Consider the following 72,089-nt stretch of genomic DNA (forward strand, 5'->3'; position numbering starts at 1 on the left):
CTGCAATTAAATTGGAGCTTGGCCTTTCATTGATTGCAACACATGGAAAGAAGTGTTCCATATTCAATTTAACATGCAAAAGCTTTAGGAGTTCAAACAGGTTATGAGGCAATTACTATTATGCAAAACCACTCAGAAGAACTACTGCCAAAAATCTTGAAGAAACACCGGTGTCTGCTTGCATTGTCCAAAGAAAACCGCACAATTCATTAAGCAGCTAGCTACATCAGTCTAATTACTATAAATGAAAGTTCTGGAGATTCAAAGCTTGTAGAGACCTTGAAGAAACATGAAGGGATTAGATTAGATTACAACAATCTAATCACTGGATGTTAAAACCCTGCAGGAGCATGTGTTTGTCCACCACCCGCCATTAGGTTCCAATGGTTCTGCCTTTTCAAGTAGCCAAGGCTTAAATGAGGTCCTCCAGTTTCTCCCACCTGCTCTTCATCCCTTAAATATGAGTTCCTAAAGAATTAAACAGCAAACTTATATTGGTCATCACTCATAATACCATTTGTTTGAGTACTAAAATCTCTTTTCTTTCTGTAAACATGTGTGGTACTCAATTACCTCATCCCGTTAGAATCGACAGACTCTTCGGTCATCGAATCTGCTTCCTTTGTACTGTCAATCCCATGTACCTACCAATTCGCAACCCTAAATTCATTTGTACTAAATTCTGCTCAATCTCTATATGCATTTTCTTTGCTGTTACCTCAATGTTCTCTGCAGGTTTATGGGGCACAACCCGGCTACCAGTCAATTTTGCCTGCTAGAAGAAGAAGGTGACGAGTAAAGACTAGCTATTAAATTGATCTCGCTTTCGTATCGCCTGGGATTAGCAGAAAATTGAAGGGAACATGCTTATATACTTACTTTCAACTGTTCTATTTGGCGAATTGCTTCAATAATAGTTTGCTGGTACACTTGAGCTTCAAAAACAGACGTGATCTTCTCAAGTTCCGGATTGTAAAACCTAAAAATTATACAAGAATGGGTGTTATTTCTGTCCAGATGCCTGATACATGTAATTAGGGATTGTTGCATGCTAATCGGAGAGTGTGGGAAAGTAGGAAAAGGCAGTAAGTAAGATACTGACTTCATTTTTTCCTCAGTTACATGTTGTCTCTGAGTCAGTCTCTGGAGTGTTTCCTCAAGAGCCTAATTGGAGCTCCAAAAAGGTCAATGATTGCAGAGATATATATATATATATATATATATATATATATATATATTTCTAAAAAAAAAAATTAACACACACACACATCATGAAAGGATTCTGTTCAAAGCGGCACATGGTTCAAGTATTACCTCTATTCTGATCATTTTTGTTCAATCGCCATTGAATGATCATAATAAAGAAAAAAAAAGGTTCTCATCAGAAGATCATAGGCATCCAAAAAATAGACTCAAGACAGACAACCAATCTTTGTATACTTTGTGTTTGAGAAGGTGGGAGTGTGGGGTTGTATCTTTGTGCGTGTGTGTGTGTGTGTAATATATATATATATATATATATATATATATACAGAGAGAGAGAGAGAGAGAGAGAGAGAGAGAGAGAGAGAGAGAGAGAGAGAGAGAGAGAGAGAGAGAGAGAGACGAACTCTGCTAATTTTTCAATCATTTCTCCTTCATATTTGAGTTGTGTGAGGCTTTGGAATAGATACTGCAAATAATGGCATGATATGTTTAATATAAGTGCGTGTAAGCACATTTGCGCTCATTCATACACACACAGAAAGAATGAGTTTATTATTTATTACCTCTTCATTCCAAATAGCTCTGCATTTTTCAAAAGAATACCAAAAATCAAAAGAAAAAACAATGAAAAGTCGAAACAAACTCATTAATGAAGATGTTTAGTCCAAATCAAACAAGGCAAAAACAGGCAATTAAAGGCATACCCTCCTCGCAATTCTTCAGGCCGATCAATATAACGAAGAAAGATATCCTCAATCCTACAAAAACACAAAATCCAATCACATACATGTAACTCCTACAATGAAAATAGATTTTAACTTCTGGATCATCAACCTTCCATTGCTAGCAAAGGTAGTCAATCTACCACTTGGAGAAAACATGATCAGTCCAACATCAATGTCACACAACACTGATAGTTCAGTGGCCTTCTTCACAATCCCATCTTTGCGCTTTGAGTATGTCACTTGGCGAGAGGTTGGGTTCTCAATTTTCTTCATCACCAACTTTTTCCGACCCATGTTTGGTATGCGAGAAAAGAAGAGAAAGCATAGGAAAATTTAAGAATAGGGTTGATCTTGGTGTGAATTTATAGGTAGTAGAAAGAGGGGGAGATAGAATTTAGTGCCAAGCGTTGACTGTGCAAAAGGGAGCACAGCCCCACTGCTGTTGACAACCTGTCCAAAGTTCCTCCATGACTCTGTGGAAGCTTTTACATTTGATCTTCTTCCTTTTGGTGTTTGTTTTCGTCAGAAAATTAAAGTTATTGATCATATTGAGGTCTATTAATTACCGGACTTTTTAAAAAGTGTCTTTCATAACTATGTTTCTAAAAATTTAAAGTGAGTAACAGTACTATAATTGTAATGGGCGACCTAGGCTTTAAATGTACATTTTAATTAATAGGCTTTAAAACATTTTAATTAAGTTGGGTTCGCGTATTATGATTAGTTTCATAAGAAAAGTTGGAAACTTTTGGAGATCACTTGTATAGTTTTGGTTGCTAACATCATTATTTTGCACTTTAAAAATATGTCATATAATTGACGCAATGGATATCTAGCGTATTCTTACAAAAACAAAAAAACAAAAAAAATTTGTCGCGTAACCAATTGAATTTGACATATTACTTATTGCATGATACTTTCTAACAAATAAAATATTATTGTCATGTGTAATAAGCGCGATTTGACAACTATTCTTTCAGCATTGTTTATGATATAATCGAACGATTTTCAAGTTCAATTTTGGGGCTTGTTGAATAAATTAGTCAAATATGAACATGAATAGGTTCAATTTGTTTCGGCTCATGATGATTAGAAGCTTGACTGAGCTCATTTCGTAGGTTTGGATTAAACTTGATATGCCCCAAAAAGTACATTACCTATCATAAGTTCAGAAGAGACTAAGGTTTAGCATTGATGGGGGCAGTTACCACCCATGTCAATTGCTCAGCCAGAGCAATTGACGCTAGCGTCATAATGATCAAAGCAATCTACACCAATGCTGCAATAACTAGAGGGATTCACACCAACCATCATAAACACGCTCATAAATGACGAATCTCCTAAAGGCCAAACTTCGCCAATATAAAAGGGGAGCATTGCAAAGAGGTACGACATCTCTCATTAAAAAACTACTTTACTGTTACTTACAACCTCTCAAACCAATCCCTTACTTAGGCATTGGAGAGATTCCCCGGAGGACACCTCAGGTCCTCCAAGCCACTCTTATTTCATCCTTTTTTAGGTGATCGTGATTAGAAAGTTCATCAGAGGTCATTCAAAATTTTTATTCTGTAATAGTTGGCGCTGTATGTGGGAACGATTTTGAGAGGTTTCTTTCCTACTTCTGATCTTCGATCCTTGAAACATGACAATGTCCAACAATTCAAGTTCAGAGCCGGCTGTGGGTGATTGATCACCCTAGTCCATTCACTCCATACCTGGAGACCATTCTAATGTAATGAGGGGAGAATTCCTTACTTTCGAAAGGAGAATGGATGACATGTTCAACATGATTCTACAGAAAAAAGGGTTATGACAGACTTGTTCCCCACCATCAACCTAGATCGTGAGTCACAGGAAAAAATGGCAAACCTAAAGGAGAGCGATGAAAAAACCAATCCCGAGAAGAAGGTAGAAGATGCAAATAATGTGGGGATCAACGAACAACGATCGAACGAGCTAGAGGAGAGGATAAAAAAGATTGACCAAATAGAAAAGATGATGTTGAAGGCTCGCACCAATCCCTCTTGCGTGGAAGCCTCGTTGAAGTCTTCAAATCTACCCTTCACCAAAGAAGTGATGGACGTCTCATTGTTGAGTAAGTTCAAAATGTCTAGCTTCGAAAGGTATGAGGGTTCGTCCGACCCAGTCGACCACCTAGATTCTTTTAAGGTGTTAATGCAATTTCAAGGCGCACCAGATGCCATAATGTGTCGTGCATTTTCTGCCACCCTTAAAGGGAACGCCAGGGCATGGTATTGGACCCTGAAGCCTGAATCCATTGACTCTTTTCTGAAATGGAGCAACAATTTACTGGGCACTTCATCAACAGCCGTAGGATAGCAAATACCTCAGCTCATCTTATGAGTCTGGTCCAAGGAGAAAGGGAGATATTTAAAAAATTCATACATCACTTTGTCGCTGCTACCTTAGAGATTCGCAACTTGGATCAGGGAGTAGTATTGGCGGCCCTAACCATGGCCCTCCAACCTGGGGATTCTTGTCCTCAATGGGAAAGAAACTTCCAGTCAACATGGGAGAACTAATGGCACGGGAACAAAAGTATATCAATCTGGAGGAAGTGATGGACATAGGAGAGACCGAGCTGATTTGAAGAGAAAGAGCTCGAGGGATATGGCGGAGGCCTCTAAAATAAGGAAAAGGCCAAAAAGTAGCAAGCTACAAAGCAACCCTAAGGGGTTAGGACATAAAAGTAAGTTCGAGTCCTACACACCCCTAAACGCCACACGTACCAATGTCTTAATGAATATCAAAGAAAGAGGGTATGTCTCATGGCCCAAACCTATGCGCACACCATCGCATAAGCTGAACATGTCAATTCTATCAATTCCACAATGACCACATGCATGACACGGAGGAGTGCATTCACCTCAAGAATGAAATTGAGGCCCTCATAAAAAGGGGGTACCTATCGGGGTTTGTGAAAAAGGAACCACCAAATGGAAAGTCGTAAGCAGAAAAAACCTAAAGCGGAATGAAAAGGAGAACAAATTGTCGGGGAGATTACAGTAATCTTCAGTGGACTAGCAAGCAGAGGAGATAGTGGAGGTGCCCGAAAAAGGTATGGAAAAAAAATGGTGCTCCTGACGCAAGGGAGGGAGATGAATTACGATAAAAAAAGGTAAGAGGATGCTATCACCTTCACCAAAAAATATGAGGAGTATGTACAACAGCCTCATGATGATGCCCTGGTAGTATCATTGCTAGTGGCAAATTACAAAATAAGGAGAGTGTTGATAGACAACGGGAGTTCAGCCGACATACTCTTCTAGTCGGTGTTACACGAGATGAAAATTGGGAAAGAAAAGCTGAAACCAATCTCCACACCTTTGGTTGGGTTTGGAGGAGATGTGGTCCATACAATAGGTATGATAACACTCCTTTTGACGATAAGGACATCTCCACAGCAAATCACCCTGATGGTAGACTTCTTGGTGGTCGATCGCCCCTTAATTTACAATATCATATTAGGCCCCAACGCTTAATACAACCAAGGCCATAACTTCTACCTACCACTTGAAGATGAAATTCCCTACCTCACACGTGGTTGGGGTAGTCAAAGGGGACCATACAACGTCTCAAAACTGCTATGTAATGGCGTTGAAAGGGAAGGCTGAGACACAGGGGACTCTAGCTATTTAGGGTTTGGAGGAAAGAAGATGATAAGCACATGGAACGTTGATATTTATAAATTTCAATTCATTACATTGTATGCTTCAAAAGAAAAATTACAAAAGTGTTGAAAATGAAAATTACAAAAGCAATAAAACTCCATGCTTGGTCCCTCTAGTCACCTGCTTTGCTACCTTCTTGACCCTCCTCTTCAATCTCTTCAGTCTTGTCCATTTCCTCCCTCTACTATGGACTTTCATTGCCATAACCATATGAGTAGACGCCAGCTAGAGAAAGATCAAGATGCATCTTCCTAACCTGCTCTCGACACCTATGAAAGCCTTCTTGGTACTTCTGAGAAGTGTTGAGGATAAACCTCTTAGAGTTCTAGTAGTCCAATATTGCGGTGCTCATGGCACTAGGGACCTCTTCATTCCGAATCCTCGCGATCTCCTCTTAAAGAGACTTCTCCTGACAAATAGCATCGGCTCGAGCTTTGTGCAGCTCATTTTGCGCAACAACATACTTCTCCTTCAACTCCATAGAGATCCAGTACATCTCAGCGTCCTTTTCCTCCATATACAGGGACGTAGCTACCATTTGAGAATAATGTCAACGTAGAATATTGTGGTGAGCAGCAAAAATAAACTTATAAGTTAAATCAGCAAGGAAACCTAGTAAGCAGTGTGTCGAAGGCTAGCCGACAGATTCTCAAGAAGAGTCATCTTCAGTTATAGGGCATCCTCAAAATGTATCGCGCGCCGAAAGGCAGGATCAAAACCATGAAATCTGTGACGCCCCAACCACGAAATCTCCCCAATTAATATGTTGGTGGCCAAAATTAGAACCCAAGGATATTTTTTGTTCATCAATCGGCGTAGGTTTTCCCGAGAAAATTGAGGAGAGAGAGAGAGTTTGAGAAGAGAGAGAGACGAGAGAGATGGTGAGAGAGAGAGAGTTGGAGTGAGCATAGAGAGAGGCGAGGGGCGTCTCAGGATTCTAATTGAAATCCTGAAGCTTCTTTAAGCTTCAAGATAATTTACTTATATATATATATATATAATTTAATTAATAATTATTAATTAATTTTATTAAATTTCTTTTTTTGGAATCACAACATCCGAACTCAGGAAGCCGCATACCCGCAAACAATTGGCTCGGATGAGTTGTTGCTACAACAACACCAGCTCGGCAAGCCCTACACATGTCAAATTTGGCTCGAAAAAGTTGATATCCTAGCCAAATCAGCTCATCGAGCTGTACACTCGTCAGGTCAGTTCGAATAAGCCGATTGCTCACCAAATTTGGCTCGGCAAGTCTTAAGCCAAATATAAGGAGATAGTTCCCATAATCTTTAAAAAAAAAAAAAAAGGAGGAGGGACATGACAACTTTCGAACTTTAGAAACAAGCTTTAAAAATTCGAAACTGAAGGGGGGGGGGGGAACTAATATACCCCAAAAAGTATATCACCAATCATAAGTCAAAAGGAGACTAAGGTCCTGCATTGATGAGGGCAGTTACCATCCAAGTCAATTTCTCGGCTAGAACAATTGACACCAGCACCATAATGATCAGAGCGATCTACGCCAACGTTGCAATATCAGGAGAATTTCACGCCAAGCTTCATAAAAACACTTATAAATGGTGAATCTCTTAAGGGTCAAACTTCGCCAATATAAAAGGAGAGCACTGCAAAGAGGTATGACATCTCTCTTTAAAAAACTACTTTACTTGTTACTTGCAACCTCTCAAACCAATCCCTTACTTAGGCATCAGAGAGATTCACCAGAGTACACCCCGGGTCCTCCAAGTCATTCTTATTTCATCCATTTTTAGGTGATTGTGATCGAAAAGTTCATCAAAAGTCATTCGATATTTTTATTCCGCAGAAAAACTTTTTTGTGGCCTTGTTCAATAAGGGTGAGTTAGGATTAATAAAATGTATGGACTTAAAAGTAAGGTTTGTTTAGGTTGTTTAGTGATAGGATCCGCGTCCAAGGGCAATAAGTTAGGGTAAAAAATTTTAAGATAATATTAGTAAGAGCCTCTATGCATTTTTGGTCTAATGAAACCCTAAGAGTCTGTCACTTCTCATAATGAAAGTGACTAAAAGAACCAAATTGCTTGTGAACATCTTAATAGTTCAGTTAGGTAATAGATTGTGATCTTGTTCATTTATATAATGAACAAATTTGAAGAAGAATATGATTTGAGTTTGGGTAAAACTTGAACTCAATTAAAATTTTAATGAATAAGTTTGAGTATGGTAAATCTTGACTTGGTTGGGCTTGTTTACAATCTTAATTAAACAAATCTTGATTACGAAATAATGAATTAGGGTTAATATTATTTTATTATATAAATTTGCTTGATCAAATAAAGCTAAAGCAAATAATACTTTAGTAAAGTTGAGTCGAAATTATTACATTTGATGGTTGAATCCATAAGACATAAGGGTCAATCACTCTTTAAGAGAGAATTTAATGGAGATATAAAAGTATATCTTAATTATGTTGAATACATACTAAGAAGATCCTGACATATGAGGACAAATTTAATTTCAATATTGTGGTTTATCTTTTTTTGGAAAAAACTATAAGCCTCAATAAACCAAAGTGAGAATATTTATTCAAAATGGAGCCAAAATATTATTACACTGCTGATTAATTGAATTTAATAAAGGGTATACATCCTCATCTCATCTAATTTGATATTGTAGGCATGAAAATGCATTGAATTATTTGGGTTTAATAAGTTGTTGTCAGTAAAGGGGATGTAGCTCAGATGGTAGAGCGCTCGCTTAGCATGCGAGAGGTACGGGGATCGATACCCCGCATCTCCATTTTCAGACGCTTCTTTTTTACTTTACCACTGCAATTGCAGTTCATTTCCAACGGAGGCACCCGCCATTTTCAACCATTTCTAAACTGATTCTTCAATAACAAGAAAACCAAATGTCTTCATGATCGAAGCTCAGCATTGAGAGGGAAATACTAACTTCATGAATGGAGCTGTCACTCTCACTCACACTGTCAGTACCAAAATCAAAACCCACCTGTACAGCACAACCCTCCTCTTCCAATTGTTCCCTTTTCTCATTCCCCTGTACTCCTCGTACACCACCACCACGACCCAATTCGCAGAACAAGCTCCCCAACACCTTCTCACTTCTCTACAATGTGGAGCTTCGTTGCAGGCATTCACCAATACCAAATCCCTCAGAAGAGGCCAGCAGCTCCATGCCCACATGACATCCTGCGGTGTTTTGCACAACAATACGTATATAAGCACCAAACTTGCTGCCTTCTACGCCAGTTGTGGGCGCATGGCCGACGCCCAGGTAATTTTTGATGGAACTGTTCTTAAAAATTCTTTTTTGTGGAGTTTCATGATAAGGGGGTATGCCTGCAAATGCGACGGATCTTCTGTAAAAGCCCTTGTTTTGTATCGTGAAATGCGGAGCTTTGGACGAAAGGCGGATAATTTTGCTTACCCTTTTGTTCTCAAGGCATGCGGTGATTTGTTGCTTGTCGAAATTGGGAGGAGAGTTCACTGTGAAATAGTGGTTTGTGGGTTTGAATCGGATGTTTATGTGGGTAATTCTCTTATGGCGATGTATTCCAAGTTTGGAGATATGGGAACGGTAAGGGATGTGTTTGATAGAATGCCTGAGCGAGATTTAACTTCATGGAACACGTTGATTTCTGGTTATGTAAAGAATGGAGACCCTAGAGAGGCTTTATTGGTTTTTCATTTAATGGGAACACAGGGAATAACTGCTGATTGCACTACTTTGCTTGGTCTCCTCTCTGCTTCTACCAATTTAATGGCAGTGAAACAGGGGAAAGCAATTCATTGTTATGCAGTTCGAAATGGTCTTGCATATTGTAACATTTATTTGATCAACTCTCTTATTGAAATTTATTGTGTCTGTAATTCTATGATGTATGCAAGGCTAATTTTTGAGGAGGTGACATGGAAAGATACTGTATCATGGAATTCTATGATTTCAGGTTACTCACGGAGTGGAGATGCTTTTGAAAGCCTCAGACTTTTCTGTCAGATGGTTTTGAATGGCAAGGAGCCCGATCAAGTCACTCTTATTGCAGTGCTTGGAGCTTGTGATCAAATTGCAGCCTTGCAGTTTGGCATGTCTGTTCACTCACTTCTCTTTAAGAAAGGGTTTGATGCAAACGCTATGGTGGGAACTGCCCTCATAAACATGTATTCTAAATGTGGAAATCTGGAGTGTTCACGTCATGTTTTTGATGAGATACCTAACAAAAATTTGTTTTCATGGAGTGCAATGGTTGCAGGATATGGGTCTCATGGAATGGGAAGGGAGGCAATTTCTATTTTCCATAAAATGACGGAAAACAGCATCATTCCTGATGAGGGTGTTTTTACGTCAATTTTGTCAGCATGTAGCCATGCAGGATTAGTTGATGAGGGTAAAGATATTTTCTATAGAATGACAAAAGAGTACAGTGTGAGGCATTGTCTTGCTCATTATTCCTGTATGGTGGATCTTCTTAGCCGAGCAGGACAATTAGATGAAGCATATGAGTTCATCAAAACTATGGAAGTTAGACCAACAGGCGATATATGGGCTGCACTGCTCTCTGCCTGTTTGCTCCATCGAAATGTAAAGCTAGCAGAGATTTCAGCACAGAAAGCTTTTGAGATGAACCCAGAAAAGGTGGGTAGCTACATTTGCCTTTCCAACATGTATGCTGCAGAAAAACGATGGGATGATGTAGAAAGGGTAAGAGCCTTGGTAAGGAGAAATAGATTAAAAAAGCCACCTGGATGCAGCTTTATTGAGTTAGATAAAGTGATTCATTGGTTCTTAGTCGGTGACAGATCACACCAACAAGCAGAGGATATATATGCCAAGCTGGAGGACTTGAGAAAGCTGCTCAAGGAGGCTGGATACAAGCCTGATACAAGTTCAGTGTTCTATGATGCTGAAGATGAAGTAAAGGAGAAGATGCTCTGGGATCACAGCGAAAGATTGGCCATTGCTTTTGCTCTTATTAATACAAGCCCAGGGACCGTAATCAGGATTATCAAGAATCTTCGCACATGTGGGGATTGTCACATTGTCACAAAACTCATTTCTAAGCTCATGGGTCGAGAGATTATTATCCGGGACATACGTAGGTTCCACCACTTTAAAAATGGATTGTGCTCTTGTGGTGATTATTGGTGAGTAGATACCAAACAAAGAATCGTACCCACTTTCCTAAATCAGGAAATGCACATTATTTTATTGGAGAAGCTATTTATCTAACATTATTCTGGAATAGCATGGAGGAACATTTTATTAGCATTGCAGATTTAGCAACTTTATTTGAATCTTCGCGAGCTGCATTTTTCTCCTGCCTGATCTGGCTGTGGCCTTGCTCGAATTATATAGGACTGATCTAGTATCTTGATTATCATATTGTCCAACAAATCAGCAAGACAATAGCAATGCTCATGCCTGCTTCTTTATCAAATGAGCATGGTTTCTTTAGTTCCATTGCTTCCAGATTTTCCTCAACTGGAGTCTGGTTTGAGCTCTCCAATGGAGCATGGTGATTATTATACTTCTCTGGTTCTGGATAATCCTCAGTGGTGATAATGGAAAATGGAATAGGAATTAGATACTTCACAATTGAAGCACTTCTTTAAATTTAAATATTATGCATAAGATGCTTACCGATCAGCTTGCATTTTTTTTCAAAAATATCATGAATATCTGGAAAATTTTCACTCAAAGTGGATTATTTGATGAAGTGATGGTATGCAACTCCAGACATTCTATGTTTTGGTGGCCATCTTTATTGAGCAACATTTGGCCTGGAACTCAAGAGAATATAAGCTGTAGTGCTGTACAATTGTATCTTGAAAATGCATGTTTGCCTGCAACAACGGTGTTCTCTCTCCAACATGCAATACTAGTGTACAGAATGTTAATCAACCTTGATTTTCAGAGAAGTAGAAAAAGGTAAAGTCTTTAATATCATTATGGAAAAATGCTGTTTTTGGGGGATTTGAAAGATTCTTTTTATTGTTTGGCTGGAAGACAAGAAGCTTGATAAGCGTCAATCAGGGTTCAAGTATATGGACATTTGTCATCTTTATAATTTATACAATTTTTATTAAAAAAAAAAAAAAGTGAGCATGAGATTTTTCATGGGTTGTTCCATGTTCTACCATTATGGGGTAACAAACATCATTTCTTGGTCCCTATTTTAAACACAAAATAGCATATTGCCTTGACAGTAATCTCTTTCTTTTAGGTAAGCTGTAGAATCCAGCAGTATGCTCCGCAGCATCACTATCAGCTTCGTACCACCACTGATTCCAGAGACCTGTATTGGCTATGAAGTATGTGGTGTTTCACTGTATAAGATTCAAGATAGGCACAAACCTGCAATATTGGATGATTAAGACTTGCCAATTTTATTTTCCAGCCCAAAAAAGCTCTCTTGGCTTTGTCAAGCATCTGTCACCACGAGGAAATAGCTTGTTAGACTATGAAGTCAAGAAGAACTTCACTCTTTTGGCAAGATATGTCCTTTTGGTCCAAAGATCTTTGTTGATTGAGGTGTATCATTATATTTCTAGCATCATCTGGCACATCCCATTATGGGTGGTGTAAATTTGTTGCAACCTATTCAGGGTTCAGGGTGCTTTTGGCTTTCAATTTTTCCCATTCCAAGCTCTGTCAGAGAGTATATTATTAAGCTGTGTAGGGTGTTTTTATGGGGTGATAGGAAGAAACCCTTGGTGGCCTGGAAGGATGTGTGTTTACCAAAAGAAGAAGGGGGATTGGGAGTTTTTGATCTCAAAACATGGAATGAAGCTATCCTCATAAAAGCTTTGTGGAATATTCATGATAAAAAAGATTCTTTATGGGTGAAATGGATAAATCAGAATTATCTGAGAGGCTGTAACATTTGGGAGGCTTCTTCTAAACATGAGGACTCTCCTTTGTTTAAGATGATCATTGAACTTAAGAATAACGTACTGCTGCATTGCAGAGACCAACGAGAAGCTGATTATCAGGAAATGGGTGATTGGTGACAAAATCTCATGTTCAGAAGTCTATCATTTCTGGGGAAGGAAAGGAAGTAAGGTTCCGTGGTATAATGTTGTATGGTTGAATGGTTGCATTCCTATACACTCCTTTATTCTTTGGCTTAGTGCAAAAGGTAGACTAGCTACTACTAACAATATACATGTGGAAGGGATTAACATTCTTGTTGCTTTTGTAATAGGGGTGAGGAAACAATAGATCATCTCTTTTTTAAATGTACTTTTACAGCTACAGTTTGGGGTCACCTGAGGAGTTGGTTGGGCATCACAAGAGCTTTAACCACACTCAAGGCTTCTCTAAAATGGATGCATAAAGAAGCTAGAGGTATGGGAGTTCAATCAGTGGCAAAAAAAGTTTGTTTTGCTGCCACAGTGTATTATTTATGGCACTTCAGAAACAAGAAGATATTTGAAGGTAAGGTCACTCCTTTAGAAGCCATCGTTCGAGTCATTCAAATGCATACATACAAAAGTGTATTCGGCAGCTTTCCCAGGTTTGTAAAAACCTGGGAACCGGCAGGATGTGAGTGATCTTTTCCTGATTACAGGCATGGTTTTGAGTTGTAGTGTTAGGATTCTTCTGGAGTTGGCCTACTATAAGGGCTAGAGTAATAGTTTTCAGTTCCAGGTGTCTCCAGTGGTTTCCCTTGGTTCTGTTATGTAGTTGCAGGGTTGCATTTGATGACACATCCTTCTCATTGATTCAGTTTTGATGTTGATGATTGACTATTTGTCTGAGTTTTATGTTCATATGATAGTGATTCGTCGAGCCTGCTTTATCTCTGTGATTCCCTGCTTGCCTGAACTATTGATTATTTTGATAGTTTATTTGTTTGAGTTATGTTGATCTGAAATGACTTTTCCAGGCTACTATATCTCTGGGGTTGTGAAGTAGGGTTCTTAAGATCCTAATCTCAGGATTGATACAATGTATTTGCATGTCTGAACTGTACTACCCTCTGTTGATGATGCTGTATTGGGCTGCAGACTTAATCTGGTAGTGCTGGAAGATGTATCTGGTGTGATTCATTACTGGTGGCTCAAGTTCAATCTGGAAGATCTGCTTTGAGCTGTTGGACTTCTGGTGTGAGCAGTGAGGGTCAGATTGTAAGATGAAGTGTTGGGGTCTTATTCTGCGTGAGGTGCTGCTATTGGATACTTGGTTGAAGGGACTTGTTCTCTTCTGGATTGGATTCTGATCTACAGTTGGTTGTTAGCTCAGCTGGAGCTAACTTTGTTTGTATCTAGTTATTTGAGAAAAAAAAAAAAAAAATCCTGATTTCCCCTTTCTATCATCCCATTTTCATTTCTTTTCTTTTTCCTTCTTATCTCTCAATGGGTTTTCGGACTATTCTGAGGTGGTTGGAGTTTCTTGAATTCTTGAAATATCCTATTGGAGTTCTCTCTTATGGCTTATCCTGGCTTTGATTGGTTTTCTTCTGGTACATCTACTGGAGATGGAATGATGCAGATTTTATGTTTGGATGGTTTCTCCATATTGGTTTCTTGTTATGATTTTCTTTGGAAGGTGGCTTGAACCTCTGTCATGGTTGTGCTGGTGGTGGTTTGAGCTTCCAAGTGGCTACTTCTCCTCGGTATCATCATGGCTTTCTTTTGGAGGTGGTTCGAGCTGCTAGTCTTCATCTTGGGCCTAGTCTTCTTTCTCATTGTGGATGGTGGACTGGCCAAGTTGATGACCCTCTTCAAGCTTTAGGGCTGATCAATGAATTTGTGCTACTCTTCGTCGTATGGCTTTGCTTGTTGGAGGGTGATGCACCTTGAATCCTCCTGAATTGGATATCCATCATTTTTATGGCTTTCTGTCTGGTAATGGCTTGAGTTCTAAGATATTTTATTATTGCATTATTCGATTTTTGGTTTTTGGTTTATTTTTGGTTAGTTTTGATGGCTTTTTGCTCCTGGGAATGCCCATGTTTTGGTATAATAGTGTATATCTTGTCGATGGAAGTTTTGCTTCCTTCCTCTCGGGTATGCCAGAGTTTCTGTACATATCCATTTGATCAATATAATTTATCATTTACTAATCAAAAAAAAAAAAAAAAAGATTTGAATGGTCCATTGGATCAATTATTTGTTTCAGGTATTTTTTATTTTTTATTTTATAAAATTATTTAAGAGAGTGGTGTTGTGAACTATGGCCAATACTAGGTTTGTTCTGGGTTTTAAAACCTTGCCTAGCTGTCAACAAACCACAACAATGGTTTGTTCTTGTCTAATATTCCTTGATTTTCGTAACACTCAATGTCAAGTATTAACTCCTAGGGAAACCAAACTATTTGTTTTTTTTTTTTTTATTCCATCAATAAAGAAAATTTTAATAAAGGATATCAAGGGGATGCCATAGAGGGCGTGGTTCAGGTGGTACGCTCATCCTCTGGGAGTGCCTCTCACGAGGTCAGCCTTTGTGCCTCCCGGATTCGAGTCTTCCCCTGAGCTCTTGAATTTACATCCTTGTGGTACTGTGGGGCCAGTATCACGGGGCATGGGATTAGTCACGGACCGTAAAACGGACGTGGACACCCGGCAATATCGAAAAAAAAAACAAAAGGATCAGCCACAAAACCAAAATTTCTTATTTCTTGGTTTACCCAATCAAGGCCTACTTGACCTCACGCAGCAAGAACCGGAGCTTGCTTGAAACCTTTGTGAAAGAAGAATTACTGATATTTTGTTAGTTATGCATAACTTAGCAGCAGCGTAAGTTTCGTGAAGTGAAGTCGGCATGAATCTGATCTCAACTGTAGTTTCACCCAGCAAAGAGAGTTGTTTCTCTAATCTTTGTTTTCCAGAACGTTATCAATTGTAATAACTCCCCTTTGTCACCATCCCAACATATGGAAGAATAAACATTATCAAACTACTTAGTATATAATCATTTTAGATGCACATACATTGCTTGTAGATGAAACAAACGTGTGAGTTACAGGAAGCTCACGTAGATTGGAATGCAGTTGTCCGCCAAAGTGGCAATGATTGGCTTGCGTGGAGACTTAGCACTAGCTCTTTGCTCAGTTCTACGATTCTACTACCACTGCCATCATACAATTCGATTGCCAGTGCCAGCGGACAGTTACTGAGGGGATTATTTTCAATGCTGTCTCTTGTTCTTCAAAGATGAAAGAGTGCATATTGATTTGAGCCAAACAGGGCCATTACAGAATAAAAAACCAAATGTTCTACCATTATTTGGTGATCCTCTTAAAAAACCAAGATATTGTGATTCATCTACTGCAAATTGTTGGAGCTAGATGACCATATTGAGCAAGTGGAGCCATTATGGTTGGACTAATTTTAGCCCCATGGACTAACCAACCTTAATTGTTGGCTCTGTTTTCAAAATGACTAGAGTATAACTTAAGGGAATTTTGAAATTTCCGAGTGCAGCAGTGCATGAGGTGACAGAAAAATCTCCTAACACATTTTTGATAACTTCATTTTCACTTTCCTCGATCTTGTAAGATTTGACAGGAAAAAAAAAAACTTTTGAGAAGATTGTGATGTCAAAGGTCACCTATGGTCCTGTGGCGGAAATATGTTGAGAATTCCACCTGTAAGTTTGTCTCATACTATAAAAATTGAGTGAAGGATGGGTGCTTGTATACGTGGTTAAGACTTGAGCACAAGATTTAATGGCTTAAGCTTTTGGGTCAAGTTGTTATTCACTGACATATATCAAGCCTGGACATGGTGACTCATCTTGTCCTACAAAAACGTTGGATGCCACTGCAACCTGAGGTTTTCTAACAATCGGACTGCTGAAACCAAACTCAAGAGCATGCCTATATCCTACTACCCTAGTTTTACATGCCTCGTTCCTCATGGACATTGGACTTGATTAAGTGATGCAATTTCCCACTGTGAGTCTAGCTGGTGAAGCCCTAGTTTCTCTCCTAGAGTTGATTGGCATTAGGATGCTAGGTCAGTGTAATACTTAATCCTTGGGGAGGTATGATGGTGTTGGTAGGGATGAGATTAGGAGGGAGCTGCAAAGTGAGGGTATTGTGGGTAGGGAGATTACACTAATACAGTAGTATAGATGGTATGGAATTCAAGAGCAGGCGCAAACTAGCCTACATTTGCTCATTTTCATCTCTGTTGTTGTATTCCGAGCAAATATATATATATAGTGTGGCAAGATTGGGTTTCTCTGTGTCATGGAGGTCATTAGCATCAGGTGATGCCCAGAGAAGCAAGTTTAACTTGCATAGAATTACTAGAGATGGGAATTGAGTTTAAATGATGATGAGCTTGATGCTGGTCTCAAATCCAACCTACCTCGTTTGTGCTAATTCCTTGACTTGTTTATCTTTCCTGCATCCGATCCCTCTATTTATGATTGATGAGTGTTTAGCGAGTAATGCATGTGGATTTTTTCTACCCAAATCTACGGGTAAACTGTATTTGTACTACCAAACTGAGACCAATGAGTTTAGTTGATTGATGACAAATTGGTTGGTAATGCACGACTGGTCATTCTATCAACATCTATCAATAAACTACACTAATAACCCACCAGTCCAGTGTGTTTAAGTCGCACATCCCTCTCATTGTTGCAAAGAAATAACAAGGATGCCTAATTTACAGTGGCCCAGACAGTAATAGATGTATGGCATTCCAAACCTAGATAAAGTACTATTTAATTGTATTTGGTGGTAAACTGCACTGATAACTTGGTATACGTTTTTCGGTGTAGACTAGCGAAAACAAACCAAAAATCATTTAGAACATTAGTATACAGGATGTCTAGGATTTTAAGACCATGTTCTTCCTTTATTAATTGTGTTTAGCCCCTTTAATCATCTTGTTCTCTTCTTATATACTATTACAACAACTGCAGTTCCTCCACCATCAGTTTCAATTTGAAAGCCTATCAACATCTTCTCAGCACGGTTCTTGATTGGCAGTGGAGACACCAAATAATATTGCAAATGACAGAAAATTGTGGCCAACCCGATAGTCTGAAATAGCATTTGCAAAACTACTTCTTCATCAATGATATGATGGTTTTTTAATATATATATATTATCAGCTCACGAGTAAAATTTCAGAAGATTCTTTTTTATTAGCACTGGGCTCAGAACAAATAATAGTGATACAACATGTAACATCAGTTCAACATTTTATATATTTAAAGAAGATTCACCAATGTTTTTAGATTTAATTAGGATGATCAAAACAATTGCATGAAATCAGTTAGGTCTAAGTCTTTAATTTTATTAATTAAAAGAGTTTATAATACTTAATGCCCCCTACCCATTATAATTAATGGTTAATATTTGTAATGAAGTAAGATTTCAATTTCAAAAATAAAGAGGGACAAAGTTCTTTATGGGAGGATATTTGGAGAAAAAAAAAAAACTTACTAGTACTAAAATAAATAAATTCCCTAGTTTCATAGTCCAACCGATTTTTTGTGATCACATAATGGTATGTCACAACTAGGACCAACATAGTTGCATCTTTGATGCAATGGCCTTAGCTACGTTTCTCTTACCACCCACTCAAAAATCAGCTTTATCAATAACCAAAATTTCCACGACATAACCTTGGCCGACGACTACAATCTACATATCTCAATAAAGTCGCTCAAAGATACCAAAAAATAACTTGAACTCGAATGATATGCGCCCCCCACGTGAGTATATGATTTTGGATAATAAGACATTAGTTTAATTTTTATTTAATTGCTATTAATTAATTTAATTAATAATATTATTTTGCTTGATCTCTTTTCAAATTTCAATGGTTAAAATATTTTTTTAGAAACTATTATTAGTTACGTAATCACTTTGAATAGTAATATTGTGATTGTTTTAGTTCGATTATTGGGTAACTGACTTTTTATAGGGATTTTACATTTTAGCCTAAAATAAAATACAATAAATTAAGACAATAATACATTGTGTGGTTGTCACAAAAATAGCGTGGTCAATATAGGAGATTATGATTACCCAACCACTATAATAATAATAATAATAATAATAATAATAATAAAAATAATAAAAAAGAGGGAAAGGGAGGAAAATGATTAGTTGTAAATTAAATCAAAGACACTCTCATTAAGGATTGACGTATCTAAGGGTCTGTTTTGATCAAACATTTTACTTGGAAAAAACAAAAGAAAGAAAAATAAGGAGAAAACATATTTTCTCTTATATTTTCATTCTCTATTAAATACTATCAAAAATAAAAATTTATTTTAATATGACTAAAATTGAAAAAAATTAAATATTAATTATGCGCAAAATCAAATTTTGTTCATAGATTTAGTCTATTATTTTCGTTCTCACTTTCCTTGATAATCAAAAATAAAAATATGGATTCTTTTAATATTTTTCTTTTCTTCCCTTTATATTTTATGAGTTCCGGCTTAAGTCTGCAAAAAAAAAAAAAAGTACCTATAACACTTACGGAAAATAAAGCATCTTGCTTGTGTGATCTTTTTCACACACACATTATTTTGGAAATGGAATGATAGTTGTACACAAACATAATAATTTAGAAAAAGTTATTAAAGTGAATGTTTGCATTATTTTATCCAATGTGGAATATATAAATAAGACATTCTTCGGAATAGAATAAAAAAAATTGCATTAGTATTCTGTCTCTGATCTCTCTCTCTCTCTCTCTCTCTCTCTCTCTCTCTCTCTCTCTCTCTCTCTCTCTCTCTCTCTCTCTCTCTCTCTCTCTATTTTTTCTCTTTCTTTCTCTCTTCGATTTCTTCTTCTTTAGTTCCCTCTTTTTCTAAACTTTTTCTCTTTCTTTTTTTTTTCTTTTTTTTTCCGCAGATCCTCGAATGAAGTTCAGTGGCAGAGAGTTTCATGCTCTTTGCCAATCGATCCTACTTTCCCAACCATAGACCTAAACCCTAAGGTAAATCCCCTTTCTCCTTGCTTCTAATTTTCCTTTTTCTGCTTCTGTTTGATTTTTCCTTGGAAATTTTCTTAGATTTTCTAGGGAACCAAATAGGTTTAGGAGGGGCTAGGGTTAAGTATTGTTTGGGCTCAAACAAGTTAGGTTTATTTAGGCTTAAGGGTTTGGGCCTAAGTAAATTGGGTGGATTAGACCTCAGATAAGAGTAGGCTTAAGATCGGACTTAAGCGGGTTGGTTTTTTAGTATTTGAGCCTAAGCTGGTTATGGGCCAAAAGTTGGGTTAGGTTAGTTAGCTGGCTATCAGTGTCACGCCCCAAACCTGTTAAGGTTTAAGGTAAATCCCCTTTCTCCCTGCTTATAATTTTCCTTTTTCTACTTCTATTTGATTTTTCCTTGAAAATTTTCTCAGATTTTCTAGGGAACCAAATAGGTTTTAGGAGGGGCTAGGGTTAAGTGTTGTTTGGGCTGAAACAAGTTAGGTTTAATTAGGCTTAAGGGTTTGAGCCTAAGTAAATTGGGTGGATTAGACCTCAGATAAGAGTAGTCTTAAGATCGGACTTAAGCGGGTTGGTTTAGTTTTTGGGCCTAAGCTAGTTTTGGGCCAAAAGTTGGGTTAGGCTAGTTAGCTGGCTATCAGTGTCACGCCTCAAACCTTATAAAAAATCTCGATCTCACTCTCTACCCTTTTCTATTTAAATTTCAACATATACAAATTGTGTTTCAAAGTGCACGTTTGTTGAAAAACTGAGATTGAGAAAACCTTTTAATTAAGAAAGTAGGTTGGTTAATATTTTGCGAAAACCTTAAAGGGAGTACGTTGATTAACCGCTTGTGGATATCTTGATTAAAAGGAGCGCTTAAAAAATCATTCATACAAGACTACAAACTGAAAATTGGCAAACGCTGAAATAAGAAAGAGCTGCAAGCTTTCACAATTTGGTTAAGTATTGTGTGATTGGGTAATCATTTATTGTTTGGTTTGTGATTGGTATTTGGCTTGTGTTTGGATTGTGATTGATTTAACATTAAGTCATTCTTGTGTGTTTGCTTAAGTTTTCAAAAGGTTGAAAATTCATAAAAACACTTAAAAGAATTTTTATAAACCCAATTCACCCCCATCTTAGAATAACATCTTGACTTTCAATTGGTATCAGAGCCTAGTTATAGCAAATCTTAATTAGAAGCTATATAAAGGTCTAAATGGCACACTTAGGTGTATCCCCTTTTGCTGAAAGCTAATCCTCTACTAGACCACCTATCTTTTGTAACTTAAATTATACGTTTTGGAAATAAAGAATGAGGATATATATTCAAACCATGGATTGGAAAGCATTGAAGGTTGTCACACATGGTGTCTACATTTCCACTAAATTTGTAGATGGTAAAGAAGTCCCTAAAGAAGAAAAAGACTTGACCAACAGTGATTATAAAATGATGCAAATAAACTCTAGTGTCATGAATGCACCATATTGTGCTTTAGACGTTAATGAGTTTAATAGGGTCATGACATGCAAGTCAGCCAAAGAAATTTGGGATAAGTTAGAAGTAACCTATGAAGGAACTATAATGTTAGAGATAGAAGAATCGACATACTCACAAGCAAGTATGAGGCTTTCAAGACGAACCCAGATGAAACCATCACTAATATATATACTAGGTTCACTCACATAATGTAGAAACCTGAACGTAGGAAATAAAGAAATGAATAAGAAAAAGAAGAAAGGAAAATTTAAAAAGGGCAACAGCAGGTTTCGTCAACAAATCCCTTGTTTTTGTCGATGAATGTCCTTTTGCAGTTCGTCGAAGAAATTCAGGCATCGTCGACGAAGAGTTACCGAGAGGAATTTCAAGCGTACGGTTTGTCGATGAACCCCTTCTTTCATCGACGAATGTCCTTCTACGGTTCGTTGACGAAAATCCCATTTCGTCGACGAATTGTGTCTACAGGTCGTTGACGAAGTTCCCATTTCGTCAACGAATTGTGCCGGCTCATAGAGGTTATAAATAAAATTTTGTTTGCTTCTTCATTAAGAAAACATAATTTCTCTCTCTCTCTCTCTCTAACCCACGCCCACATTTCTTATCTCTTTGATTTCTCGTTGTTCGTCACCTGAATTGACGATCAGAAGCTACCACAAGGATTTAAGGGCGATTCTCTACAAATCTAGCGAAGTGAATTTTTTATCTGTGTTTTCTAGGCACCACTCCAAAACCAGGGTAAGTAGACTATTTTAAGATTTTATTGTTGATTTGGAGTATATGAGGCCTAGGAAATGCTAAATGAGAAATATGTTGTGAGTTGAGTTGATTAATTTGGAGAAAATGTAATTTCAGGATTTTGATCTTCGAACGCCGCAGGGCATAGATTTAGGGTTTCCAGTAAGTAAAGTAAAGGGATTATATTATGTCAGATGATTTTGAAATATGGATCGATTTAATTGTAATATGTGATTTTCTCAATGAATCGAGTATATAAAAGGGTGGTTTTGACTATCACATATTTTGGGAAAAATTTACGTGGTTGGTTTGAAATCTTCTATTTTCTATAAAATAAATAGTTTAAGTTAAATAAACCCAGGAGATGCTCAGACCTTATTTTCAGTAATTTATGTTTTTCCCCGTCAGTTTATTTATTTATGATCTATAAGATAAAAATTATGTGGCATAAGAACTATTTCTAAATGGTATATATGAGTGGAAATTTTTTATTGATAATACGAGATATGATATGATAGCCGGGGGCTGAGATTTGATATGACGGCCGGGAGCCAAAAATTAATAAATGACGGGTTTTATATGAAATGAGAATAAAGTAGTTTTTATTCTGTGAATTGTCATATATGATTATAGAACCCTGTGGATATGAAATGTGATATTATGAGCACAATACCGTAGCTGATTGTGTTACATAATATAGAGCCATTGTAAATTTATATAAACTACGTAGTGATCCTAAAAAAAAGAATTAAAATTAAAATTAATTAATTAATTATTATTAATTAAATAATATAATATTATAATGATATATATATATATATATAGGATCCTTCAGGAAGAACAAAATGCTGAGGAAGCAGACGTTCCGTCTCCTCCGCCCCCTCTCTCCCACTCTCCTCAATCTCTTCTCCAATATTCGGTCGATCGGAAATTCGAAGATAGCGTTGGGTTCCTATCACCGCCATCGACAATTTTACTGGAGCGGATTTATCGTAGGAGCGGCATAAGCATATCTCCTGGGGTAAGGCCAATTTTCATTCTTACCTCGATTTTTCTTAAACTATAAGCCCAATTGACAAACAAAAATTATCAGGAAATTCGTGGGGAGATTCTTTACAATCTAACTGGAGCGGGTTTTCAAATTGGAGTTCCGGGGTTCCAATCCTAAATCGGGGGTAAGTTTTTGGAGCTCCGGGGTTCCAATCCCAAATCGGGGGTAAGTTTAATAATTTAGGCTTTATTAGGCTATTTAGGATATTCAGAACCCAGGGAAATTTTAGAAAAAGTTACTCTACGGATTGTGATGAGTAATGTAATGAAATTTGAATTTTAGGGTTTCAGGGATTTGGAACATCGTGGGGCGTAGGCTGGGGTGTTAGTGGGCTTTTTCAGGAATTAGGTAAGGGGATTAAGTTAAGTCAGTAATTTTATAAAATTTGAATCAATTTAATTGTTATGTTTATATAAATATATTTATTTATTCATTTATTCATTTGGGAATTTAAAGGTTATTTTGAAAACCAACCGATCGAAATGGATTTTACAAACCCAAGATATATGGTATGGTATTTTTGAATAAAATGAACAGTCGAAAACTTATTTGTTTATATGGATATATTAAAATGTAGAAAATCATGTGATAGATTGTAATGATCTGCTACTTATATCATTTATTTATTTTTTTTAAATAATATAACATAAAGTCAATTTGTTTGTAATACTACTAGCTAGAACATCTCAGGCCCAAAAGGCACTGTGTACATCATACATTCCTAAGCAGCGGTACACAAGAAACTGTATATATCTATATACAATACCAGAAAACTATAAATCCCAATATATATATATATATATATATATATATATATATATATATATATATCATAAAATGCCCAATGACGTCATCAAAACTTGGAATCTACCCCAAACCACTGGCACCAAATAACACCTACCCTTTCCAATAAAGGCAACGTAAGCAGTCCTCTACCCGTAAGCCTGATCCGCTCGCCTAACTGGATCTCCTGAAAAATAGTAAGTCACTGGGATGAGACAACACTCAATAAGAGAAAATATGTTATTACTAGTGTGTGGCAGTTGAGTTACACATTTAATATACAGATATAATATTGATACTGTAAAATAAATATGTTGGTATGTTGTACAAAACTCTCATAATATAATTTAAAATACAACTGTGCATTTGAACTTTCTACTCATACATACTTCTAATATTATATTACAATTGCTACTGTATGGTATATTTGTATGTAATAAGAACTTCTGTGATAATACCCTGGGATCTGTATGTCATGATTTAACCCCTCATGACAGGTTTGTGCGGCCCATAGGCTGGACTTACTCTGGTTGGCCTACTAGGCAAGTCAATCTATATTTCTATCATCTACCAATCTAACCCATGGCAATCTTTCTGGGCAATCGTCAAATCTATCTCATCTAACCGGCCACCTCAACCCAGCTCGCTGGGGAGACTGCAATCTCTCATGGGGCAGTTAGACGGAATCTACATACTATCTGAGTTATGTGGTTGCACTCTATCTAAACTAGCAACAGTACTATGCTCTGTTGACAGTATCTGTCTGAAATTTCCTCAGAGATCTGATACTGTGTAATACTATTATATATATATATACACTTATCTTGCTATTTTAACATGATTTCAAAATAACCATAACACTATAAATCTGAACTAAAATATTTGGAATATCTGACTAAAAAATCAATAATATCTATATAAAATATCTGTATTATGTGTCTGAAATATCTGTAATATCTGTCTGAAATATCTATCATATTTGTTTGAGTGTTATGGTTTTAGAAATCATGTCATTCTGAAAACTACTATAAATCATACTTTCTGCTAATATCTGTGTAATTGGATATCTGTAAAACTGTTTAATCATCATACTAGTCTGTAGTAAACTCATACCACACATTTGAGTAATCAAAATCTCATGCTCAATTTATATAATTCTACTGTAATACTAATAACAACAATATTCTGGAAAATTGATCAAAATATATATATATATATATATATATATATATATATATATATATATACATATACACACATAAACATAATCTTCTGACATACATTCTGAAATCTCTAACATAGCATATTTCTCTTACCTGACTATTGGAAAGCTCCTAGTATAACTAGTCCTACACCCACAAGGTTCCCCGCTCAACACCCTGAAAACAATATCCCCCAGAACAAAAGTTTAGTATTTCTCTGTGTACTACATTTCTTATAACTATGGTAAATCCAAATATTAAATAAAAGGTCTTACCTTAAATTTGGGATAAAATTCAAGGCAGCCTCACCAACGATCCACTCCGACAGACTTGTAGAGAACTTCCCAGGAGTGTCGTGGTGGCCTCGAATCGTCGAACTGGTAAGAATCCGGCCTGAAACTTAGAGAGAAGGTGGGAGAAATGAACAGAGAGAGAGAGAGAGAGAGAGAGAGAGAGAGAGAGAGAGAGAGAGAGAAAGAGAAAGAGAAAGAGAGGATTTCGTGCGTGATTTTCCAGCTAAAAAATGAAGTTTAGGTTATTTATACACTGGCCTTTGTGGATGAGCCACGTGTCACTTCGTCAACGAGGTCAAGAAGGAAATTCATCGATGAATACTTATCCTCGTCAACGAAATTCAGAACTGAAATATAGTCTCTCGGTACCCTCATGCGTGCTTGTCGACAAATCCCCTATGTTCGTCGACGAGACCCTATTTAATTTCCAATTTTTAATTCCTTTTCTCTTCTTCTTCTATTATTAAATTATGAAAATTATCCGGGTCTCTACACAGATGATTTAATTGGTATGGATTATTGTATATCTGGATTTGGGATGTTGAAATACTGAATTGTTTGAAAAATACTAGAAATACTTGCCAAAATACTGGAACTGTTTATGAAATGTAGGAGTTTGAAATAACAGCCAGTGACCGGGTATTATTTGATTGGGCAAGGGCCATGATTATTATTTGTCGGCCGAAGGCCGAATTTTAATTGATGACTATATGTCGGATTGTATTTTGTGGCCGGGGGCTAGTTTTTGGAATAATAGGAAATATATGTGAATTAACGTTTCAAATGATAATTTCTATTATCTAAATTGCATGATATGCTTTAGGAACCCTGGGGACCAGCATATTGTGAGCACGATATCATTGCTAGAGATTTGTTATGTGGTCGTGTGCGCCCACACCTGTGCTGAGAGGTTTAGGGTGGCCTTGTCCGATTTGCCTACGTGAGGTGAATGCACCCCCCTAAGTGAGGGCGATCGAACCAGTAGTTGGAGCTGCATAAACCCACGGAGTATGTTAGCGGAGAGTACAGATGACTATTGTTTGGATGGATCCCCCAAGACAATAGTCTAGCCTTTGGGCCGCACAACTCGTGTCATAAGGAAGTAAATGACGTATTTGTCACAGGGAGTGTCTTATATGCATATCTATTAATTTATGTGAATACAAATAATTAATAAGATAATTTTGAAGGCTTGCTGAGAAAGGTGAGTGCTCGAATAGCAGTAATGGTATCAGAGCAGAGGGAAGCTACTTGTATGGGTGGGTAATCTTCCCTATCCTCGGCTAATTGTGTGTGTGAGTGTAAAATAAGAATGTTTTCATAAATTTGTTTATCTGCTTAGTGAACTGGTTATTTTCTATACACTAAATGCATGATGGTCACATACTGACATTAACTTAATTTTTTCCTTACTGAACTGTGTCTCACCCTTACTTTACAAACTATCTTTTCAGGTAATCTTAGAGATCGGGTCTAGCAGGCTAGAGGGGCCAAGCTAGAGGTGTAAATTTATGTAGGTAGTGTGTAGATAGAGATTTTATTTTTGTTTAATTTTATGGGATGTAATTATGTGAAAATGGATATATTTTTGTATAAAGATAGTTAGAACTCTAGTAATGTAATTTAAGGATTTTGTATTTTGTTTCCGCTGCATATATGTGTTTAATATATGATGAACAAGGTATTAGGTACACAGATGTTACTAAAGTAGCACTCCGGCCCACGTGGTGGTCGGGGTCGTTACAAACTCATTGTTCAAATCCTAGTCTTTTTTAGTCGTCATATGTACTCCTTGTCCTATTCCATAAATCATTTTTTTTTATTGTAAGCTCATAGTTCATATCTTGGTTCCTTCTTTTGTGAATTGTGATAGTTTTTTTGTTTTTCCGTTGTGTTCAGAAGTCTTTGCAGTTTGATCTCTATTGAAATTTTGTAATACCCTAGGATGAGCACAATGTGTTTGATTAAATGCATGAGAGAATATTTCCTCCAAGTTATTATATTCATGTTGATCATTCTCCCTCTTTAAAATGGGTTTCTTTGTGTTCATTGTTCATATTTGTTTAAATGTTCATTGAATTTGAGCTTTATCCCTTTGTCATTTGTTTGATTTAAACAGTGTTTCATATTTGTTTGAATGCTCATTAAATTTGAGACTTGTCCCTTTTAAATTTTTTTTTTTTCATGTTCACTTACTTTGGCTATAATCTTTTAATTTTGCTATTATATTCATAACTATTTTTTATGATTATATTAATGTTATTCACTGTTAATTTGTACAATGATCTTGTGCGTTTAGTCTTTTAATAGAATTAATGAATTTGATCTTTGTATTTACCAAAAGCAGTAAAGGAGCTGGCCTTTCAACCATTTAGGGTTCTATTTCCTGTGAAGAACACTTCACTTGGGGATTCCTGTTTTTGGAATATATAGCATTAATGCCTAATTCTATAACAAGTTTGTATGATAGACTTTACTACTTGTCAAATTCTAGGCTCACAACTTTTTTATCCAATTTGTTGTAAATTATTTAGTTGTAATTTGTGCTAAATGCATTCCAATATTGTCAATCAAGAACTATAATTTATAAAATTAATTTATAATAATGTAAGTAATGTGGGCTTTGAATACAACTTTCTTTTTCTTAAATACAGTGGCTCGGCCGCTTTCCCCTGCCACAATTTATATTACATATATAGTTCGATTGATTTGCTACATATCCAAACAATGATGAAGTTTTCTATCCAAATTAATTAATTATTTCTTGCATCATGTTCTAACATTGGAATCTAAATAAAACTTTTAACATACTCAAATTTTATTTTTTATTTTTTAAAAAGGTCATATAAGCTTGACCCCTTGATTCTCACTCTATCTTAAAAGACTAATAATCCGATCCCACCATATTCATCTGAGTGGTCTTGCGAAAAAACATCATGGATGATTATGTGGCATCCCATATTAGTGAAATTCCTAACCTTTAGAAAGGTCAAATCAATAACAAGACCTCGAGTTACCGTACTGATAAAATTCCATATTCCATGTTGAGTCATCGCAATGAATAGATAAATTCTGAAAGACTCGTAAAGCACAATTCTTTTACATAAAATTTGAACTTTATCAATTAGATGATGCCACATTAGGACTCACATATAGTTTGATATCGATCCTAATAATGCGAGTAGGTTTATCCTTCGGAGGAAGCAATATTTCCTTGTGAGGATTTCTCAAAAAAAATAAAATAAAAAATTGTGTACGCATGCAGGATGCTATTCAGCTCAAAACCATCACAGACTCATGCCACTTGGCATGCATTGATTGAGAAAATGCATAAATCTCTTATCGAATCAGTGCATGACACGTGGCTCTTGACTTTTACTTACTTTTGGAAGAAGTTTTGAATTTGAATTCGAATAGATTTGAATAAAATAAAATGTAAAATTATATTTAATTTTTTCCAAATCCATCCAGCTCCAACCCGATGCCCCCACTTTTCCAGCACAATGATAATAATTACAAGCTTACTGAAATTAATTAAGAGTAGAAATAACAGTGAGGAGAGGATTGGCTTAAATAGGGAAATAGGCAGACCACTTTGCCCGAGCATATCCCAAAGTTCCACATTACCCACAAACTTAATTAATTTACACATCTCATGATCAGAAGACAAGTCAAGCCCACAGGCATCACAGAACGGCACACCCCCTTTAATCGACCTAACTACGATCTTGATATGAGCGAGCCTATGACCCCAGCAATCAGAGCCGTCGGATCTCCCAGAACGGCAGATATGATGAACTGCAGGGCCATCGCACCTATCTCACAGCACTTCTGAACTTTCCCCTTGCTGCTCCGGCGGCGGCGGTGGTGGGTCTGCAGCGTACCCTTCAGGCTGGGAATTCTGGTCTCCAGCCTTCTCCCATTGTTCCAATTACTACGCCCAAAGTAAATCTCTTGCCAACTCTCCACCAGCATCTCCCTCACGCACGCCACATGCAGATTGTACTTCTTGCACCCCGACCGGTAACTCCAGCTCCTCCCCTTCCTCCCGCACCGGTGACACCCCGCGCTCACCTTCCGGTACAGGTACAGGTTTATCTCCCCGTCGTCCAGCACCATCGGCAGCCTCGCGCAGCACGGGTGCAGATCGAACCCACATGCCCTATACACCCCATCCACCAATATAAGTGTCATGCATCAATCATATTATACAACACGGGTCACAGGCGCTAGATAACATGGACCCATGTGACATCATTCCGGGCCCAAGACCCATGCCATCACGAGCCCGTGTGATATCATGAGCCCATGACCCATGCCGTCACGAGCCTGTGTCAATGTCATTAAGCATTTTTCGTTATGTACACATTTGTGCTGTGTGTGAATGAGGGTTGGGTTACCCGCAGTGGTAGACAAAGCCGGTGACGTCCTTTTCGCAAGCGTTGCAGAACCGGGGTTTGTCGCCGGGGGGACGCGTGAGGAAGAGGAAGTTGCATTTGGGGTAGAAGGGATGGATGAAGGAGGTGGAGGGGAGGGCGCAGTGCATGTGGAGGTCGTAGTCGCAGGTGGCGGCGCCGCACTTGTAGCGCGACCCGATCCCGACCTCCTTGCACCCGTCGCACTTGAATGGAAGCTCAAGGTACTCAAACCTCAGCTTGTGGGGATGGCTGAAATGGCAAAGCTCGTTACATTTCATGGTTTATAATTAATTGGGAGGCAGCTAGTCCTAAAGTGCATGCCCAAGCATCCCTTATATAAAGGGAGGGTAGTCCGAGAAGCTAGCTGGCTGGCTAGCTTTAATTTATATACATGACCATGACCATGACCATGCTTTCTTCTTTTTTGGCTTTGAAATTAGGGTTAGGGCTTTGGTAATATAGGGAGAGGGGTAGGGGAGTTTATGCTCAATGGCTTGAAAATGAAGCAAAGTAGGGATTTATGCTTGGGGCATGGTGGGTAAACCAGAAATGGAATCACCACGTCAAGAGGGGGAATAGGGCATATATTAGTTAATAAGTATTCTATTATATGCATGTTGGGGTCGTGACCTAGGCACCCCTGCCCACCTTATATCATACAATGAGAATAGAGAATATGAATTTTTTTTATTTTTTATTTTGGTTCTTCTTTTGGATCGATGTTTCCTAATCATCAGAGCAAGTTTGATATATTATGATACTGTAAGTGCCCATCCATACATAATTGTAGTATCGCATATATGCCCCGCATGCCCATCAGTTCCATCCATCAAATCATGTCTGATCAGCACCAATTTAACCCACCAGATGCTAATTAATAATTCATATTACTGTGTAAATACATACTCATACATCCACAATGCCCTAAGATTATCCAAAACCCTACAGAGAAGAATTAAAATGCGGATAAATATGAGAATATATCTGAATCAGATGAACAAATTGATCATTCATGCGGATTTATATGAACATATATTTAATTAATTATGCCTGGTCCATACCGCCCATTCGCGATTTCCCATTGGGTTGTGGCACATGCATGCCACGCTACTTGATCACAATTGTTGAAGATGGAATAAGAATTAAAGATGCGTACTTTAGTTTCTAAATTTAATTAATCTAGATAGGTAAAGGCAAATTGTTCATATAAGATTCTATATATATATATATATATATATATATATATATATATATAAATCACACGTAAAGAATTAAATGATGCCGTAGCAGATGCGATAATTAATTAATTAACTAATTAAGAGATTGCTTAATATCCATATATATATAAATGGAGGATGTTGCTTTTGGCTTCAAAGTAGCATCGAGCTGAAGGTTGCCTGTTGTTTGGGAAAAGCTTCAGATTGGGACACGTACTGTTCTTCTGCGTGCCACGCACGTGACATGATTTTATTAATTTGGCAATTAATTAACTAATCGGATGCATGAGTGCTCCTCTCATTTTAAAGCATACAATATTTATCGATAAAAAATAAAAACTGCATATAATTAAGATTAGTTTTGTTAACAAAATTAATGCTCAAGTTAATTATTCGAAAGGTTATTAAGATCATGACACACTTATTTTCTCTTTGAAAAGGTCTTAGATTTGGATTTTTTTTAGATTTAAATAAGGTGTAATATAAGATTACACTAAAATTTATTTGAACCCACTCGAATCCAAATCTAATATTCGAAATCAATGTTCTCAAACACAACGTCAGAGTCAGGGTGAATCCCACGTCATCTCTGATTTTAACATTAGGAAAGCGGTATATATGATACCTCCTGTTAGGGGTATGCAAACGGTCAATTTGGCCAAATTCGGTTCGGTTAACATTAATCTCTAACCGAACCAACTGAATTAGTTGATGTAATCGAACCGTACCTGACTGAACCAATTTTCCAGGTAATTCAATTAATCGAATTTGACCGAATAAATTTAAAATTAATTATAAAAACAAAATATGATTGCAAATTTTATTTTTGGTTTACAAATTCCAACTCAATTAACTATTAATTTTATTGATAAAAGGGATATTTTAAGATCAACCACTTAAGATTTAACATATACCATAAATTAATGTTACTAATTTTTATTTAATTATTAATTAATTAGTAATTCGGGTAATTCAGTTAATCTGATTAAAGATTCCCCATACCCGAACCGAAAACCAAGAACTCGAACTTCTCTAAATCTGAAACTGAACCAAAGCGAACCTATATATTAACCGAACCGAACCAAATGATCTTGGTCGGTTAATTCGGTTAAACCCTTAATTCAGTTAAACCCAAATTATACTCACCCCTACCTCTTGTTGCACGTGCAATGCAAGCCCTCTGACGAACGAAAAGAAAAAGTCTCTAGGATCCAAATCAAGTATATCTACTCTTCAAGTTGAAGGAGCTTTAAAGGGATGAAATGTGATATTAAAATCATTAATGACATACTACTTGATTAAATTTTGGAGAGAATTGGTTCTTTGCAATTGTCAACAATGTAAGTAGGGTGATTGAAAGGTGATGATTCATTGAATTGAATGTAGAGAATATATGCAATGGTACTGTATGAGGAATTGGAGAAAAACTAAAGATACGAAGAATCATATCTTTGGTATATTAATTATGTCAAGCTCGTTTTTGTTCTATCTCCTTTTTTTTTTCCTGGCTTATCCTTTTTTTCTTTATGCATGTTTCTTCTAGCTAGAACATGAAATATAAAAAGGATAAGGAAGAAGAAAACATGTGGAATAATGACGTGGTCAACAGCACTGATTGTACTTGTAAGGATGAACAAGAAAAAGAAAAAGAAAAAGAAAAAGTGAGATGTACATCAATGAATATGATTCTGTAATTTGCCTGCTTCGTCACCACTCATTCCCTTAATTCCCTCATCTGCTTCCCAATTAATCTTTTTTCCTAGGAGACTTCTTCCAGCACTAATCAAAGTCTTAACCTTGAAGACTCAAAACCCTAATGTGTAAAAAAAGAAAAGCCTTGATTGAGCTTACCAACTTATCGTAGCCATTAAGACCATCTTGGTTGTGTGTGCATTTTTAAATGATGTTTGCATCTAGTATAAGTATTAAATTGTTTTTCCTCCATTCATCTGGCATTTTCTTAGTTTTTACAATTGTATTAAATAAATTAGTTAACCATATAATTCCGTTATCACCCAAGCATTTCCAAATTTCAATTTAGATGTTATCCGATCTCATAGTTTTCCCATTTTTCATCTTTTTTAGTGCAAACTTAATTTCGTTAACTCTAATTTTGCGAATAAATCTTATATTTTTAGTCTTTTTCTTATTTGAGAATTCTAAGTTTAAGTCTTCTATTTGGTTTTCGTTAAACAACTTACTACAATAATTTCGTCATCTTTCTTTAATATCTTCATCCTTAACCAAGACAATATCATCATCACTTTTTATACATTTTACATTTCTTAAGTCTTTACTCTTCATTTCTCTAGCGCAAGTTTAAATATATCTCTTTCCTCTTCTTTTGTACCTAATCTATCATACAAACAATTAAATGATCTATATTTAGTTTCACTAATGGCCATTTTACATCTTTTCTCGTTTCTTTATATTTTTCAAAGTTATCTCTGTTTCTACATTTTTGTCACATTTTATACCAAATTCTTTTTGTCTTTATAATTTTTTGTTCATCTTTATCCCACCATCAACTCTCTTTGCTATTCGAGAATTTTCTCCTTGATTCATATAAAATCTCTTTTGCTCTATTTTTAATAGAGCTAGCTAATTTATTCCAAAGAGTATTTGTATCTATCACATCCTCTATGGTCCAATCCTCATCTTTGATCATTTTATCTTTAAATTTTATTATATTTTCTCCTTATAGGTTCCACCATCTAGTTCTCCTACACTAGTTTATTTTATCATTTTTCTTCCATTTTTAAATATATATATCTAACACTAAAACTCTATATTGTGTGGTTAGGCTTTCACCTGGAATAACTTTACAATCCTTGCATGATTAATGATCTACCCTCCTAGTTAAAAAAAAAATCTATTTGACTTCTATTTTGTCCACTTTAAAAGGTTATTAAGTATTCTTCTCTCTTCTTAAAGCAAATATTCATTATACTAAAATCATATTGCATAGCAAATTCCAAGATCATCTCCCCAAACTCATTTTTGTCTCCATATCCATATCATCTATATATCCTTTCATAATTTTAATGTATCCTCTCATAATTTTTTAATGTTATGACGTAATTAAACCTAAAAATGCAATAAATTATAATGTTATGTTATTGCTTTATTATATTGCTATTTAATATAAGCATAAATATTTGTAAGATGTTAATCATTAATATAATTAGTTCTAATTTTTTAAATTTAATTATATTAATAAATAATACTTTTTTTAAAAAAATATTATTTGGAATGGTCCAACATCACTTAATAATAATGTGCACTTTTCATAGTATATATATGAGTCAAATTAGAACCATTTAAAATTATCGAGTAGTTCTAAAACCAAACCCAACATATTTAAGCCTTATTTAAGGAATTTGAGAGTCCAATACAAACTAATGTCCATATAATTTATTATAAAATAGCATCATATTGTTTTGTATATTGCTTTATTATTAAATTTTATTTAAATATTTAGACTAAATTATATTAATGATTCATATTTTATTTTATTTTAAGATTATATATAAACATATAATAAATCAATAATCATTACATCCTTACATAATAGTTGTAATAACCCAAAGAATTAAAAGAGTTCTCGTCGACGAACACAGGGGATTCGTCGACGAGGATACAAGAGCAGCTCGTCGACGAGAGGACAAGTTTCGTCGACGAGAAGATACCGAGAAGGGGGTTTATGGAGGTTTGAAATTCATCAACGAGGAGAGAAGGTTCATCAACGAACTTATTAAAGAACTCGTCGACGAGATGACGTGTCTCGTTGACGAATCCAGGGCTATAAAAAGTGAAAACTCAGATTTTTCAGTGTATTGTGGCGCAAAACTTCCTCTCTCTCTCTCTCTCTCTCTCTCTCTCTCTCTCTCTCTCTCTCTCTCTCTCTCTTTCTCGCTAAACGCTTCTCTCTCCTTCTCTCTTCGATTCTAGCCCCTTTTCTCGTCGGATCGACAATCTAAAACCACCACAATACTCCTGGGGAAGTTCTCTACAAGTCTACCGGAGTGGATCGTCGGTGGAAGTGGTTTGAAATTCATCATAAATTCAGGGTAAGGTATTTTATTTAGAAATATGTTTTCCCTGCAGTTATAGGAAATGTTATATGTAGGAAAATACTGATGTTTTGCTCTGGGGGATGTCATTTTCAGGGTATTGAGTGGAAAACCCTGCAGGTATAGGGTTAGAGTTCAGTGAGGGCTTTTCAGAAATTAGGTAAGGGAATTTTGTTATGTTAGGAGATTTGATTATGTTAACAGAAATTTTACAATTGCATGTATACCAATTATTATTTAGTTTTTACAGAATATGAAATTATAAAGTATGTGTGACCTGAGTAGATATTATTTAATGTAAAATTTTATACAGTTTTTCCAGAATATAATGTTATACAGAACATATAGATATAGCCAGATATTCATAAATTTTATACAGACAGATACAGGTACATATACAGTTTTATTCAGATAGTTTCACAGACGGATATATATATACACAGATGTTTATTCATATCGGTATACATAGTATTTACAGAATGTTATGTTTTTCTAAATGTCATAACACTCAGAGTATACAGACAGATTACACAGATAGAAAGTACAAACAAATTATACAGTTATAGCATCAAGGTGCTACAAATATTACAATATGACAGTACTAATTAATAGTGTTATGGTTATTTTGGAAACATAATGAAAACAGTAAAAGAGTATATATGTATATAGTATCAGATCCCTATGGAAAGATTACAGACAGATACAGTTTACATAGTATGGTACCGTTGCTATATACAGAATAGAGTGCAACCATATATCTTAGATAGTATGTGGGTACCATCAAACTATGCTCAGAGATGATGCAACTCTCCAGTTCACTGGGTTGAGGGGGGCAGTTTGACGAGGTAACAACCAGTCCCAAGCTTATGAGTGGATGCAGTTTGGCCGAGTTGAGGTAGTGTAGAGTATAGTGACTTACCTAGAGGGCTAATCAGAGTAAGTGCCGCCTATGGGCCGCACAACCCTGTCATGATGGGTCAAATCATGACATACAAAGTCTCAAGGAAAGAGCACAGTTATGTATATGTATATGCATACAGTGTTACAGCTTTTGTTATATATAGCATGATATTAACAGTATAAATGATAGAAAATTCACATGATACAAATATTTTAAGCTACTATACATGTGATATATGTGTTTTACAGATTTGTCAAATCATGCAGTTTTAAATACCATTATTATAGTTATACGACTCTATCGTCACACCCTAGTAATAGCATATTTTCATTTACTGAGCATCGTCTCACCCCATTACTTTACCATTTTTCAGATGAACCAGTTAGGCGAGCAGATCAGGCTCGCGGATAAAGAGATTACTTGGTTACCCTGGTTGTAAGGTGAGCTTGTGACAAAATTTTGTATTTTTTTTTTTTTGGGTAGGTAATACTAGAGGGAGTTGTTTTATATGACTATGGTCTGAATATACTGAGTTCTGGTATTGTATGGTATAAATGGTTGTATGACTTATGTATCCGCTGCGTAGGAATGGTTATATATATATGTTAAAAAAATGGAGAAATTTTGGGTCATTACAATAGTATTAACAATTATATTGTTATTATACAATAGTATTACATTTTTTTTATTTTAAATTATAATAAATAATATAATATTAAAATATATTTTTTATATTTAATTACGTGTATATACTTTTATTCTAATTTTTATTTTAAAACGATATTACAAAATAATTTAATGAACAATTAAAGCAAAATAAATGATATTACACAGGAAAATGATACAGACCAGTGAGTGAGTGAGTGACCACCTTTCTCTCTCCTTCCCTCTCCGTTCAAGCAATCAGTACCCTGTAACTCATCTGTTTTCATTACCACACTCACGCTTCAATGGCAATCTCTACTAAGCTTAAACCCTCCTTCTCCCCAAACCCATCTCTCAAACTACCCTCTCTCCTCTCTTCCTCCTTTCCCTTCTCTTCGCTACCCCAACCCCACCTCCCTGCTTCACCTTCCGACAAAACCCTAATCTCCACCGCCGTTTCCGTCCTCACAAACCACCGCTCCAAGTCGCGGTGGAGCCGCCTCCGCTCCCTCTGCCCCGCCGGGTTCCGCCCCTCTGAAGTTTCCCAAATCACCCTCCTCCTCCGCAACAATGCCCATCTCGCCCTCCGCTTCTTCTTATGGACTCGCTCCAACTCCCTCTGCAACCACACCCTCCTCTCCTACTCCACCATCGTTCACGTCCTCGCTCGCGCTCGCCTCAAATCCCACGCCCAATTGCTCCTCCAATCCGCTTTGCGCGTCTCCGATTCCGACGTCTCCGATGTGGGTTCGTCGTCGAAGCCGCCGAAAATATTCGAAACTCTTGTGAAGACCTATCGATCGTGCGATTCGGCGCCGTTTGTGTTTGATTTGTTGACAAGAGCTTGTTTGCAATCCAATAGAATTGATCAGGCTATTGCCATTGTTCGAATTTTGAGGTCTCGCGCGATTTACCCAAAGGTGAGCACTTGCAACTCTTTAATTCGATCGGTTTCGCGGCGTCGGGGGTCAAATTTTGGTTACGATATGTATAGAGAAGTTTTTGGTCTCGATGATGGTGAAATTGAGATTAAATCTAAAAGTTTTAAGGTTTATCCGAATGCGCAGACGTTTAATGAGCTGATGCTTTGTTTTTATCAAGATGGTGCGATTGAGAAGGTAGAGGAGGTTTGGGCAGAAATGGCGAAATTGAATTGTGCCCCAAATGCTTATAGCTATAGCATTTTAATGGCGACCTATTGTGAGGAAGGGGAGATGGGAGAAGCTGAGAGGTTGTGGGAAGAGATGCAAATCAAGGGAATAAAGCATGATGTTGTGGCTTATAACACTATGATTGGTGGGTTTTGCAAAACTGGGGAAATTGGAAGAGCCGAAGAATTTTTCAGAGAGATGACATTGAGTGGAATAGAGGGTACTTGTGTTACTTTTGAGAATCTTATCAATGGATATTGTAAAATAAAGGATGTTGATTCTGCTATGCTGTTGTACAGGGATATGCAGAGGAAAGGGTTTAAGGCCGAGGCACTGACAGTTGATGCAGTGATTGGAGGACTTTGTGACAAGAGAAGGGTTTCTGAAGCTTTGGAGTTTTCGAGAGGTGCAATGGGGAATCCTGATTACTTCCCATCTCAAAAGAGTTATGAGTTTCTGATGAAGGGGTTCTGTGAGGAGGGGAAAATGGGAGAAGCTTTGAAGGTTCAAGAGGAGATGGTAGGAAAAGGGTTTCCACCAAATTCGGAGATATATAGTGCTTTTATTGATGGGTACATGAAAGAAAGAAATATGGAAATGGCTGAAATGTTGAGGAAGGAAATGTTTGAAACCCAAATGCAAAAAGAAAATAATTAGATTACTTTCTTTCAACTGGAAGCGAAACCATATGCCACATTTCAAATGGCCTCAACCAAGCATCGAGACAGTAGTATTATAAATTCTCGGATGCCTTAATTGAATCTGGTTTCTCTCAATCCAAGACTGATTATAGCCTTTTCACCCGAGACACAAATGGCATCTTTGTTGCTTTACTCATATATATTGATGACATACTTGTAGCAAGTAATGATCTCAATGCTGTGAATGATTTAAAGGCTTTTCTGCACAGCAAGTTTCAAATAAAGGATGTTGGCACATTGAGGTACTTTCTTGGCATAGAGATTGCAAAGTCATCTAAAGGGATTCATTTCTGTCAGAGGAAGTATACACTGGACATTTTGGCCGATTGTGGTACCTTGGGCAGCACCCCTACTAAGGTTCCTATGGATCAAAACTTCAAACTCACTAAGTCCACTGGTACTCCATTATCGACCCCAGTGTTTACAGAAGCTTGATTGGTCGCCTATTGTACCTCACTATCTCTCGGCCAGACATAGGTTTTAGTGTTCAAACTTTAAGCCAATTCATGGCTAACCCTACTAATACACACCTCCTGGCAGCTCATAAAGTTCTTCGGTACCTTAAGGATGCCCCTGTTCAAGGTCTCCTTCTCTCTAGTTATTCTTCATTTCAACTTGAGGCCTATTGTGATTCGGACTGGGCATCCTGTCCAGACACCAGGAGATCCGTAAGTGGCTATTGCATCTTTCTTGGCTCTTCCCTGATCTCTTGGAAGTCCAAGAAACAATGGGTTGTTTCACATTCGTCGGCAGAGGCAGAGTATCGATCAATGGCTGCCACCTGTTCTGAATTAACATGGTTACGATTCATCTTATCCACCCTTCAAGTTCCTCATCCTCAAGCTGCTTTACTCCACTGTGATAGCCAAGCTGCCCTACACATCGCTGCGAACCCTGTCTTCCACGAAAGAACCAAACATATCGAGCTCGATTGTCACTTAATTCATGACAAAATCAAAGATGGTAGCATCTGCACTCGTTATGTTCCTAGCCTTGATCAAATTGCCGACACCATGACAAAAAGCTTTGTCTTTGAATGTTCTCAGTTCTCACTTATCCAAGATGGGAGTGTTAAATCTTTACACTCCATCTTGCCCCCCGGGGGGTACTGGAGAATAAATCAGAGCAGCACACAGCACAGTAAATGATGCTGAAGAATTAAATTCTGCCAATTCTGTTTTCAGAATTTCTTTTTTATTTTGTTAGTTATTTGTAAAGGGTAATAATGTCTTTCCATATAAAATAGGTAGTTACAATATTCTTTAGTATTTGTATATAAGTACATGCATGTATTTTTGCTCAATATACAATTCAATACAGAGGATATTTCTCTTCTTCTGCAAATTCTCCTCGCTTTTCTATTTCTGACAACCTATGACCTATCCTGGGTGCAGGACTTTCAGTAAAGAAATTATGCTGAAACTTAAAATGTTCTGTTGCAGGGAAGAACACACTCTGGTATGTAGTCTAAAGCATACAAAGGTTTTTTGTGATTTTGATGAAATATAGGTATATGTGAATATGTCCAATTTTTTCTCTGATACGGACTAATGGTTGCTGATGTTAGGTAAGAGTTTTAAAACAATCATTACATGTTTAACCTATTCTGCAACTTGAAGCAAGGCAAATTGATTTTTCAGGACAACGCTACATTTAACTGGAAAATGACTCTGATTCGAACTGCTACTCACAACCACAGTAGCACAGAGAATTTTGATCGATTTGAATGCAGAATTATCCTTTTTAACTTGGTTTCTCTGAGATGAGAAATTACGTTGCAAACCTGTAATTTGATGCTCCAGAAGTTCAGCTCCATGTTTTGATTGCCATCACTTATGATATTTTTAAGTTTGCCACTACTAGGAAAAATGTTCAGAACAGAAATTTACTTATTTATAAAGCAATAAATAGATGAATGCTAGGAGTAGTTGCACCATGCAATCTCCTCATACACTCACCCTTTATGATTAGGCCACTTGTCCATTTTCTTGAAATGATGATTTTGAATTCTAGGGCTACCTTTTTTAAAAAATTTATTTCATAAACTATGATTAGGGGTTAAACACATAGCACATTTTTGTTTAAGAAAAAGAAGTGCCATGTGAGTCATGTGGCCCAATCACAAGGCAAGTGTATGAGTAGACTGGACAACTGCACCTAGCATTCCTTTAAATACTCCAACCACCCTCAACAATGGATAGTTAATTCTAAATTTATTATATGAGATGCTATGTTCTTAATTTTTGTTACGTATCTTTGTTTATTTCTATCAATTACACACTGCCACCTATACCACAAGTTCAGCTCCATGTTTTCATTGCTGTCACTCATGACATTGTTAAGTTTTACCTCGACCAAGGAAAAAATGTTTAGAACAGAAATCTACTTATTATTTAAGTGTTAAATACATGAATGTCTCCTTGTGTACTTGCCCTATGATTAGGCCATTTTATCATTTTCTTGAAACATACGAGATGAGGTAATCACTTCACATGATTTTGGATGCTAGTGCTACCTTTTTTTAATCTTTCCGTAAATTATGATTAACGGTTAAACATTTAGCACATTTTTGTTCATGAAAAAAAAATGCTATGTGGACCAATCCAAAGGCAAGTGTACCAGTAGACTGGACAACTGCACCCAGCATTCTTCTAAATATTATTTACCATCCTCAATAGCATATTGTCATTTCTAAATTCCTCTTATAGGATGTTATATTCTCAATTATTATTATCCACTGCTAATAGATGCGCTGATGGTAGTAAAAGTTATGTTATAACTAGAGGTGTGCCATATTTTCACTGGTGGAGATCTCTTCTGTAGGTTTATTTGTCTGAAGATCTTCTGAATCCCATAAGAGGGGCAAAAAGGAAAAACTTGTTTCAGTTCAGACATTATAGCAGGGGCAGTGACCCTCCTGCCTCATAATTTGAAAGTATAAGTCAGATCAAGTATCAATATACTGATAGACACTCTTTCTGTTTCACACACATTAGATTTTAAAGAACAAGTGAACTCGTACCCATGAAACAAAAAATGTTGCTTGTTTTTTTTTCATCCTTGTTTATGTAGGTACTTAATTGATGGTATGTCTATTGTTGCTCACAGACAGCTTTAACCTCTTTCATTCTCTACAAGGGCGATGTATGTGAGACTATCGAGATACGTGCATAGCAAGAGGATGGTTGGAGGAAATCTGTAGCTGGGAACAAATGGACAACTTCATGGCAGTCAGTGATGGTAGAAAAACGCAATTGACAGAAAGAAGAAGCCTTGAAAATTCGGAAGCTGATAATCCAACAACCTTCCATCGTTAAGAGGTTTGTGCATTTTAGGCAAAATGTTCTCTGCCCCGCAACTAGAGTTCGTATTTTTTTTTGTTTTTTTGTTACTGGACACTGGGAGGGTCGGGTTTCTGCACGTAAAAAATCACAAATCATTTTGAACAAATTTCAAAATGATTTCTTGTTCAAACTTGAGCTATTCATGTGATGGACCCTCTTCTACTGTGCATGATAATAAATATTCATATATGGTCAAGGTAAGAGCAGGTTCTTTCCACTAAACAAATCTGAAAGTACTTTTATCTTTTGAACTCAAAGCTTAATTTAATATGCTATGAATAGGAGGAAAGAGGTGCTTGACTATTATCTAATCTGTATTTTTTTAATGCATAGATATCTACTCTTTTATCAATGATTTCTATTGATATGTGTTTTGACTTGTATGCAGTTCATTGGAAATGACAAGCAGGCTGTTATTCAAAATTAATTAAGTTGCACTTGATGACCAATGAGGAAGAAGAGAAAATTCAAGTTTCCATCGGATGGATTCAATATCAACATTACTTGCTTTAACCAACCTGGCCTAAGACGTGCACTCTGCTAAGTATCTTGACCTCGATTTTCAAGGTTTGAATTCTTGTATTCAAGTCCTAATGTAATGTTTGGCACGTCATAATGAAATTGGTCTTCACCTCTGTTTTCATACCCCGTGTTCCTGCCTTTGGTCTTAAATTCTGTTCTTCTGGTAATGAAATTCGCTTTGGCGTAGCAAAATAATTCTATTACATATGCAGCTTTGAAGATTGATCAACCCAAATTTGAACAGATTTAATCCACAACATTAAAATTTAAGATAACTATGCTCATTGTAATATCACCCACAAAATTGTATAAATTGGAAAACAGATGGATCCCGAATTTGAATCACAGGGAAGGAAGCAGCCAGAGATTGAAAAGAGAGGAAGCCATTGACAGAAACCATGATAGAAAGGCCATAGCAGCGGATATCTGATATCTATTGCAGAGCTTTGGAGGGCAGTAGGAACCCTCGGCATGGAGGAGGAGATCCACGACGCTCGCCGTAGAGGAAGCTGCAGCCAGCGTGAGAATTGATAATACCTGTTTTTGGAAATAAGATTGAATTTATCATTATCCTGCAAAGGAAGCATGTGGAGTTGTAAAGGAATTTGAAATAGGGTATACCCAGTCTCCTATAACAATAATTGTGAGAACCCCAGGCTGACGAATCGGGCATTTCACCAAAACAGAGTATCCATCCACCAGTGCCAAAGTGAAACTCCAGGGAATAACCAATCCCATTATAGTTACCAAATAGCTGTGAAAATCAACACCAGCCATTAAAACAGAAAGAAGCTTGAACCAATTAAGAACATTAAAGACGAAAGAAAAAATGTAATGACTTGATTTCCAGACACAGTTGCACACCTATCATCATCCCCTCTTAAGAACTTTCTCCAACCCAATTCCCAGTTTCAAGCGTAAAATTCATTAAATTTTGGATAGTGTAAATTAAATTCACATTAATTGTCACCAAATTCAACAATGGAAATTCAAAACTCAAAACTATTGCAGAATAAAATTGCGAATAGTATAAAACGAGATCTGCAGAATTTGCAGAAGAAACAAAAAAAAAATTATAGAATTTGAAGGTTAATTACAGCAATCAATCGACAACCGAAAAAAAAAAGAGGGGTTGAAATCGAGAGGGATATTAAGAGGGTGATCATACCAGAACGCAGTGTAGCTGTAGAACTCAACACCCAGAGACATGAAGAGAAGAGAAGCAGAGGAGAAGATGGTTTGCCCCAAGCGCAGAGAGAAGCTGGCGCTAGTCCCCACGGAGCCAGGTACTTCATCCATGGACATGGCGCATAAGCATAGGATTTGATCTTCTTTCTACTTCATTCCGACGCCCTAGATCGCCTCTGTTCTTGCTCTGCCTCATCGCAGCCCTTCAATTCCCACCCACCGCCACCCGAATTCCTCATCAAACCAACCCCCAACCCAATTCTCCCAAACCAATGACACAAAAAACAAAATAGAACGCACTTCGAGTACGATCCCAGAACACTCGAGAGAAAAAGACAAGAACTGGGCGTAGAAAACGTCGGTGCTCTCTCTGTCTCTGTGCCCGTCTGTCTTTACGGGGGAAGAATCGGGGTTCTCCGGCGAGCAATGAGGAAGGAGAATTGGAGTGGTGGAGAATCCAGTGTGGTTGATCGAAGGATGATGGTATGTGAGAGGGGGGGTATGGGGTTGACACTTGTATTCAAGAATTTGCAAGTTTCTACGTTGTCGTGCGTGGGCATCATACACATTATACACGACCCTGCTCTGTTCTTGAGGCTTCCTGCAGTCCGTTAAACGTGTCGGCTCTTCTTATTTTCTACCACTAAATGTCCCATCATCTCACCATATCTCCACCGTTCGTTCCATAAAATTTTAAGTTCATGTTTATTTTGCCAAATAGAATAGCAATAAATGAAAGGCAGAAGTATTGATCTTTTTTATGTTTGATAAACAGGCATTAATTTTTTAAAAAAAAATTAAAATTAAAATTTTCACAAATCTTATTAAAATTTTTATTTATCTCAAAAAGTTTTTTTTTTTTTGTAAAATAATAAAAGGAGCTTAGGTTTTTTTTTTTTTTTTTTACCAAATTTCAGTAATAGTCAATATCTGTTGTCCTAAAATAAAAATTATAACAAAAATTTAGTAATAAATTTGATTTTATAACACTCGATGGCATTCTATTATTGTGAGATAAAAGCACATAGAATTTGTAAAATAAACAATAGTCATGCACCGAATATATTCAAAAAAATTTATTCTTTATGTACATTATTAATTTGAGTGAATTTGAGAAACGGTCGACTTCAAATAAGTAACTAAATTAAATAAAGAGATAAGATTTACTTTATTCTCTCTTATAATGTTTTGATTTTATTGATGACATTTTTTGTTTAGTCCAAACTATCAATTAAACGTGTTGTAATGTACTTTTTTGGCAAATGATGACAAGATACAAGGACTTTTAGTATTATAAGTTTGATTATAGTAATTAAAAAATTAAAATTAAATTAAATTATAAAAAGGGCATAGGTTTGTTTTGGAAAAGAACTTACTCCCTTCACATTTCACACCCACTTCATTCCCTTCCCCCTCCATTATCATTGACTTCTTGGGTTTCATTACTATAGCTATAAGTATCATCACTCCATAGGCTTGATATGACAACTTAATATCTAGTGAATGAGATTTAACACTGCCTTTTAATTAAGGGTCGCATTTAGACGGATCATAAATAGGCAGGGATTAGATGGATTCGGGTTTGAGGTAAGCGTTACCCCGTTTATTAACAGGTCACTAACATATAGACTAAAATCCGTTCGTTTAATAAACGAGTACCCATTAAGAATCCGTTAAAAAAATAATTTATTTATTTACAATTTTTTAAAACATTTCATATAAAGTAACATATTTAAAAAAAAACACTTTTATTTATTACTATCTTAACAAAATAAAATAAAATGTAGAAAATAGTACATTCTTTAATTAATATTTTTAATGTAATATTCGTACATATATATATCAAATTAAATGGGTCACCTAGCGGGTACCCAATCCAAACCTATCTAACCCGTTTATTAAATGGTTCGAGTTTGAGTTGACCCATTTATAAACGAATCACCTTTTACTAAACCCGAACCCGATTTAAACGGGCGAGTCACGAGTCACCTGTTAGGTTCCGACCCGTTTTGCCACTCCTACCTTTAATTCTTTAATTCTTACCAAAATTTAAAATTTTCTAAATTCAAATAAAATATAAAGTAGAAAAACATCTTCAAACAAATATTTTCAAAATTTCAGGCTCTAGATTTTTTCTTTGCGTATTTCTTTGTTTTCAACTACCGCAGAGCTATCCTCTAAGCAGTAGAAGCCTTTGGTGGGCTAGTCCACTCATGGTTTTCGTGATGCAAAATGATTCCAAAGAAAATGAGATAAGAACTTTGGGGATAGAGTGATATTAGATGCATGAATTTTCTATGAATAGTTATAGCATGTTTGGATACTAAGATCCCTAAGGTGAAGGATCCAAGAAGTTTTGAAAAGTTTAGACCAATTAGCATGTGTTATGTCTCATACAAAATTTTTTAAAAAATTATTGTAGGTCAATTGACACGTTGCCTGAATAGAATTATCTCTCCGGAGCAAGCGGCTTTTCTCCATGGTAGAAGTATTTTTGAAAATATTACTCTGATACGAGAAATGATTCACTCAATTAACAGAAAAAGTAAAGAAGGAAGCGTAGTTTTAAAAGTAGATATGGCAAAGGCTTATGATCCGGTTGACTAGAGATTTTTTATTTGGGTCTTAGAGGGTTTTGGCTTCTCTAGTCATGTTTGTAACTTAATAGCAGAATGTGTTAAGACTTCATGGTTTTCGATCATGATGAATGGTATGTATATGAGTTTTCTCAAGTCTCAAAGGGGCCTTCGACAAGGTGATCCTCTATCTCCATATTTATTTATTTTGATGGAAGAAATTCTTTTTAAATTATTAAAAAAAAAATTGAGGAAGGCAAGATTGGAAATTTTTATCTTCTGAGGGGAGCTCTTTTAATCTCTTATTTATTATATACGGATAACTTGCTTGTTTTTGGTAACGGAGAAAGGAGATCCTTGAAGATGCTTTTGAAGATGTTGCATTTGTATGAAAGTTGGCCTGGCCAATTAATCAACAAGGAGAAATCAGCTCTCTTTTTTTTTCCAACTAGATCAACAATTCCAAAAGAAGGGGGCTATTACGATTGACAGGTTTTGCGGAAGTACATTTTCCAAAATGTACCTTGGGGCTCCTTTGATTTTTGGACGCCTTACTGCTAGAATGCTTGATCTATTGGTCTCAAAAATTTGAAATAAGGTGGCAAGTTGGAAGATGAGGTTGCTATCTCAAGGAGGTCGTCTCATCCTTATTCGACATGTTTTATCATGCATGGCGACACATATGCTAGTGGTTCTCTCAATTCCTTTGGTGCTGATTAGAAATATTAATTCCATTCTCTCTTCTTTTCTCTAGGGGCGAGTAATGTTAAGGCAAAAATGAAATAGTGTGCTTGGTCAAAGGTTTGTAAACCCCTAGATGAAGGGGGTGTTGGCGTAAGGGACCTTAATGACATTCAAATATCTTTTCACATGAAATTTGCTTGGAGAATGATGACGTTAGATAATCTTTGGACCCGTTTCTTTGAGGCTAAATACGTTAAATCAGGTCACATGACTTCAATCAATTATACTCCTAAGGGCTTTCGGTTTTGGAAGACAATCGTAAAGGTCTTTCCAGAGGTCTATGAGAATGTTTATGTGAAGGTTAGAGAAGGAAAAACTTCTTTTTGGTTTGATAGGTGACTGAGCAGTGGTCCCTTTGCAAAGTGTTCTTAGACGGTCCGGCATCCTAAACTTAAGATTCAAGAATGTTGGGAGTCTGAGCATTGGGATACTAATATGCTGAATGATTTGGTAGGGGTCTCCAAAATGGATGAGATTTTGTTGTCGTCTATAAAGCACAAATTGGGGTCTGATGTGTTTATTTGGAAGTCTTCCATAAATGGAAAATTTTCAACTGCCTCTGCTTGGGATGTGATAAGAATTAAAGGGGAGTAGTACCTGTAGATGGAGTGTGTAACAACCTCCTTATAAAGATAAATTCTCTACTATTTTAAATTAAAACAATTTCCTACACAGCGGAAAGCAAATAACATGAAACACAACCTCATATGTATACAATACTAGAGTATCTAAATATTCCACAAATATTACATATTTCACTGTGCTCTCAAGAACTACTCTTACTAATACCAGGGCTAACAAAATTGTACCCCAAAAACACTCACCCTCAAAAAAGGCAGACTAACAGCTCTTCTATCTGCGAGCCTGTTCCGCTCGCCCAACTAGCTCACCTGAAAAAAATAGTTCAACACTGGGATGAGCCAAAGCTCAATAAGACGAAACATGCTATCACTAGTGTGTGGCTACTGAGATATGGATCTGTAAAAATTAATCCGTGTTAAGAGTAGTACAAGTAACTAAATCAGAAAATGTTGATACTACATAACATATTATAACCCTTTAACTACATAATTTAATATGTCAAACTGTATGAAGTTACTTTTCATAATAATTCTACTATTTCGGAAAGTCTGATAATACTATAATATCTGAGAATATTTCCCTGGATGGTTGTATGTCATGATTTAACCCCTCATGACAAGGTTGTGCGGCCCAAAGGCTGGATCTATCCTAGCTGGCCGACCAAGATAAACCACTCTACTCCTCGGTCAGATCGACCCTCCTCAACCCATATCTGACGGGGAGCATGTCCACAACTAGGCACGATCGACCTCATACCACTTACTATCTGAGTTAAGTGGTTGCACTCTGAACTGAATATCTGTATATCTGTAACTACGGTACCATGCTCTGCTGGCTGATTCATCAGGGTCTGATACTATATAATATGTTTCTATATACAACTAACTGTTTTACCATGATTCTGTAATAATTGTATAAACCATGATGTTGTAATAATCTGTAACTATATCAACTGCATTTTTCTGAGATAAACTGTAAATCTACCTCTTATGGTGTTGTAAAACTATAAAATCATGGTATTCTGAAAGATACTGTAAATGCATTTCACTATTTGTATATTCTGTAAAACGTATTCCTAAAAATACTATAAAAACATGTTTCTATACTGAATTCATACTCTCATGCCACACAATAATTTAAAATATTTTAATGTTAATAATAAATTGCATAAATTTCTGCTCTGAATAATAATCTGGTAGAAACATAAACTTCATACTGAAATCATAGTAGGTTTTCCTAGCATTGCATGTTTCCCTTACCAAACTATCGAAAAGCCCCTATCGTATACTAGTCCTACACCCACAGGGCTTCCTATTCCATACCCTGAAAACCACATTTGGCATAATAGAATATCAATATTTCTTGGCCTACATCATTTCCTACAACAATTAAAAGGCCAAAATTTGACTAAAAGGCCTTACCCTGATTCTGGGAAGAAATTTGACTCAATCCCACCGACAATCTGCCCTAGTAGACTTGAAAAGAACTCCGCCAGGAGCGTCGTGGTGGCCTCAGATCGTCGATCCAATGACTGACGGGGTCGAAATTGAGGAGAGATGGAGGAAAGGCCGTAGGAGAGAGAGAGAGAGAGAGAGAGAGAGAGAGAGAGAGAGAGAGAGAGAGAGAAGGGAGAACGGTGTTGAAATTCTGCGTAAAACTGAGTTTAAGCACTATTTATATTGCGGCATTCGTCGACAAGCCATGTCACCTTGTCAACGAGTCCTGTGGAAAGTTCATCGACGAACCTGCATCCTCGTCAATGAATTTTAAACTTCTCAAAAATCTTCTCTCGCTATCTTCTCGTCGACAATGTCCTAAAGAACCCTCGTCGATGATGTCTTGAAGAACCCTCGTCCACAAAACCCCTATGTTCGTCGACGAGTGCTTGGAAAATTTTTGGGGTTATTATATCCAAAAAATAATGTCGTCGATGAAGTCGACTGCCTCCTTATGTTACTATTTCCATTTCCCTCCCTATTTATTATTTAAATAACATTATTCTTTGGGTCATGACAGAGTGGGTCTGGCATAAACTACTACCTAAGAAAGTATCGATGTGTATGTGGAAAACTAGGTTCCAATGTCTTCCTGTAGATGAGAGAGTGTGAAAACTGGGAGTTGATATGGTCTCATGTTGCAACTGCTGCATGGATAAAAAAGAAGAATCTCTCAATCATGTTCTAAGTATGGGATCCATTGCAAGTATGGTTTGGAAAAGAGCAGTGTCTGTCTTGGGAATTCTAAATTTTGATGATGAACCTTGGAGGGTGAAAATTAGTAGATGGTTCATATGTGCCAAAAAATCAACCCAAAAAGGTATGATCATCGGTTTGTTACCTAGTATAATTTCTTAGAGACTATGGCTCATACATTGTAAAGCCCGCATGGAAGATAAGTATGAGTTGGGAAATGCAGTTTGGCTATCAGTGACGTTTTGGCTCGCAAAAATTGCAAAAGACGTGAAAGGTTCTCTGTCTTCTATTGATAAGAATTTATTGGAAGAGTTCCAAGTGAAAAAGCTAACACCGAAGGTTAGAACTCCTCGAAAAGTAGTCTGGTAAAAGCCTCATGTAGGTTGGTTAAATCTAAATATAGATGGCTCTTGTAAAGGAAATTCAGGTTCTTGTGGTGGTGGTGGTATCATCTGCGATTCATTGGGCAATATTAAGGCCACTTTCTTTGAAAAATTTGAGTCATGTACTAATAATGGAGCAGAGTTGCTGGCTTTTACTAGTGGTGTTTGGCTCTATAAAGAGTTGGGATATCAAAATATTTGTATTGAAAGCGACTTGGAATTGGTGGGGTTTTGGATCACATCTGGAATTTGCTCTCCTGATGCTTATGGGACTTTTGGGAATTGTTAGAAGAGAAGCTACAGGACCTTTAGTTCTCTATAAAGCATCAATTTAGAAAAGGTAATCAGGTGGCTGATTACTTGGCTCGTCAAGGCGAGGGAGGCAACATGAGGAGATATTTTGTAGGTGATGTGATGCTGAGTAAAATGATTGGTCTAATTCGTATAGATAAGATGAGTATTCCAAGATTTCGTCTTTAATTATCATCATTTGGTTCTCCTATATTTTCCTCAGGTTTTTGTTATGCAGGTATTTGACATCAGTTCGTAGGTTATTTGTTTTTGTTTGTGTTTGTTTGTTTGGATTACATATTGATGTAGAACAAGAATAGTCAACCTATGTCCTACGGTTCAACCCTCACACAAGCACATACACTCCAAACACTTTAACTTAAGAATTAAATCAACCAAACATAAACACCATAAATCATGTTTTAGTTCACATGTTCAAGTATTTTGAAAAAGGTGTATAACTTATGCAGCAATTAAGTCTCAATTGGTTCTTTCACAAAGGAATTAAGTTATATGCTGAAAAGTTGTTATTTCAATGATTCAAGAATATAAGTTCTATGTTAGCAAACTAATATTCATTCAAGTGATTTAAACTTGCAAGTACCAATGTTGCAATCTATGGATTCAAAAGAATTATTCAAAGATGTGATTTAATTTACGAGCAAGAGTTCACAAAATATAATAAGGATTCAAACTCAAGTGCTGAAATTACCAAGAGAATTGTTTGGATGACTGGACGTTATTCCACACGTAGTTAGATCACACCGTAAATCCTTTATACAAGCTTTGAAACACCAAAACAAATGCAGTTATGAAGTGACGGGGAAGTGACTGTGTGGGTGTATGTTGGTGGTGGCCATGTGGTGTTGATGGAGGAGGGGATGATGGAGTTACTAGATAGATTAGTGGTCTCTCACCACTTGATCTCCAGAGAGAACGCCGTAAACTCACACTACTCACTCACAAGGAGAGGAACAAGCTTTACAAGCTCAAGCAAAGAAATATTTCTTCTATATTCAACTTCAACTTTATGTCTTTGTTCTTACAATGAAAAGGATATATATATAGGCATAGCATGTTAGACAAAAAACATTAAACATTCTCAACAACTCTCACACTAAAAGACAACCTAATAACTAGCATGGGAGACAAAACATTAAACACTCTCAACAACTCTAACCTAGCACAATTAATACTTACTAAAAGACAAGGAACTCCAACTCATTGACTCACAACTCAAGTTTAGTTGTCTTACACTATTACAATTCAAATTTGAAACTTAAACATGTGCCAAAAATGAAGGCCAAATCTATGTGGGGCCCATTGGACATGTGGGCCCCACATAGGTCTTCTTGCTTCAATACTTCACTCGAGGTGTTCTCATACCAAAAGCCTTTAAGTAGTCTTCGAATAACTACATGTGTTCCTGTAAAATAGATTTAATGATAGTGGACATCTGGAGGTTGTCCACGTGTCACTATGTCAGCAAAGGAGTGGAGATCGGGAGGTCATCCACGTGTCATCATATCAGCAAAGAAAATAGGTATGACATTTTGATCCCTATCACATATTGGCATGTTTAGTTTGGTTTAGTTGGATAATGGTATGAGTTTTGATAGGCTTATTTTGGTTTTACTGTCTCGGCTAGTTTTGATAATTTATTTGTAAATCTCTTGTGGTATGTTTATTACTTTGGGACTTTTTGTTAAAAAAAAAAAGTTTTGGATATTAAGGAAATTAAGGGGGAATAAATAAAAATTCATAATTTTTCAAGGATATTAATTCTCAATTGTTTATTGTCAGCGGGCATATTTTGTGAATGCATAATATGTAAATATTAAAAATGACTCTTAAAATAAGACCAATATTTTGATTCTAAAATATTGAAATTTCAAAGATGCTCTCAAAAGTAAAAGTCACTTTAAAAATTTTAAAATTTAATTCATATTTTATTTAAATTCACAAAAATTAAAATTTTGGTAAGAATTAAAGAATTTAAAGACGGTCACTAAATTTTATCTGTTAATTATTTTAAGTTGCCACATGACAAACTGTTGGGAGTGCAAAGGATGATGGTCATCTACCTCTGGTCCTCTACTAAGGAGAGGATCCAAAGTCCTACAAATGATTCAAGTCGAGTTAAGTTTTACTATATTGAAACTTTTTTATCAAATTTGAGTTTGAATAGAATTCAACCCTAACTTGAATATATTTACTCAATGTGACAACCTGCTTAATTTCCACATTTTTTTAAAATAAATATAATAATAAATTAATATCACATATTCCAGCTCAGTAGATCATAATCCATCTGGACCCGTGGGTACTAGGGATACATCAGAATACAAAACGGAAGCCTAAGCAGCAGGAAACATATAATCATATACATCCCATTGTACTATACATCACAATACCAGAGTTACTACAATCACTGTATACATATATACACAACACTCAACCCAAAAAGATGTCTTAGGATCATTTCCACAAAATACATCTGACCCTATCAAAATACTTACCCTTCTGGAAGGGCAGATCTACCGTACTAGATCAGCGGGGCTTTACCCGCTCTCCTATCAAGGGCTCCTAAAAAGTTTATAAAATTTTAAGGTGAGACACCTCTCAATAAAGGAAATAAACTAATACCAGTGTATGGAAACATGAGTATTTCGTGTTATACATACACTATACAGAACATATTAAGTAACTGTTTGTCAAATCTAGGAAAACATATATATATCATCAAAACATGGCAGAATATACTGCATTTTCATGAACTTATCTTATCTCATATAATAATAATAATAATACAAAAACATTCCTAGTAAGTTAGCTGGTTGTTGTCATGTATTACCCTCACATGACTGGGTTGTGTGGCCTGAAGGCGAAACCTGATAATGGTTGGTCGACCACTGCCAAGTCAAAAGTACAGTCTGTAAGTCTGATGGGTCTGCCAGACCTAACTTGTACACCAGGGGCACTCACACACTTCTTAAAAACCACATCGACCATCCAATCTCACACCACTCCGTACAGTGACGTTAACACAAATATCATGATCACGAAGACCATGGACACATAGCAACGGTACCGTGCAAGTGCTAGCCTAAACTAAGCCAACCAGGTTCTGATACTGTATAACATATACTAAAACTGTGATACATGGATATCTCATATCATTAATTATCAGATTAATCATGTTATTTTGCATATATACGTATATCATGAAAATCATTGGCCCGTATGCCGGTATTACACATTTTATCATAACTCGACCCATACGTCGGCAAATCATAGCACAACCCGTACGCTGGTAAATCACATCCATAGCTCGGCTCGTATGCCGGTAAATCGTATCATAGCACAACCCGTACGCTGGTAAATCATATCCACATAGCTCGGCCCATACGCCGACAAACATATATAAAAATCTCGGCTCGTACGCTGGTTTTCCATTATAAAAATCCGTATCATAATCATATTTCCAGAAAACAGTATTTCATAACATTTTATACTCATGCCACACTAACAGAATTTTCACATATTCATCATACGATCATTTTCAACAGTATTTTCCCAAATATAAATCATATATAAATATATTTATTTTCCTGAAATCAAATGCTATATATATACATACATTTTCTCAAAAAGAACTAACTTAGTTTATCCTCTTACTTGACTCTTGTAAAGCCCCTAGGAAAATTTGTCCCGCACTCGCAGGGTTCCCAACTCAACACCTTGGAAACAACATTCCCCAGAATTAAAGTTCAGTATTTATATGCGTCTAACACTTTCTACAACTGTCAAAAATCTAAATATTGAGTAGAACTCCTTACCCTGGATTTGGGATGGTTTCCAACTCAACCCCACCGACAATCCGCTCCAGCAGACTTGTAGAGAACTTTCCTAGGAGCGTCATGGTGGCTTCAGATCGTCGAACCGGCGGAAATCCGACCCGAAATTGAAGAGAGAGAAGGAGAAACCATATGGGGATAGAGAGAGGGATTCGGGGCAGTAAAATGAACAAAAAATCACGTTTAACCCTATTTATATTGCGAGATTCCTCGATGAGTCACGTCACCTCGTCAACGAGTCCTGTAGAAAATTCGTTCAATCCTCGTCGATGAATTTCAGGCTTCTGAAAAACCTCTCTCGATATTTTCTCATCGACGAATCCTAACCTCGTCAACGAGCTCCTCTTATACCCTCGTCGACGAGTCCCCTGTCTTCGTCGACGAGGAGCTGAAAAATTCTCAGGATTATCATTTCCAAAATGCAATGTCATCGACGAGCCTCCTTCTGTTTCCGATTTTCATTTCCCTTTCTTTTATTATTTAAATACCATTATTCTTCGAGTCGTTACGTTCTCTCCTTCTTATAAAATTTCGTCCTCGAAATTTACTATTCACATAACTCGTCATCCCTTAATAAGGAAAAATGTCTACTTATTTTATTACTTACCCTCACTTATGATGAAGGAATACCATGGTTACATTCCGAGTCCTGGGAGATTACATATACAAAAGAAAAATTCTTCCAAAACTAAATTGCTACACTAATTAAACCATTACATGTACCTGCAAAAGAAATACTACATAACTACTTACATTTTACCAAATCAAACTTCTTGGAATATATGCGGATACTTTTGCCTCATCTGCTCCTCAGATTCTCACGAAACTTCTTCAATTGCATGATTCCTCCACAAAACTTTTACTTGAGGAATCTTCTTGTTACATAGCTCTTGCACTTTCCTATCCAGAATCTAAATGGGTACCTCCTCATACACCAGTGAATCACTAAGCTCTAAATCATCATAACTGATGATATGAAAAGGATCTGAGACGTATTTTCTCAACATAGCAACATGAAATATGTCGTGGATCCTGGACAATATAGGTGGCAAAGCTAGCCTGTAGGCTATCGGTCCTACTTTATCTAGAATCTCAAATGGACTGATAAACCTAGGGCTAAGTTTACGCTTCTTCCCAAATCGCATAACCCCTTTCATCGGAATTATCTTCAAAAACACATGATTATCCACATCAAATTCTAGATTCCTGCGGCGGTTATCAGCATAACTTTTCTGTCGGCTCTGAGCTGCACTAATCCTGTCCCTGATAAGTTGAACCTTGTCACACACTTACTACACAAACTCAAGCCCCACTACTCGCCACTCACCCACTTCATCCCACAACAAAGGAAATTGACATCTCCTACCATACAGTGCTTCAAATGGTGTCATGCCAATACTGGACTGATAACTATTATTATACGCAAACTCTACTAATGGCATGAACTGAGTCCAACTACCCCAAAAATCCAATACGCACACACGGAGCATATCCTCTAATGTCTGTATCGTCCTCTCAGTCTGCTCGTTTGACTGAGGATGGAATGTCATGCTGAAAGATAGCTGAGACCCTAAAGCTTCTTGTAAACTTCTCCAAAAACGTGATGTAAAACGTGGGTCTCGATCTGACACAATCGATATTGGCACTCCATGAGAATGAACTATCTCCTGAATGTAAATCTCTGCTAAACGGCTGAGGGGATAGCTGATCTTGATAGGTATAAAGTGGGCGGTCTTAGTCAAACGGTCAACAATCACCAAGATGGCATTCTGGCCATGTAATGCCGTCGGCGGTCCTGACACAAAGTCCATAAATATATGATCCCACTTTCACTTTGAGATAAATAACGGCTGCAACTGGCTAGCCGGTCTCTGGTGCTCAGCCTTTACCTACTGGCACGTCAAACACTAGGCTACATACTCCGCAATCTCTTTCTTCATACCACTCCACCAATAAAACTCTCGCAGATCCCTGTACATTTTCGTACTACAGGGATGAATTGTATACAAAGATTTGTGAGCCTCCTCTAAAATAGTCTTCCTGATCTCAATATCGGCAGGAACGCATAATCTGGAACAGAATCACAAAGCTCCGTCATCTACAATACTGAATTCCTCCCCCTGACCACTCTGCACTCTATCCATCACCTCTACTAATTTTGAGTATTCCTTTTGAGCGGCTTTAATTCTTTCTTACAGAGTAGGTTGTACTACTATGCTGGCAATACACACTAGAAGATCACTCTCTACCAACTCAATGCCGAGTCTCTCGAGATCCATCATGATCAGATACTAGATCTTTATGGCCGCCAACACTGGTTCCCTGGATTTCCTGCTCAACGCATCAGCTACCACGTTTGCTTTCCCTGGGTGATAATTGATGGTACAGTCAAAATCCTTAATCAGCTCCAACCACCTTCTCTGCCTCATATTCAGTTCCTTCTGCATGAAGAAATACTTTAAGCTCTTGTGGTCGGAGAATATCTCACACTGCTCGTCGTACAGGTAATGCCTCCAAATTTTCGATGCGTGTACCACTACAGCTAATTCAAGATCATGTGTAGGGTAGTTCTTTTCATATTCTTTCAATTTCCTAGATGCATACGCCACTACCCTACCATGCTGCATCAATACACAGCCAATTCCCTTCAAGGAGGCATCACTATAAATGACATACCCCTCACCCCCTGATGGGATAACCAATACTAGTGCAGTGACTAATCTTTGCTTCAGTTCTTGAAAGCTCTGCTCACAGCTGTTGTCCCACTCAAATCTGACATTCTTCCTCATCAGTCGTGTCAAAGGTCCTAACAAAGCTGAGAATCCCTCAACGAAACGGCGGTAATATCCAGTTAGCCTAAAAAAACTCATGATTTACTAGACATTTCTCGGTCTAGCCCAATTCACTACTGCCTCAATCTTGCTAGGATCCACAGAAATATCATCTCCAGATACAACATGCCCCAAAAACACGATCTTCTCAAACTAGAATTCACATTTACTGAACTTGGCATACAACTTCTTTTCCCGAAGTGTCAGCAAAACCTGCCTCAAGTGCGTCTCATGCTCCTCATAACTCCTCGAATAGACCAGTACATCATCAATAAAAACAACAACAAACTGGTCTAGGTATTGGTGGAAGACACTGTTCATCAAGTCCATAAATACCCCAGGAGCATCCGTCAAACCAAACGGCATCACAAGAAACTTGTAATGCCCGTACCTGGTCCTGAAGGCTGTCTTCGAGACGTCTTCTGCTTTCACTTTTACCTTATGGTAGCCGGATCTGAGGTCAATCTTCGAATACACCCGTGTACCTTGGAGCTGGTCAAACAAATCGTCGATACGGGGTAGAGGATACTTGTTCTTGATTGTCACTTGATTGATTTTCCTGTAGTATACACACATCTTCATAAACTTGTCTTTCTTCTTCACAAATAAAACTAGAGCTCCCCACAGAGATACACCGGGTCGTATGAAGCCCTTATCAAGCAGATCTTACAACTAATTCTTCAATTCTGCCAACTCGGCTGGTGCCATATGATACGGTACTTTAGAAATCAGCGTTGTACCTGAAGGTAGATCAATAGGAAAATATACCTCACGATCAGGTGGCAAGCCTAGTAACTCGTCTGGGAAAACATCTGTAAACTCCTTTACTACAGGTGTGCTAATAAGTTTCAATTCATTCTCTGACATCTCCTTCACAACAGCCACAAACCCTTGACAACCACTCAGTAGTAGTCTTCTGGCCTGAATAGCTAAAACTAACTGAGGCGAGGATTGCACTCGCGACCCTACAAACTTGAATTTTGCTTCCCCCGGAGATCTGAATATCACTTCTCATGTTCGGCAATCTATGCTGGCAAAATTAGCCACTAGCCAATCCATGCCAAATATGACATCAAACCCGTGCATGTCTAGCACTATCAGGTCAGCAAGCAAAGCCTTTCCTTAAATATCAACTGGACAATCTCGAAGCACCCTACTACACCTCATTGCTGACCCAGTCAGTGTAGATACCAACAATTCAATATCTAATGATTGTGTTTCAGCCCCACATAATTTAACATACCCCGAAGATACGAACGAGTGTGTGGCACCTGAATTAAACAACGCAATAACTTTAAAAGAAAGCATAATAACCATACCTATCACCACGTCACCTGCCATATCATCCTCACTCGGCGTCAGAGTAAACATCCTGGCTAGAGCCATATTCCTCTATTGGCCCCCACATGGCTCCTGATAACCTCCCCGGTATGGTTTGGGAGCTGGAATTACATCTGGTGGGGTAGGGCAGTCTCGCACCATATGCCCCGATCTACCGCAACGATAACACACTAGCCCTTCTACTCGACACTCTCCCCAATGTCTCATACCACAAGTCTGACAGACTAGAGGACCCTGCCCTGTTTGCACCTCGCGTCCTCCCGTCTCCTACCTTCGCCCTCTACCATAGTTTCCTCTCCTCCACTAACCTGGTCTATGACCCTGCTGGCAGCCGGTAGATGCAGATCTCTTTCTCTGCCCCTGATCCTCTGCATCAAAACGCTCACCAATCTCTGCCAACGCCCTGTCGACCAATTCAGCAAAGACCTGGATCCACAGCACCACCACCTGCTTGAATATATTCCGCCTCAAGCCTCTCTCAAACTTCCTTGCTTTCTTTACTTCATTAGGAACAATATACGGGGCAAAACGAGAGAGCTCGATGAAATGCGCTGCATACTACTAGACAGATAGTTGTCCCTGCTTCAGACTTAGGAACTCTTCTACCTTAGCCTCCCTGACAGTAAGCTGGAAAATACCTATCAAAGAACAAATCTTTAAACCGGTCCCATGTCATGGCTATCGGAGTCACCCTCTGCTGCTCCAGCAGTCTCACCGCAGTCCACCACCTCTCGGCCTCTCCTGTTAGTCTATAGGTGGCAAAGAGGACCCTCTGTTCCTCAGTATACTACAATACAGCCAAGATTTTCTCAGTCTCCTGCATCCAGTTCTCAACGGCTACAGGATCAACCCCACCTGAGAATGCCGGAGGATTCATCTTCGTAAACTTTTATGTAGTGCACCCATGGCCTGCAAATGGACCACTCTGCTCCCTCGAGCTCCTAGCGATCTCAGCCATAACCTACTGAGGTAAGCTACATAATACCGCATCAGAGTCGGTCTCAGCTGCACCCGAAGGCCCTGTTCCATCACTGCCACTCACATGGGCACTACTTTCTCCTGGATCCATCCTGGAAACAACAAACACAACTTAGAAATGCAATCCTTATAATTTACCCACCTATCCTCACCACTTATCTCAACATTTCTAACTCATTTCTAATCCCCAGTCCTACATTCTAGAAACACAACCCGACAATAGCTTACTATGGTTTTCCTGAAATCGTCACCCCAGGAAAAACACAGAAACTACCACGGAAGTCCTGCTTCCAGATTATAGAACAACCTTAAATCATTTCCTAAACTCTAGTATCGTTTCCGCTGCATTCTAAAGTCTACAGAACCTAGGAACCTATGCTCTGATACCAAGCTGTGACGACCTACTTAATTTCCACATTTTTTTAAAATAAATATAATAATAAAATTAATATCACATATTCAGCTCAGCAGATCATAATCCACCTGAACTCGTGGGTGCTAGGGATACATCAGAACACAAAATGGAAGCCTAAGTAATAGGAAACATACAATCATATACATCCCATTATACTATCCATCACAATACCAGAGTTACTACAATCATTGTATACATATATACACAACAATCAACCCAAAAAGATGTCTTAGGATCATTTCCACAAAATACATTCGACCCTATCAAAATACTTTCCCTTCTGGAAGAGCAGATCTATCGTACTAGATCAGCGGGGCTTTACCCGCTCTCTTATCAGGGGCTCCTGAAAAGTTTATAAAATTTTAGGGTGAGACACCTCTCAGTAAGGGATATAAACTAATACCAGTGTGTGGCAACATGAGTTGTAACGACCCGAATAAAAATGGAATTTAGATAATAAAGAGGGAGGAAAAAAAAAATAGAAACAGGAACAGAAGGAAAGCTGCCAAGCTTCATTGACGAACACGGGATTTCGTCAACGAAAGCTTTCAGGATTTTGTCAACGAGAAAATACCGAGAGGCAGTTTGGGCTGCTCTAAATTTTGTCGACAAACACAGGGCTTCGTCGACAAATTTACTGAAGGATTCATTGACGAAGTGACGTGTCTCGATGACGAATTTGGCCCTATAAATAGGGGAAAACCAGGATTTTTATCACTTTCAGTGCCTCTCTCTCTCTCCATCTCTCTCTCCCTTCTCTCTTCGATTCCAGCCCCGACAATCGCTGGATCGACGATCCGTAGCCACCACAACACTCCTAGAGAAGTTCTCTGCAAGTCTGCCGAAGCGAATCGTTGGTGAAACGAAGTAGGAAATCATCCCTAAGTTGAGGTAAGGCTTTTTAAGACAAATTTGATCTTATGGTAGTTATAAGAAATGATGTACGCATGAAAATACTGAAGTTTAATACTGGCAGTTTTTATTTTCAGGGTATTGGTTAGGAAATCTTACGGGAGTTAGACTAGATTATTTTGGGGGCTTTCTCAGTAGCCAGGTAAGGGGATAAACTAAGCTAGTATTTGTTGAAATTATGTATACTGCTATAGCATCTGGTTTCGGAAAAAGTAAATATGTGCATATATATATATATATATGATTCATATTTGGGAAATTATTGTTAAAATGATGATATGTTGAATATGGAAAATCTGTTTAGTGTGGCATGAGTATAAAATGTTATGAATTATTGTTTTCTGGAATGGGATGGTGATATGGATTTTTATAATGGGAAAATCGGCGTACGAGCCGATATTTTTATATGATGTGATTTGCCAGCGTATGGGCTGTGCTATGATATGTTTGCCGGTGTACAGGCCGTGCTATGATGTGATTTGCCAGTGTACGGGCTGTGCTATGATATGTTTGTCGGCGTATGGGTCGTGCTATGATGTGATTTGCTAGCATACGGGCTGTGCTATGATATGTTTGCCAGCGTACGGGCCGTGCTATGATAAAATGTGTAATACTAGCGTACGGGCCGATGATTTTCATGATATACGTATATATGTGAAATGATATGATTAATGATATGAAATATCCATGTATCACAGTTTCAATATATGTTATATGATATCAAAACCTGGTTGGCTTGGTCTAGGTTAGCACTTGCACGGTACCATTGCTATGTGTCCATGGTCCTCGTAATCATGATATTTGTGTTAACGCCGCTGTACGGAATGCTGTGAGATTGGATAGTCGATGTGGTTTTTAAAGAAGTGTGTGTGATTGCCCCTGGTGTAAGGACCAGTTCAGGCAGACCCATTGGACTTATAGACTGTACTGTTGACTTGGCAGTGATCGGCCAACCATTGTCAAGTCCCGCCTTCAGGCCACACAACCCAGTCATGTGGGGGTAATACATGACAATAGCCAGCTAACCTACCAGGATTGTTTTTATGTTATTATTATTATATGAGATGAGATATGTTTATGAAAATGCAATATGTTCTGCCATGATTTGATATATACATGTTTTCCCGTATTTTACAAAACAGTTATTGAATATGTTATGTATGGTATATGTACAACACAGAATACTCATGTTGCCACACACTAGTATTAGTTTATTTCCCTTACTGAGAGGTGTTTCACCCCTAAATTTTATAAACTTTTCAGGAGCCCCGGATAGGAGAGCGGGAAAAGCCCCACTGATCTAGAGTTGTTTATCTGCCCTTTGTGAAGGGTAAGTTTTTGTAGGGACAGTTAGATTTTGGGGAAAATGTCCCTAGATATGATTTTTTGGGATGTATATATGGAAATACAGTGGTATAGTGACTCTGGTAATTGTAGTAATGTGATGGGAAATTTGTATTACAATATTGTGATTATATGTTTCCTACTGCTTAGGCTTCCGTGTTGAATTCTGATTTATCCCTGGTACCCACAGGTTTAGGTGTGTTATGATCTGTTGAGTTGGGATATGAGATGCAGGTTATTGATTTATTATAATATTAAAAAAATGTGGAATTTGAGTAGGTTGTCACAGTGTGGTATCAAGACCACACTATTACCGCTGTTTCGTTGAGAGATTCTCAGCTTTGTCAAGACCTTTGACATGACTGACGAGGAAGAATTTCAGGTTTGAGTGGGACGACAGCTGTGAGCAGAGTTTTCGGGAGCTGAAGCAGAGGTTAGTCACAGCGCCAGTGTTGATCATCCCGTCTGAGGGTGAGGGTTATACTATTTACAGTGATGCGTCCTTGAGGGGACTTGGCTATGTGTTGATGCAGCATGGCAGGGTAGTGACATATGCGTCCAAGCAGTTGAAATAATATGAAAAGAACTACCCTACACATGATCTTGAACTGGCTGCAGTGGTACGCGCATTGAAAATTTGGAGGCATTACCTGTATGGCGAGCAATGTGAGATTTTCTCCGACCACAATAGCTTAAAGTATTTTTTCACACAGAAAGAACTGAATATGAGGCAGAGAAGGTGGTTGGAACAGATAAAGGATTTTGATTGTAGCATCAGTTATCACCCAGGAAAAGCAAACGTGGTAGCTGATGCATTGAGCAGGAAATCCAGGGAATCAGTATTGACAACTATGGAGATCCAGTATCCGATCATGATGGATCTGGAGAGACTTGGCATAGAGTTGGTAGAGAGTGATCTTCCAGTATGTATTGCCAGCCTAGTAGTACAACCTACTCTACAAGAAAGAATTAAAGCCGCTCAAAAGGAAGACTCTGAATTAGTAGAGGTGATAGACAGAGTACAAATGGGTCAGGGGGAGGATTTCAGTATTGCAGATAACGGAGCTTTGCGGTTCCATTCCAAATTATGCGTTCCTGCTGATACTGAAATCAGGAAGACTATTTTAGAAGAGGCTCACGGATCTTTGTATACAGTTCATTTTGGTAGTACAAAGATGTACAAGGATCTGCGAGAGTCGTTCTGGTGGAATGGCATGAAGAGAGAGATCGCCGAATATGTAGCCCAGTGTTTGACGTGCCAACAGGTAAAGGCTGAACACTAGAGGCCGGCAGGGCAATTACAACAGTTATTTATCCCAGAGTGGAAGTGGGATCATATATCTATGGACTTCGTGTCAGGACTGTTGACGGCATTACATGACCAGAATGTCATTTGGGTGATTGTTGATCGTTTGACTAAGACCTCCCACTTTATATCTATCAAGATCAGTTATCCCCTCAGCCGTTTAGTGGAGATTTACATCCAGGAGATAGTTCGTTCTCATGGGGTGCTAGTATCCATACTATCAGATCGAGACCCGCGTTTCACATCACGATTCTGGAGAAGTTTACAGGAAGCTTTAGGGTCTCAACTATCTTTCAGCACAGCATTCCATCCTCAGTCAGACGGACAAACTGAGAGGACGATATAGATATTAGAGGATATGCTTCGTGGGTGGGTTTTGGATTTTAGGGGTAGCTAGACTTAATTCATGTCATTGGTAGAGTTCACGTATAATAATAGCTATTAGTCCAGCATTGGCATGGCACCATTTGAGGCTCTATATGGTAGAAGATGTCGATCTCCTTTATTTTGGGATGAAGTGGGTGAGCGGTGAGTAGTGGGGCCTAAGCTTGTGCAGCAGGCGCGTGATAAAGTTTGGCTTATCAGGGACAGGATTAGTGCAGCTCAGAGCCGACAGAAAAGTTATGTCGATAATCGCCGCAAGAATATGGAATTTGATGTGGGTAATCATGTGTTTTTGAAGATAGCTCCAATGAAAAGGGTTATGCGATTTGGGAAGAAGGGTAAACTTAGTCCTAAATTTATCGGTCCATTTGATATTCTAGATAAAGTGGGATCGGTAGCCTACAGGCTAGCTTTACCATCTGTGTTATCCAAGATCCACGACGTATACCATGTTGCTATGTTGAGGAAATACGTCACAGACCCTTCTCATATTATTAGCTATGGGGAGTTAGAGCTCAATGATTCACTGTTGTATGAGGAGGTACTAGTGCAGATTCTAGATAGGAAAGTATAGGAGCTACGTAACAAGAATATTCCTCAGGTAAAAGTTTCGTGGAGGAATCATGCGGTAGAAAAGGCTTCATGGGAATCTGAGGAACAGATAAAACAGAAGTATCCGCATCTATTCCAAGAAGTTTGGTTGGGTAAAATGTAAGTAGTGAGGTAATATTTTCTTTTGCAAGTACATGTAATGGGTTAATTAGTATAGCATTTTAGTTTTGGGAGAAGTTTTCTATTGTATATGTAATCTCCTAGGACTTGGAATGTAACCATTGTATTCCTCCGCCATAAGTGAGGGTAAGTAATAAGATAAGTACACTCCTTTTTCTTATTAAAGGATAATGAGTTACGTGAACAGTAAATTTCGAGGACGAAATTTTATAAGGAGGGGAGAATGTAACGACCCAAATAAAAATGGAATTTAGATAATAAAGAGGAAGGAAAAAAAAATGGAAACAGGAATAGAAGGAAAGCTGCCAAGCTTCATCGACGAACAAAGGGTTTCGTCGACGAAGGCTTTCAGGATTTCGTCAACGAGCACAGGACTTCGTCGATGAGAAAATACCAAGAGGCGGTTTGGGCTGCTTTGAATTTCGTCGACGAACACAAGGCTTCGTCGACGAATTTACTGAAGGATTCGTCGATGAAGTAACGTGTCTCATCGACGAATCTGACCCTATAAATAGTGGAAAATCGGGATTTTTATCACTTTCAGCGCCTCTCTCTCTCTCTCCTCTCTCTCTCTCTCTCTACGTCTCTCTCTCCCTTCTCTCTTTGATTCTGGCCTCGACAGTCGCCGGATCGACGATCCATAGCCACCATGATGCTCCTGGAGAAGTTCTCTGCAAGTCTGTTAGAGCGGATCGTTGGTGAAACGAACTAGGAAATCATCCTTAAGTTGAGGTAAGGCTTTTTAAGCCAAATTTGATCTTATGGTAGTTATAAGAAATGATGTGCACATGAAAATACGGAAGTTTAATACTGGCAGTTTTCATTTTCAGGGTATTGGTCAGGAAATCTTACAGGAGTTAGATTAGATTGTTTTGGGGGCTTTCTCAGTAGCCAGGTAAGGGGATAAACTAAGCTAGTATTTGTTGAAATTATGTATACTGCTATAGCATCTGGTTTTGGAAAAAGTAAATATGTGTATATGTATATATGATCTATATTTGGGAAATTATTGTTAAAATGATGATACGTTGAATATGGAAAATTTGTTCAGTGTGGCATGAGTATAAAATGTTATGAATTACTGTTTTTTAGAATGGGATGGTGATATGGATTTTTATAATGGGAAAACCGGCGTACGGGCCGAGAATTTTATATATGATATGATTTGCCAGCGTACGGGTTGTGCTATGATATGTTTGCCGGCGTACAGGCCGTGCTATGATGTGATTTGCCAACTACGGGCTGTGCTACAATATGTTTGCCGGCATATAGGCTGAGCTATGATGTGATTTGCCAGCATATGAGCTGTGCTATGATATGTTTGCCGGTGTACAGGCCGTGCTATGATGTGGTTTGCCGGCGTACGAGTCGTGCTATGATAAATTATGTAATACCGGCGTATGGGCCGATGATTTTCATGATATACGTATATATATGAAATGATATGATTAATGATGTGAAATATCCATGTATCACAGTTTCAGTATATGTTATATGGTATCAGAACCTAGTTGGCTTGGTCTAAGCTAACACTTGCACGATACCGTTGCTATGTGTCCATGGTCCTCGTGATCATGATATTTGTGTTAACGCCGCTGTACCGAGTGCTGTGAGATTGGATAGTCGATGTGGTTTTTAAAGAAGTGTGTGTGATCGCCCCTGGTGTACGGACCAAGTCAGGTAGACCCATCGGACTTACATACTGTACTGTTGACTTGGCAGTGGTCGGCCAACCATTTTCAGGTCTCGCCTTGGGGCCACACAACCCAATCATGTGGGGGTAATACATGACAACAGTCAGCTAACCTACCAGGATTGTTTTTATGTTATTATTACTATATGAGATGAGATATGTTTATGAAAATGCAATATGTTCTGCCATGATTTGATATATACATGTTTTCCCATATTTGACAAAACAGTTATTGAATATGTTATGTATGGTATATGTACAACACAGAATACTCATGTTGCCACACACTAGTATTAGTTTATTTCCTTTACTGAGAGGTGTCTCACCCCTAAATTTTATAAACTTTTCAAGAGCCCAAGATAGGAGAGCTGGAAAAGCCCCACTGATCTAGAGTTGTTTATCTGCCCTCTGTGAAGGGTAAGTTTTTGTAGGGACAGTTAGATTTTGGGGAAAATGTCCCTAGATATGATTTTTTTTGGGCTGTATATATGGAAATACAGTGGTATAGTAACTCTGGTAATTGTAGTAATGTGATGGGAATTTTGTATTATAATATTGTGATTATATGTTTCCTGCTACTTAGGCTTCCGTGTTGTGTTTTGATTTATCCCTAGTACCCACGGGTTCATGTGTATTATGATCTGTTGAGTTAGGATATGAGATGCGTGTTATTGATTTATTATAATATAAAAAAATGTGGAATTTGAGTAGGTTGTCACATGAGTATTTCGTGTTATACATACACCATACAGAACATATTCAGTAACTATTTGTCAAATCTGGGAAAACATATATATATCATCAAAACATGGCAGAATATACTGCATTTTCATAAATATATTTCATCTCATATAATAATAAGAACACAAAAACATTCTTGGTAGGTTAGTTGGCTGTTGTCATGTATTACCCCTACATGATTGGGTTGTGTGACCCGAAAGCGGGACCTAACAATGGTTGGCTGACCACTGTCAAGTCAAAAGTACAGTCTGTAAGTCTGATGGGTTTGCCATACCTAGTCCGTACACCAGGGCACTCACACACTTCTTAAAAACCACATCGACCATCCAATCTCACACCACTCCGTACAGCGGCGTTAACACAAATATCATGATCACGAAGACCATGGACACATAGCAACGGTACCATGCAAGTGCTAGCCTAGACTAAGCCAACTAGATTTTGATACCATATAACATATACTGAAACTGTGATACATGGATATCTCATATCATTAATTATCATATCAATCATGTCATTTTGCATATATACGTATATCATGAAAATCATCAGCCTGTACGCAGGTATTACACATTTTATCACAGCTCGGCCCGTACGCTGGCAAATCATAGCACAGCCCGTACGCTGGCAAATCACATCCATAGCTCGGCCCGTACGCCGGCAAATCATATCATAGCACAACCCGTACGCTGGCAAATCACATCCACATAGCTCGGCCCATACACCGACAAACATATATAAAAATCTCGGCCCATACGCTGGTTTTCCATTATAAAAATCCGTATCATAATCACATTTCCAAAAAACAGTATTTCATAACATTTTATACTCATGCCACACTAACAGATTTTTCACATATTCATCGTACGATCATTTTCAACAGTATTTTTCCAAATATAAATCATATATAAATATATTTATTTTCCCGAAATCAAATGCTATATATATATATATATATATATATATATATATTCATACATTTTCTCAAAAAAACCTAACTTAGTTTATCCCCTTACCTGACTCCTGTAAAGCCCCTAAGAAAATCTGTCCCGCACCCGCAAGGTTTCCAACTCAACACCTTGGAAACAACATTCCCTATAATTAAAGTTCAGTATTTCTATGCGTATAACACTTTCTACAACTGTCAAAAATCCAAATATTGAGTAGAAATCCTTACCCTAGATTTGGGATGGTTTCCAACTTAGCCCCACCGACGATCCACTCCGGCACACTTGTAGAGAACTTTCCCAAGAGCGTCATGGTGGCTTCAAATCGTCGAACCAGCAGAAATCTGGCCCGAAATCGAAGAGAGAAGGAGGAGAAACCGTATGGCGAGAGAGAGAGAGGGATTTGGCGTAGTAAAATGAACAAAAAATCACGTTTAACCCTATTTATACTGCGAGATTCGTTGACGAGCCACGTCACCTCTTCGACGAGTCCTGTAGAAAATTCATCGATGAACTTCAATCCTCATCTATGAATTTCGGGCTTTTGAAAAAGCTCTCTCTGTATTTTCTCGTCGATGAATCCTAGCCTCATCGAGGAGCTCCTGTTATACCCTCGTCGATGAGTCCCCTGTATTCGTCGACGAGGAGCTGAAAAATTCTCGGGATTATCCTTTCCAAAATGTAGTGTCGTCGACGAACACTTCGTGTTCGTCGACTAAGTTGACTACCTCCTTCTATTTCCGGTTTCCATTTCCCTTTCTTTTATTATTTAAATACCATTATTCTTTAGGTCGTTACACTCAAGCTTTTTCATTTGTACAAATGTGTAAGTTGAACAATCCTTTATTAACTTGATTTACTAAATTACTCACGAACGATTTGATTCTTTTAAAACCTCTGACTATGAGATGGAGAGACTCTTAAATTCACAGGCTTTTGCTTTTTGATTAGTTTATTTTCTAATGCCATTGCAATTCTAAAATCTACGTTGTACAAGGTTGGAGACACGTTTCTCATGAGTATGACTCTATGGTGAAAGATAAGTGTAACGACCTGCTACTTATTTAACATATTTTTTTTTCTATCTGTATAACATAATATCATCTGTCTGAAATACTAATAATAACATCTCAGACCCAAAAGAGCACTGAGAAATCTCTATAAATCATACACAACTAAGTAGCGATACACAAAACTACGAACTGCTATATACAATACCAGATAACTACCATGTTCTGAAATATACATACCATACAAAAATACCCAGTGACGTCACTATAATCTGAAAACTATCCAAACACTTTTGTATCTCAAAATACCTATCCTTTCCTGTATGGGCAGCACAAGCTAATCTCCATCCGCGAGCCTGATATGTTCGCCTAACTGAGACAACACTCAATAAGTGAAAATATGCTATTACTAGTGTGTGGTGGCTGAGTTAAATTTTTAAAATACTGAAATAATACTGTAATCTAAGAAAACTGGTAAACTGTACAGAATATATATCTATCATGTAATCTTCAAAATATAACTATGTATCTGAGTTTGCTATCTGAAGGTAGTGTTAATATAATAATATAAACTGCTGCTGTGTGATATATCTATTTAGAGGAACTTCTGCTATACCCTAGGATCTGTATATCATGATATATCCCCTCATGATAGGGTTGTGCGGCTCGTAGGCTGGACTTACTCTGGTTAGCCTACCAGGCAAGTCAATCTTTATTATCCGCCAATCTGTATCGATCAATGTACATCTAGCCCACTGCAATCACTCCGGGTCATCTCTAACCTCTGTCATCGTCTAACCGGCTACCTCAACCCAGCATACTGGGGAGACTGCAAATCTCTCCTCACACGATTAGACGGAATCCACATACTATCTAAGTCATGTGGTTACTCGTGTCTAAAACTAGCAATGGTACCGTGCTCTGCTGTAAATATATTTGCCACAGGGATCTGATATCGTGTAATACTGTATACATATATAAATATATAATCATCTTGCTGCTTTTAACATGATTTAAAAACAACCATAACACTATAATTCTGAGCTGTATTATCTGAGATATCTGACTGAAATATATATATTATCTGTCTGTAAATCTGTGCTTTCTGTCTGTACTATCTGTAATATTTGTATAAAATATCTGTATATAATATCTGTATACTCTAAATAATCTACTGTAGCATTTTGATGCTATAACTACATAATCTGTCTTGATACTCTGTCTGAGTGTTATGGTTTAGAAATCATGTTTTTCTGGAAAATACTGTAAGTCTTATTCATTGCTAATAATCTAAAATATTTGAATATTTGTAATACTGTAAAATCTATATATTGTACTATAATAAACTCATGCCACACATTAAAGTAAACACAATCTCATGCTCAATCTCTGTAATTCTGCTACAAAGATAATATTCATAATTCTCTGGAAAAATAATCTAATATGCATGCTTGTAAATACACATTCATAATATTCTGTATACATATTAAAAATCGCTAGTATAGCATATTTCCCTTACCTTAAATCTGAAAAGCCCCTACTAAATTCTGACCCTATTCCTGCAGGGTTCGCAGATCAACTCCTTGAAATCAACATCCCGCAGAACCAAACATCAGTATTTTTCTGTATACAACACTTCTTATAACTGTAGGGAAATCAGATTCTAAATAAAACACCTTACCCTGGATTTGGGATGATTTCAAACCAACTTTCCCCACAATCAGCTCCGGCAAACTTGCAGAGAACTTCGTTAGGAGCGTCGTGGTGGCCTCAAATCTTCAATTCGGCGAGAAATGGGGCTAGGATCGAAGAGAGAAGGGGAGAGAAACGTAGAGAGAGAGAGAGAGAGAGAGAGAGAGAGAGAGAGAGAGAGAGAGAGAGAGAGGTTTCTATGCTGAAATCTAAGTTAAAAATTTGGGTTTCAGTTATTTATAGGGTGGGATTCGTCGACGAGTCCTATAGAAAGTTTGTTGACGAACCCGCACCCTCATCAACAACTTTCAGTCTGCTTTAAACCTCTCTCGGTATCTTCTCATCGATAAAACGGGTCTTCATCAACGAGATCCTGAGGAACCCTCGTCGATGAAACCCCTGTGTTCGTCAACGAGACCTTGAAGATTTTCTTGGGTTATTACAACAAGTACTGTAATGACTCGAAAAATAATGGTATTTAAATAATAAAGAGAGAGAGAAAGAGAGAAATGGAAAGAGTAAAAGAGGGCAACAGCAGATTTCATCAATGAGAAGATACCGAAAGGCTATTTTTTTTCAACTCTGAACTTTGTCGACGAGGGGGAGAGTTCATCGACGAATCGCCTTCTTGACCTTGTCGACGAAGTGATGTGACTTGTCGACGAGGGTCAATGTATAAATAGTCCTAAACGTGATTTTTCAGTTGTTTTCGCGCACAAACCCTCTCCTCTCTCTCCTCTTCGATTTTCATTCCTTCTCTCTAAGTTTCTGGGCCAAATTTATGCCAGTTCGACGATCTGAAGCCACCGCGACACTCCTGGGGAAGCTCTCTATATATCTGCTGGAGTGGATCGTTGGTGGGGCTAGTTTGAAATTCATCGCTAATTCAAAGTAAGCCTATTTATTCAGAATTTGGTTTTCCCATAGTTATAGGAAATATTATTCACGGAAAAATACTGAAGTTTGGTTCTGAGAGTTGTCGTTTTCAAGGTATTGAACAGGGAACCCTACGAGTGTAGGACCAATGAATTTTAGGGGGGTTTTTTTTTAGAAATCAAGAGAATGAACTAAAGCAGTTATTTTTCCATGAAAAACTATTATTAAATTATTAGAAGAATTATGTTCAAGAAAGCATGTATTATATTTGTATATTATTGAGAAAATGCATATTTGGAAAAATACTATTATGATACTAAAATGTATGTATTAGTAAGATATGCCAGAAAATATGATTTTAGAATAGAATGTATGGTTTTAATCAGCAATGTGTGGCATAAATATTATTTACATGAAAAATATTATGTTATGGTAATTTTATGAATAAAGTATATTTTCAGAAATGATGGAATATTGCAGTACATTATGGTTTCAAAATACATGATAAACAGATTATTTATTCAGAATAATATGTATTAGATGTTTGGTGCAAGGTTGTGATTGATAGTTGGCGCAAGGTCATGTATTATGTATGATTTCGGTGCAAGGTCGTATTTATGAATGTTCGGCGTAAGGCCGCAGATATGAAAGTAATCGGCGTAAGGCTGTATGAATTTATGCTATTATTGAAAATGCTATCAATCTATTTTTATTAGACAAGTATATTATCATGTATTATATGTTATCAGAACCTGGATGATAGTTCAGTTCGGTTCCAGGAGCACGGTACCGTAGTTATACAGATCAGATTATTATGTTTTAGACTTGTGCTAACCGCTCCTACTAGTAGAGAGGGTGAGAGATGGATAGTCGATGTGACTTTCAGTGTAGAGTTGTAGGCATCCACCTGAAAGTTCGGACTAGGGTGTGGTGGGCCCATCGTACTTACAGACATTTTTGACTCGGCAGTGGTCGGCCAGCTATTGTCAGGTCCCGACTTCGGACTGCAC

The 72,089-nt window shown here is 37.4% G+C and overlaps 5 protein-coding genes and 1 non-coding gene across 10 annotated transcripts; 3 read left to right on the forward strand and 3 right to left on the reverse strand.

Moving 5' to 3' along the window:
* Positions 1 to 183: 183 nt before the first annotated feature.
* On the reverse strand, positions 184 to 2,251 carry LOC131156274 (agamous-like MADS-box protein AGL66). Of its 2 annotated transcripts, none has more exons than XM_058109816.1 (8): positions 2,041 to 2,251; positions 1,911 to 1,964; positions 1,770 to 1,788; positions 1,611 to 1,672; positions 880 to 979; positions 719 to 772; positions 574 to 644; positions 184 to 468 (listed from the first exon to the last, which is right to left on the reverse strand). In XM_058109816.1, the coding sequence occupies exons 1-8, from the start codon at positions 2,223 to 2,225 to the stop codon at positions 333 to 335; spliced, it is 681 nt and encodes a 226-aa protein (XP_057965799.1). In that variant the 5' UTR covers positions 2,226 to 2,251; the 3' UTR covers positions 184 to 332. The 2 variants fall into 2 exon arrangements, with proteins under 2 accessions (XP_057965799.1, XP_057965798.1); XM_058109815.1 differs by having other exon boundaries at positions 719 to 775.
* A 6,083-nt stretch (positions 2,252 to 8,334) lies between these two features.
* TRNAA-AGC (transfer RNA alanine (anticodon AGC)) lies at positions 8,335 to 8,407 on the forward strand. The gene has a single exon. It is a non-coding gene; the product is annotated as a tRNA-Ala (tRNA).
* Positions 8,408 to 8,460: 53 nt separating this feature from the next.
* LOC131156275 (putative pentatricopeptide repeat-containing protein At3g11460, mitochondrial) lies at positions 8,461 to 14,768 on the forward strand. 4 transcript variants are annotated; one of them, XR_009136953.1, is made up of 3 exons: positions 8,501 to 11,557; positions 11,853 to 13,066; positions 13,518 to 14,768. XR_009136953.1 is itself a non-coding variant. In XM_058109817.1 (2 exons), the coding sequence occupies exons 1-2, from the start codon at positions 8,567 to 8,569 to the stop codon at positions 13,561 to 13,563; spliced, it is 2,253 nt and encodes a 750-aa protein (XP_057965800.1). In that variant the 5' UTR covers positions 8,469 to 8,566; the 3' UTR covers positions 13,564 to 14,768. The 4 variants fall into 4 exon arrangements, 1 of the variants encoding a protein (XP_057965800.1); XR_009136952.1 differs by having other exon boundaries at positions 8,461 to 11,557; positions 11,853 to 14,768; XM_058109817.1 differs by lacking the exon at positions 11,853 to 13,066 and having other exon boundaries at positions 8,469 to 10,773.
* A 13,719-nt stretch (positions 14,769 to 28,487) lies between these two features.
* On the reverse strand, positions 28,488 to 29,939 carry LOC131156276 (uncharacterized). Its single transcript, XM_058109819.1, has 2 exons — positions 29,493 to 29,939; positions 28,488 to 29,254 (listed from the first exon to the last, which is right to left on the reverse strand). Exons 1-2 carry the CDS (start codon positions 29,786 to 29,788, stop codon positions 28,813 to 28,815), a joined length of 738 nt encoding a protein of 245 aa, XP_057965802.1. The 5' UTR covers positions 29,789 to 29,939; the 3' UTR covers positions 28,488 to 28,812.
* Positions 29,940 to 36,526: 6,587 nt separating this feature from the next.
* Positions 36,527 to 39,542, forward strand: LOC131156277 (pentatricopeptide repeat-containing protein At2g15980). Its single transcript, XM_058109820.1, has one exon. The coding sequence runs from the start codon at positions 36,652 to 36,654 to the stop codon at positions 38,152 to 38,154; it is 1,503 nt and encodes a 500-aa protein (XP_057965803.1). The 5' UTR covers positions 36,527 to 36,651; the 3' UTR covers positions 38,155 to 39,542.
* A 2,767-nt stretch (positions 39,543 to 42,309) lies between these two features.
* Positions 42,310 to 43,967, reverse strand: LOC131156278 (CASP-like protein 5C1). The gene is made up of 3 exons (XM_058109821.1): positions 43,233 to 43,967; positions 42,686 to 42,818; positions 42,310 to 42,601 (listed from the first exon to the last, which is right to left on the reverse strand). The coding sequence occupies exons 1-3, from the start codon at positions 43,367 to 43,369 to the stop codon at positions 42,407 to 42,409; spliced, it is 465 nt and encodes a 154-aa protein (XP_057965804.1). The 5' UTR covers positions 43,370 to 43,967; the 3' UTR covers positions 42,310 to 42,406.
* Positions 43,968 to 72,089: the final 28,122 nt, after the last annotated feature.

This window comes from Malania oleifera, chromosome 5 (assembly GCF_029873635.1).
Source record: "Malania oleifera isolate guangnan ecotype guangnan chromosome 5, ASM2987363v1, whole genome shotgun sequence".
Classification (NCBI taxonomy): Eukaryota; Viridiplantae; Streptophyta; class Magnoliopsida; order Santalales; family Ximeniaceae; genus Malania; species Malania oleifera.

Bases quoted from the DNA above. Each gene is read 5' to 3' on its own strand.
- LOC131156274 (XM_058109815.1), bottom strand. From the start codon at position 2,225: ATGGGTCGGAAAAAGTTGGTGATGAAGAAAATTGAGAACCCAACCTCT. The intron at 1,965-2,040 runs GTTGATGATCCA...GTGTTTTTGTAG, and splicing joins ACCTTTGCTAGCAATGGAAG to GATTGAGGATATCTTTCTTC. The intron at 776-879 runs GTAAGTATATAA...TTCTTCTTCTAG, and splicing joins GCCAAATAGAACAGTTGAAA to CAGGCAAAATTGACTGGTAG.
- LOC131156275 (XM_058109817.1), top strand. From the start codon at position 8,567: ATGAATGGAGCTGTCACTCTCACTCACACTGTCAGTACCAAAATCAAA. The intron at 10,774-13,517 runs GTGAGTAGATAC...TGACTTTTCCAG, and splicing joins TGCTCTTGTGGTGATTATTG to GCTACTATATCTCTGGGGTT.
- LOC131156276 (XM_058109819.1), bottom strand. From the start codon at position 29,788: ATGAAATGTAACGAGCTTTGCCATTTCAGCCATCCCCACAAGCTGAGG. The intron at 29,255-29,492 runs GTAACCCAACCC...TGGGGTGTATAG, and splicing joins GGCTTTGTCTACCACTGCGG to GGCATGTGGGTTCGATCTGC.
- LOC131156277 (XM_058109820.1), top strand. From the start codon at position 36,652: ATGGCAATCTCTACTAAGCTTAAACCCTCCTTCTCCCCAAACCCATCT.
- LOC131156278 (XM_058109821.1), bottom strand. From the start codon at position 43,369: ATGTCCATGGATGAAGTACCTGGCTCCGTGGGGACTAGCGCCAGCTTC. The intron at 42,819-43,232 runs GTATGATCACCC...TGATTTTCACAG, and splicing joins TACAGCTACACTGCGTTCTG to CTATTTGGTAACTATAATGG. The intron at 42,602-42,685 runs GTATACCCTATT...TTCCAAAAACAG, and splicing joins TTATTGTTATAGGAGACTGG to GTATTATCAATTCTCACGCT.